General features: G+C 44.7%; 1 protein-coding gene and 1 long non-coding RNA gene across 3 annotated transcripts; one reads left to right on the top strand and one right to left on the bottom strand.

The window, feature by feature from the left end:
- Window positions 1-13,928: 13,928 nt before the first annotated feature.
- On the bottom strand, window positions 13,929-30,623 carry LOC310685952. 2 transcript variants are annotated; one of them, XR_014515616.1, is made up of 3 exons: window positions 30,528-30,623; window positions 26,117-26,186; window positions 13,929-14,419 (listed from the first exon to the last, which is right to left on the bottom strand). It is a non-coding gene; the product is annotated as an uncharacterized lncRNA (long non-coding RNA). The 2 variants fall into 2 exon arrangements; XR_014515617.1 differs by lacking the exon at window positions 13,929-14,419 and adding an exon at window positions 23,532-23,560.
- Window positions 30,624-55,647: 25,024 nt separating this feature from the next.
- Window positions 55,648-65,943, top strand: DLK1 (delta like non-canonical Notch ligand 1). Its single transcript, XM_083519822.1, has 5 exons — window positions 55,648-55,987; window positions 59,296-59,359; window positions 61,649-61,779; window positions 63,322-63,466; window positions 64,844-65,943. The coding sequence occupies exons 1-5, from the start codon at window positions 55,918-55,920 to the stop codon at window positions 65,550-65,552; spliced, it is 1,119 nt and encodes a 372-aa protein (XP_083375948.1). The 5' UTR covers window positions 55,648-55,917; the 3' UTR covers window positions 65,553-65,943.
- The last annotated feature ends 6,146 nt before the right edge of the window (window positions 65,944-72,089 follow it).

The raw sequence follows: 72,089 nt of genomic DNA, 5'->3' as shown, positions 1-72,089 counted from the left end.
GGTCTCATGGGTTGCCCACATCACCACAAATGCCACTTTGACTGAGATTGAGTGCCTTAATTTTGACGAAGGCGAAAGTAAAAACCTGAGGTGAAAAGAACAAAAAAACTGGCACCGGGAAACTATCGGCTCAGCCCATGCTCCTTCATATTCTCTTTGCTTTCCTAAACCTGTGTCTCGAGTAGAAACGGGACGGCACTCTTCGGACATCCCTGCTATCTCACTGCAAGGGCCGCTGCCTCTTCTCTCTCTCTCTTTAAAAAAAAATTATTTATACATTTCAGATATATACATTTCACTGCTTTTACAATCATTTTGACGTTTTAAAACTTGACTTTCTTCATCTTCTTTCTGCAGTTCCTTAAATTTATTTTTAATGTCTTCTGCATATCCAACTTAACTTACTCATTTATTTATCTTCTTTAAAGATATACTCTTATGTAACTGCAGGTTATTATAATAATTCTGCCAGTGTTTTTATCAGTTTACAATTTATCTGTAAATAACCCTAACCCATTCTTTTATAAAAATGTTTGTTATCTTGATTTCTTATTGTTCTGGTAAGTTTTGCCATTTCTGCATATTCCATAAGTTTTTGTATCCATTCTTCCTTTGCTGGGACTTCTTTCCATTTTTGGGCAAGTAACATTCCTGCCACTGTAGCCGCATGAATATGTTTCTATACAATTTAGGTAGCTCTGGCCCTATAATTCCCAAGAGAAAGGCTTCTGTTTTTTTGTTTGTTTGTTTTACAAACGTTATTTTTTATTATTTTTTTAAAAAGATGTTTATTGAGAATTTTAAAATTACAAAAAAGACAAAGAGAAAAAGAAGGAAAAAACAAGAAACAAATAGCAATTAAACAATACAAATCGATAAAAATCAAAAGCAAAAAGCAAAAACAAAACACATAACACATCAAAATCAGAAAGCAAAAATAGGCCACAAAGATTTAAAAAACAGATCCAATATTCCCAAATCCTTAACTGTCATTACCTTGTTTCATTGACCTCCTCACACCTCCCTTTTTTTGTATTCTAGTTATTGATTGTCACAACAAATCCTTTCCATTTTTCATAATATTCTGTCATTAAGTTACCTTAATCTATTTTAACTTTATCTTACCATAAAAAGCCCTAAAACTTAAAACTTAAATCTTATTTATACCAATTTGTTTTTTGTTTGTTTTACAAACGTTATTTTAAACATCTTTTTCATTTCATTGTATATCATTTCCCAGTAAGTCTTAAGCTTACTCCAAGACCACCTGAAAGGACTGATTCCTCAGCTGGGCTGAGTGTTTGTTGTGAGAGATTGACAATATTGTTGATCATGTTGTTTTGATTGGTAGCCTGTGGGTTGGAAAGGTTAGAGAGGTTTTTTGTTTTTTCAGTAACTCCAGTTGAGAGTCGTAAATAGTTTGTCTTTCCTTGTGGAACTTTTGCCAAGCTGGGTGATTCCTTGTAGAGTTGTCCAGTACAGAGAGTTCCTCATTTATTTGTTTCTGTATAGAGTACAGAATCAGATGTTTGAGCAGCTTCTTGGAGAAAGTGTGGCATAGTTTCTCTGCATTTTCAGTAGAATAGGTGGCTTGTAGAGGGCTCTTAATTCTAAGACCCTTAGGTATAATGTCCAGATCCTTGCATTAAGTCAGAAAGGAGATACCAGTCTGTACCTGTGCAAGTTTCTTTGTGAGGCTGATGGACTTCCATTTCATGCAGTTCAGTGTGGTGCCTTCCATGATTCTAGATTCATGTAAGTAGCTGTGTTGGTCTGACACAGTGGAAATAAATAAATAAAAAATAAAAAAAATTGTCCAGTAGCACCTTAGAGACTAACTAAGTTTGTTCTGGGTATAAGCTTTCGTGTGCAAACAAATTAGTTGGTCTCTAGTTGGTCTTACTTAGCTGGTATCTAAGGTGCTACTGGACAGTTGTTTTGTTTTTTTATTTACAAGACCACCACATATTGAAATACTTTATTGTCACTTGTACGACTTGTATACAGTGAGATTACATGAGCACCCCCCACTCAGCTCTCTTAGTCTTAATTCCCCTTGTTTACTGATGCACACCCACCAAACCCGAAAGTCAGTTGCCCTGTTGTTATCTTTTCATTCAGCAGCCTTCATTTAACAGCCATTCATTTAACAGCCCACGGATAGAAGCTGTTCTTTACCCTGTTGGTGCGACTAATCATGCTTCTTCTATATCTTCTGCCTGAGGGTGTGAATCATCCCTGAGAATTCTCCTCACTCTCCTGAGGCAACGTTCTTCCGCGATGCCATCTAGCGGATTCAGGAGACAGCCCATAATATCTTGAGCTGTATTCACCACATATGATAAAAAGAACCTTCTTTCTTTTTTATATTTCCAAGTATTACATTATTTGATTGAGATTTATACATTTTTGCCAGTTTACTTCGGTGTTAGATACCATCAGTGCTGCCTTTTCTCTCACTTGCCTCCCTTGCCGGCCTGTGTAGGATGCCTGGTTGTGCGCTGGGACCATGGCACCCCTGCCCCCCCCCAGCTCCCAGAATCCTCTGGGGAAAACCATTGCTGTTTAAATGTGTGGTGTGAATATGGCCCTAATAGGCCTCTTGTCTGAATCAGCAGGGTGACTACAACTCACATCATCTCCAGTCAGGATGGCTTGTTGTTGTTTAGTCGTTTAGTCGTGTCCGACTCTTCATGACCCCATGGACCAGAGCACGCTAGGCACTCCTGTCTTCCACTGCCTCCCGCAGTTTGGTCAAACTCATACTGGTAGCTTCGAGAACACTGTCCAACCATCTCATCCTCTGTCGTCCCCTTCTCCTTGTGCCCTCCATCTTTCCCAATATCAGGGTCTTTTCCAGGGAGTCTTCTCTTCTCATGAGGTGACCAAGAAATGTTGGAAGCCATAGCCCAACAACATCTACAGACCATGCATGGGGAATGTTGTCTTACAGAACAGCCCATGTAAATAACTCCTGTGGTGTTTTGCATTAGAGCACCCAGCTTATCTGTTTTTATTGCTGAGTGCCAGGCAGTGTGTTTTATTTGGGAGAAGCCTGGCTATCTTTAGCCTGTGTCAGTAAACATGAATAATCTGCATGGAAATCTTTGTGCAATTTCTGTTGCTGCTCCATTAGGTTAGCTGGCAGGGTATCAAATTTACGCATCACACCCAATTTCTCGAGGGTGGTGGAGGATATGAATTTATTACTCATAATTAATTACATTGCTTTTCTCATGCGTGGTTCATAAGGTGTGTAGCACCCTCTGCTGGTGCAAATTCAAAGTGATAAATCAGCTGGCAAATCATAGCCGAGAGCACTTTAAAGTGCTATAGGTCTTTTTCAGTCTCTCTCACACACACATTCCACCCATCCCAGGTGATACAAAAGAAATTCATGTTTTGGAATGTGTGTAGAGATGTGGTTTATTGAGTTTCCACACACTCTCTGTATAAACTGCCAGACATAAGCAAACTGCGAGAAGAGATATTATTAGTATTGGCATTATTACAATCGGCATTTCACAGGCAAAAGATTCCCTGAAACAACCCCAAAATCCATTTGTTTGCTTGTTTTCCTTAGTTTAGCATTTTATAGTACAGGTAAAAGAAAATTTCATACAGAATTTTTTCAAGATTGGAAGACTCTGTGCAGTAGATTTAATTGTGACGAAGATTGATTTGTAAATTGTCAGTGCTACTACAATTACTTGAGATATGAGATAACTTGATCATGTGACTGAGGGTTGAATCCAATGTTAGCCCTACTCCACCTTGACAGATCAAGAGTTTGGGTTGCTCAGTCCCTGGTGTTGTAGTGATATCAGTTTTTTAATTACACCTTCTTATGGTTATTGTACTGTTCTACTTGGAGTGCTTCTTCTCCTTAAACCTATTTGAGCTCAAATCTGTTTGTGGGGGAATGTGCTATAAAACACACTGACGATGTAATACTTCAAGAGATTATGTATCTTTTTGTGTTTATTGCGTTTCTGAATTGTCTATATAAGCTGGCTTGTCATAGGCAAGGTGAAGGAAGAGGCATTTGCTGTTGTGCTTAGTGTCTATGTTATCTCATTTAATGTGCTGCACTAAACTCTATTTATAATAATAAAAAAAAAGAAATGTAAGAATAAATTGGCATTGAGGGGGAGGAAGGATCCCTGTCTAAGGTCCTGGAGGGCAGCTGCCAGTCAGTGTAGACTAATTTACTGAGCTAGATGGCCCAATGGTCTGACTCTGGGACAGGGGGCTTCCATGTTACTTAGGAGAAGGGAGGGGATAGCAAGGGAATGTGACCCATTGCTGGGTACATGGTTATTTTGAGGTGCACTCTGGTAGCACCCCAACCAGGAGGCCTCACAAGATGGCAGAGCCACCAGCAAATCCACACCCAAGCTGTGTGAGGCGTAGCAGAAGGCGGGAGCATAAGCGCCAACTCTAAGGGGCCCAGACCCCTTCAGGTCTCCCACAAAATATTTGGGGGCTGCCCCCTCAATTGACCGTATGGAGCTATCTCAGCTTCCTTCTCCACTGTAGCCACATGAGAGCACAGTTAATGCACCTCATCACCCACCTCCCTCTCTCCCAGGGCACCTTCCCTTCCCATCTCTCCTCCAGTGGCCTCAGTCTGGACCCCATGAGTGCCCCATGAGTCCCCACACCATGGAGGGTGTTATGTATGCAGGCATTGTAGACCAAAGCCATGATTGCATGCATGCAGTACAGTCCCAGGCCTTCAAGCCTCCTGGAGTTCAGGAGCTTCATCTGCATCACAAAAGACAGAGAAGATTCTTAAACCCTCCAGTGACATTGCTAGTAGCTGGTAGGCAGCCAATCCCTGCTGAGCTAGGGCTAGTGTTGTGATTCGCTACTTGCAGCCTTAAGGTGACCTATCACAGGCCAGCTTAAGGTATATCTACTGGGCCAAGTGCCCCTATTTGTCATTCTTGTTCTTCTTGTTCCTGATGTTCCAATAAATCCTTTTTTGAGCTGAATCTTGGGTCTTGGGTCATGCCTGAACCCACCTACACTTCAGAGGGGACTTAGTCACTGCCTGCTGACATCTGGGCAGGGAAAGAAGGGGGTAGCGCATGGGCTGGACCTGCCATCATCTCCTGGCGAGCTCCTCTCAGCGCTGGCACCAGCCCAGGCAGCTCTGCCTACCGTGCCCAGAAACCAGCTGCCTGAGCTTCAGAACGGCCGGGCAAGGGAGGAAGGTGGCAAAGCCTCTGCTGGGCTGCTAGGCCTCACTCTGGGCTGTGCTTGCACTGGGTGGGTGGAGAGGATGATTTTGCCCAGTACAGTGGTCCTCAAACGCCTTGGTACTCAAACAACGTGGAACCCAAACACTGCGAACCCGGAAGGAAGGGTTCCAGTTTGCAAACCTTTTTTGGAAGCTGAACGTGCTCCGTTTTTAGTGTTACGCTTCTGATCTGAGTGCGACGCTTCCGTTTTGAGTGTTACACTGAGGTCTGTCTGTTTTTGCTATTTATTTTGCATTTTTGTGGCTTTTTTGTTTTGTTTTGTGAATATGTGGGACCCAGTTGAGCTACTGATTGATTGATTGATTGATTGATTGTGTGATTGTGTGATTGTGTGACTGCAGTACATTGTTTAGTGCTTTCATGGATCAATGGTCTCGTTAGATAGTAAAACTCATGTAAAATTGCTGTTTTAGGGTTGTTGTTTTAAAAGAAGTCTGGAATGGATTAATCCATTTTGCATTACTTTCTATGGGAAAGCCCGCCTTGGTTTTGGAACGCTTTGGTTTAGGAACAGACTTCCAGAACGGATTAAGTTTGAGAACCAAGGTGCCACTGTACCTCTCTTATCTCCAGGCCAGTACAACAACTAGGTCTGGATTGCACTCCATGTTGTTGTGCAATGGCAGTGAGACCAGCTTGGGATCCATTGGATCCCAGGCACTTCAGCCCTGTGTCCCCTCCTCACCCTCAGAGTGAACCATCACATATTTACATGTACAAATATGCAGTAAACTTTGAGCAAAGGGTGTTTAGTGAGATAAGAGAATTAACAGAGTTAACGCAGAATGAACGTCCAGAAATAGCACTGCTAAGGTTAAATGTACGCAAGCTATGAAGGATATACTCACAAATTTGTTGACAGAGGCAAGAATTATCATAGGGGAAAAAGCAAGGTGGATACCAAATAGAAGAATGGTACAAAGATGTGTGGTATATAACAATTAATGATAAATTAACATGTGCTATTAAAGTAAGAAGGGGAAATGGAAGAGAAATGATTTTGAGGAAATATGGATAATATTTGTGGAATTCTAAAAGAGAAAGGGGTCAAACCATCTTAAGAAATGTTAGATTTTTGGAAAGTTGGATAATAATTATGGTAAATAGGTGCGGTGCACATTCTTATTTGTATTATTATTTTAATAAAAAAATGTTTTTTAGGAATGCACCATCTCAGGGGCGGAGTGTGGTTGGCTGGCTCCATTACCATTGAAGGTGAGGATTAAGGGGTAGTGCCAAAGGCTTCATGGGAGAGGTGCTTATAAAAGAGAAGCCTCACTCCACAATTTTATTTCATTCTCTGCCTTCCTTTCTATTAGGTGCGAAGCATCCAGAGCACAGAAGCAACACGACACACAGACCCCATAGGCTTATTAGATGCAGGAGATCCACATTCGGCAGGAAAGACTAGCTGAGACCAATTTGTGTAGGAAAAAGCTGGTTGGGGTGGAAGGACATGACAGAGGTGGCTAAAACACGAGAAGTCAGGGCCATCTAATGAATCTGAATGTTGGAAGATTCAGGACAGACAAAACAAGGTACTTCTGCAGACAGTGTACAGTGGTACCTCGGGCTGAGTACTTAATTCGTTCCGGAGGTCTGTTCTTAACCTGAAACTGTTCTTACCCTGAAGCACCACTTTAGCTAATGGGGCCTCCCGCTGCTGCCGCGCTGCCGGAGCACAATTCCTGTTCTCATCCTGAAGCAAAGTTCTTAACCCGAGGTACTATTTCTGGGTTAGCGGAGTCTGTAACCTGAAGCGTCTGTAACCTCAAGCGTATGTAACCTGAGGTACCACTGTATAGTTAGACTATGGAATTTGCTTCCACAAGGTACAGTGGTACCCCGGGTTAAGAACTTAATTTGTTCTGGAGGTCCGTTCTTAACCTGAAACTGTTCTTAACCTGAAGCACCACTTTAGCTAATGGGGCCTCCCACTGCTGCCGCACTGCCGCTGTGCGATTTCTGTTCTCATCCTGAAGCAAAGTTCTTAACCTGAGGTACTATTTCTGGGTTAGCGGAGTCTGTAACCTGAAGCGTCTGCAACCTGAGGTACCACTGTATAGTGATGGCCAGTGGCGGAGCTTCTTGCTCCGGCACCAGGGGGGCGGAGAACAGGTGGGGCGGGTCTGGTGCGCATCCTGGGGGTGTGGCATGCCGTCCGCAAGGGCATGGCGCACGTCCCGGGCCGGGGTGCTGCCTGTAGAGGCGTGGCATGCTGCCTGTGGGGGCGTGGCGCCCAGTGCGGGTGGGCGTGGCAGCTGTAATGGCCCCCCACCGGGATCGCACTGCTGGGGACGGTGCGCTCCCCCTGCACTCCTCTTCCTCTGCCAGTGGCGATGACTGACAATTTGGACGGCTTTAAAAGAAAATTAGACAAATTCATGGAGGATAAATCAACGGCTACTAGCCATGACGGCTGCATTTTACCTCCACTGCTGGAGGCAGTATGTTGGGTTGTAAGGAGGCAGTGATTCCCTCCCTGTCCTGGGTTTGTTGCAATCAGTTCTGTTTCCGATCCACTACTTCTTGCAGCCAATCAGAAGCCACACTTTGGTTTCCAAACATTTTGGAAGTCAAATGGACTTCCGGAATGGATTCCGTTCGACTTCCACGGTACAACTGTAGTGGACCTGTCCCCTTTTTGGTCCCTGGTTTACATTAAACTAACAGCAATAATAAAGAACACCATTAAAATCGCTCCAGAACTTTTAATTTTAACAACGTTCCAAACTACAAACAAAATTTAACAGTCAACTTATCACCTTCTAGTTGATTGCAGCAAGGCAGTGTGTCATCCAACACTGGAAAGCTTGGACTAACTATACAACTGTGTCATGAAAACATGTGGAACGCTGCAATTTCAGGAAGAAAAATACATTTAGTTTAAAATTAATTTAAGGCAAGGCACATCCTTTGGGGTTTTGTGCAGCGTGTTAAGATTTTATACAATATGCTAATAATAGCAGTTTAAGTGACTTGATTCCAGAAGCAAATAAGAATGTTTCACTGTTGTGAGAGTATAAAGTGTCGTTGTCCTGTTTGTGAATTAAATATACTACCTTATTCCACTGTCTTTTTACTTTAACCTTGTTTATAGCATTTGTACTCCTGATGAAAACAGCATAATACCAGTTTATTAATATCATAGCAGAACTACAGTGAAAAATAAAAACATTTATAAGAAAAGCAGTAAAAATGTGAAATTACATGTATTATATTACCTGATACTGTAAAATATGCATCCCTTCTTTAAACGTTGTTTATACAATGCTGGTTGACTTTGTATTTTGGTATACTGAAAACTAATAAAAAATATTTCGGGCAGGGGGAAATGCAGAAAATAATTCCTGACCTCTGATGAACATGGATTGTGGGAACCTCTGCTCCCATTTTAAATGGAATTCTTTGATATCCCTAACGGTATGGAGGCACTGAGAACATGATGCTGGAGTACATGGGATTTTGGCCTGACCCATCAGGGTTTTTCTCATGTTCTTCAAGACTGTTCCTTGACTAATTTTTGGAAATGCTATTGAAATGACAGCTTCCAAATATTTGACATATCACTTGATCTCAACCCTATCAGACTTGTCATGAATGAATTTGTCATCCATTTTGTTGTTATTGTTAAGTTGTGGGTGAACATATCAGCCGACACAGCGATTCTTCAAACAGCTCTTGTTTATTCACAGGCCAGGACAGAACTGAACTGAAGGGCTCAGTCAGCCTGCTTATATAGAGCTCCAGTACCACGTTACTGTAACAACTTTCTAAAACTATCCAGTCACTGAATGTCACTTTCAATCCTTCATTTGCATAACTATCTACAGTATCCCCCCTGCTGGCCCAGGGTGAGAACAGTTATGGTCAGCATTATTCACAGGTTCTTATGTTCTCATGACCAACTATCCATTTATTCCAAAGTTCTCCTTGGAACATCATCAGTGGACCCTCCATTTAGTTGCTAGCATCCATCTGTCTCAGGAGACAATGGAGGAGTGTGCCTTTCTGGGGTGAAGTCAAACTACTGGAGAGTTACAGCTGTATTGTAGAGACCAATATGGGAGAGACATGTTTTGTTGCAGCTGGGGCAGATGAAGGCGTCCAGTTGTGCTGGACATCTTCATTTTCCCTAGCTGCAACAAAGCATGTCTTAGTATCTGACAGGAACAAGAAAGAGAGACTAATTAGTTAAATGGTAGAAACACTAGAGGAAGCATTGAATAACCACTTTAATTTCACAGTAAATTAGTTTTATTCCTATTAAGAGGTTCTTTGTGCTTGCTTTCCTTAAGTGTTTGCCTTTTGAGCATGATATTTGAGGAATATTGCAGTGTTTAGATTTGCAGAAGCCACGGTTTAAAGCCATGCTTCCCTTTCCTTCCTTGATGGGAAATTGATGATAACTTCCGCACAGTCCTGCAGCTTTATAGAGAAGTGATGCAACAGGCAGACAGTCACCTGTTCCAGAAAAAAATAATTGCACTTATTGTAAGGGTAGGCATGATGCAGCAGAGTAAACCATGATTTAGAATGGCAGGAAGGCCAAGTTGACCTCTCTTTGCTGCTCTTTGTTTCCACTCTCTCCTGAATTATAAAAAGAGCAAATAAGCTCAAAGATGCTTTTGTGCAAAATGTCACTTGGCCACAAGGAAGACCATTGAAAGGAAGGCCACCAGTAGGTCTTGAAGTTAGTTGTGACTGCGGGCCAAGTAACACTTTACATTAAGCACACTTTAAAGGTCCCTTTGCACCTTATCCCCCTCCCCCCAACCCCCAATTTTATTGCTTGCAAATAGGGCAGGGAAATCAGCTGGGGCATTTCAGCCCCATCCCCACAATGCCTTTTTCATTTCCCTATATGTTGTCTGCTGAACCTTGTTTGCTAATTCCAACTCCAAAGATGCAATAGTAATATAACATGGTAACAGAGTCCTATACAACTCACTTGGCTTCCTCTTGATCAAAGGGAAGAGAGGATTGTTTCTAAGGAGATAAGGTAAAGGGACCGCTGACCATTAGGTCCAGTTCTGGCCATCTCTGGGGTTGCGGCGCTCATCTCGCTTTATTGGCTGAGGGAGCCGGTGTACAGCTTCCGGGTCATGTGGCCAGCATGACTAAGCGGCTTCTGGAGGACCAGAGCAGCTCACGGAAACGCCGTTTACCTTCCCGCCAGAGCGGTACCTATTTATCTACTTGTACTTTGTGCTTTCGAACTGCTAGGTGGGCAGGAGCAGGGACCGAACAACGGGAGCTCACCCTGTCCCGGGGATTCGAACCGCCGACCTTCTGATCGGCAAGTCCTAGGCTCTGTGGTTTAACCCACAGCGCCACCCGCATCCCTCTAAAGAGATAATGTGGAGCAAATGCCCCATGCCAGAATACAACACATTCCCAAATTTGGCTTATGGTGACTAGGGAAGTTTAGTTCTTAACATTTCCACATTCATTTGTGATTTTGTTTGGTAAGCCCTCATGAAAATTCACCAGCATTTTAGTGCAAATTTCTCCTAATGTACATATTTTGTCTGCAGTTTTGCCTAGTACACACAGTTTTGCAAAGCAAACCCTCTTTTCTTTGTTATTTACATGTTTGCACAAATGTTTATGCACACTTTCCCCTATTGCACACTCCTTGTACAAATTTCTTGGCTGAAAAATTGCATCGCAGAATTCGGAGAAGTACAAATTTTGAAGGATAGCTGTCTTTCAATTTGCGTTTTAGTTCTGAAGGTACAAGTTAGATAAGGTCACTTTTAAACTGAATTGAATTTTTAACACTCAAGTTCAACATGACCCATATGCTGCCAAAATCTCCTATTTAAAATGGAATTCAGGTTCTCAGTGAGGTAGATGAAAGAGAGGTCTAATCCAGGGGTAGGAAACCTGTGGCATTCCATATGTTGTTGCACTCCAAGTCCCATCAGCCCCATTCCTCATGGCCAATGATCAGGGATAATGGGAGTTGTAGTCTTGCAACATCTGGAGAGTCAAAGAGCCCTCGTCTCTGATCCAATGGAACAGTGACATGGTTCCTAAACTTTATCGGGGGGGGGGGGGACCTGTCCTGCTGTCCTGCCTTTGACTGAGCCAACTCTGAAGTAATGCTCACATAAATAGCCATGATATATTCTCATGCTGCCTGAATCCAGTTATCGCAATCTTATGGCTATTCTTGAGTCAATTGGATAAATACAGTTATGCCTTCACTCATACCCAATCATAGTATTTGAATTTTGTCCAGTATTGCTGTTAAGCTAAATAATTGTGCCCTTTTGAGGCTCAGCTAAGCACTCTGCTTAGAATAAACAAGATTACACACATACACACACAACCCCCCCTTCTCTTATTTTTATAGTTTCCCAGGCACAAGGAGACAAGTGTTTCCATAGAAACAACTGGAGATATATAATTTGAAAATAATGAATACTCTACAACAACAGTGAACAATAATTTTTATATTAGAAACTCCAACAGTGGGGTGCAAGGATGAATTGAGCACCCAACCAAGGAGCTTTAGACAGTGCATCTAGTTATTAAGGTTCTCGGCCTTACTGATTTCCATTAATTGTAAGCTCCCAATTCCCCTGTAGCCACACGAACCCATCGTGAACACTGCAAACGAGGTCAGGTTGAAACAAATTCCTCTGACCGAAAGATGTCATTGGAGACCAAGTCAAATGCTTTTTAAAGCGTACAGCCACACTTGGGTTATGCTTTGGCAGGGCTGGTCCTATCATTAGACAGAGTGCAGTGGCGTAGCGTGGGGGGTGCAGGGGGGGCCGGGCGCACCGGGCGCAACATCTGGGGGTTAGGGTTAGGGGGCGCAAATCCACGGGTTAGGGGGCGCAAATCCACGGGTTAGGGGGCGCAAATTACTTGCCTTGCCCCGGGTGCTGACAATCCACGCTACGCCACTGACAGAGTGAATCAGATGCCTCAGGCGGCAGATGTCACGGGGCTGGGAGCAGACAGGTCTTTCTGAGCCACACAGTTCACTCTGTGCCAGAACACAGAGACAGTGTGTTGCAACGATTAGAGTTTTGAGCTAGGACCTAAGAAACCAGGATTCAAATCCCTATTCAGCCACAAAACTCAGGATGGCCCTCAGCTTAACCTACCTCACAGGGTTGTTGTGACGATAGCATGTGGACAGGAAGAACCATGTGTGCCACTTTTAGCTCCTTAAAAGAGAGGTGGGCTAGAAATGTACAAATAAATAGAGCTGGCCTACTGCTCTCCCTGTATAGTTAAAGCTATGGTTTTCCCAGTAGTGTTGTATGGAAGTGAGAGCTGGACCATAAAGAAGGCTGATCGCCGAAGAATTGATTCTTTTGAATTCTGGTCTGGAAGAGACTCTTGAGAGTCCCATGGACTGCAAGAAGATCAAACCTATCCATTCTTAAGGAAATCAGCCCTGAGTGCTCACTGGAAGGACAGATCGTGAAGCTGAGACTCCAATACTTTGGCCACCTCATGAGAAGAGAAGACTCCCTGGAAAAGACCCTGATGTTGAGAAAGATGGAGGGCACAAGAAGGAGACAACAGAGGATGAGATGGTTGGATAGTGTTCTCGAAGCTACCAGCATGGGTTTGACCAAACTGCGGGAGGCAGTGGAAGACAGAAGTGCCTGGTGTGCTCCATTTGGTCACAAAGAGTCGGACACAACTAAACGACTAAACAACAAGAACACTGCTCTCCCTGTGTTCCTATGTAGTTGTGCCTTACTGAGTTTTTGGCTGATGTGATACTAATAATGCCATTGCCAAAACATTACTGGAGAAATGAGGATAGGGTAGTTTCTCCTCCACTCCCAGGCAAGCAGCTAATAACACACCAGGAAAATAAACCTGCACTCATTTGCATTTTATCTGCAATCGGGATGCTCTTTGAGACGTGTGACATTTCTGCTTATGCATTTTGTTCAGCTTTCCCAGCTCTCACCTGCATGGATACAGAATTAATGTGACATCAAGGCAGAAGAGATTTGTTCACGGAAATAAATTAACAGCCCCGAAGTCCTAACTTATTTATTAGAAGCCTGCAATTGCTCATCAGGTTCCTTGATGGGGCTAATTTATTCCATTCTCTTCTTCCAAAGCAGTCTTTTCATATACGGGGGATCACACTTTACTGCCAGTGGACTAACAAGGGGAACTGATAAATATGCAGAAAGTAAAGTAGCACAGCTCACAGGCATGAGAATCTTGTAAATCACACCGGAATGACTCTTCTTGTTTGTTTGACACCATCTATTTATGCAGCTAAATATATATATATATATATTCTTTTAAAAAAAATGTTATCCTTGATTTGTCTGGTTCTGAAAGGCCTCTGAGATAATAGCGGATTTTCATATAGTTGTTGATTCAGCTTACAAGTAGCCCCTGCTGTGTGCACAGTGCCAGCCGGGGGCTGCATACTTGCTGAGAGATGAAGAATAGCAATACTATTAGTAGCATTCTGACTAATGTTCCCCTTGACAATCTATCAGCTCTTTGGCAGGATGAAACGAGAGAGAGAGAGAGAGAGAGAGAGAGAGTGTTGGGCGGGGACATAATCCAGCCACACTAGGCAACATCTTGAACATCTGGCTCATTTTATTCCAATATATAATATTGCAAAATAACAGAAATGAAAAAGAAACAACAGCTCACATTAACAATAAGAATATTTCATCAATCCTGTTGGCATCCGTCTGTCTCAGGAGACAGCTTCACTCTGATAGACTTCAGTCAGCACAAGGGATGAGAAGATTTCTGAGTTCTGAGAAAGTTCCCTTTCCATGATAAATGGGTTGCTCTAGGATGCTGAAGACCTGTGGCGTCCTACGGAAGGAGACTCTGCAGAAGGGCATTGTACATACATGGGGTTGGTCGGCATCCGTCTGTCTTGAAAGACAATGGAGGAGTGTGCCATTGGGTGTAAAGTCAAACTGTTGGAAGGTTGCAGCACCTGCTGGGGCTGTAGAGACTGATTCAGGAGAGACATGTTTTGTTGCAGTTGGGGCAAATGAAGGCGTCAGGCTGTGCTGCTGCAGATACACCATGGCGTTTCTTCTCTCTGTGCTCCTCCCAGATGTCATTCCTCCTCTGGTCACTGCTATGCATGCACGACCTGACTGATTGTCTCCAGGCACTGCGGCCATCTGCAAGGGATTCCCACAGGGCAGAGTTAATGTTGTCAACCTTCATGTCAAGCTGGCAGACATCTTTGTAACGCAGAGTTGGTCTGTCAATGGGCCTGGTGTCAGAGGCCAGCTCCCCATAGAGCACGTCCTTGGGGATGCTGCCAATATGACAATGTTGGTTCTCAGCAGGAGGAATCTTCTATGGGTCCGACTTCAGCAAAGTTTCCACCATATCAACCTCGTGCCTACGGGACCACCTCTTCCGGTATGCCCCACGGAGAGCCTCAAGGTCTAGCAACACCCTCGTGGTCCTGGGTCCTAAGGAAGTTAGATTAGCTTCAACCAGAGCAAGGGCCTTTTCAACTCTGGCTCCAGCCTAGTGGAACGCTCTGTCTCATGAGACCAGGGCCCTGCAGGATCTGATTTCTTTCCGCAGGGCCTGTAAGACAGAGTTATTCCACCTGGCCTTTGGCTTGGAGTCAGTTTGATTCCCTCCCCCCCTCTCTTTTCTATTCCTTTCTCCTCCTGCGATGAGGCTACATTTCAATATTTTAATGTTTCAATATTTTAATTTTGTATTTTAATTTTGTTTTTAAGTTGTATGCATTCAACTTGTTTTTATTATTGCTTGTTAGCCGCCCTGAGCCCGGCCTTGGCTGGGGAGGGCGGGGTATAAATAAATTATTATTATTATTATTATTATTATTATTATTATTATGATGGTAGCCATGGCCTCCACTTCAAGCAGTTCTCTGCTATCTGCCTGATTGACAAGGGAGGCCCCATGAGAATATGGATTGGAGTATCTGCTTATAATGCACATAAATATTTTTTGCCTTCTTCAAAGCAAAGTTAATGGTGCATATGAAAGGTTCAGCAGATGATCTCAGGTAACAAGAAAGCAGATGCTGATCGTGGAAAGGGAGCGGGAGAGGGAAACAAATGTCAGGTGAGAGACTGAACTGCCACAGTTTGTTTCATCATAGCTCTGTAAGGACTAGGAAGGGAAGGTGACAAGACCAAAATAGATGAAAGTGGAAACTTCAAAGCTTAGACAACAGTGACTTAAAAGCTAGTTAATTGCAAGCAGAAACACACTGCAGAAAGGAGAGTTGCTAGAAGATCCCATTGCCCTCCTAGAACTACATACAATTCTCAGCGTGGCTTAACAGTTAATCCCTCTTTACAGGGAACTCTGGGAACTGTAGCTCTGTGAGGGGAATACAGGTCTCCTACCAAGTCTTGGGAGAAAAGCAATGACAAACCTAGGCAGCATCTTAAAAAGCAGAGACATCACCTTGCCAACAAAGGTCCGTATAGTTAAAGCTATGGTTTTCCCAGTAGTGATGTATGGAAGTGAGAGCTGGACCATAAAAAAGGCTGATCGCCGAAGAATTGATGCTTTTGAATTATGGTGCTGGAGGAGACCCTTGAGAGTCCCATGGACTGTAAGAAGATCAAACCTATCCATTCTTAAGGAAATCAGCCCTGAGTGCTTACTGGAAGGACAGATCCTGAAGCTGAGGCTCCAATCCTTTGGCCAACTCATGAGAAGAGAAGACTCCCTGGAAAAGACCCTGATGTTGGGAAAGATGGAGGGCACAAGGAGAAGGGGATGACAGAGGACGAGATGGTTGGATAGTGTTCTCGAAGCTACCAGCACGTGTTTGACCAAACTGCAGGAGGCAGTGGAAGACAGGAGTGCCTGGCGTGCTCTGGTCCAGGGGGTCACAAAGAGTCGGACATTACTAAACGACTAAACAACAAAAATAACCAAGTCTTAGCACCCTTAACAAACTACAGTTCCTAGGATTCTTTGGGGGAAGGCAAGATTGTTTAAAGGGGCATCATAGTGCTTTAAATGCATGGTGCAGGTGTGGGCAATATTCTACTGGCTACAACCACAAATGGCCACATCTGCCCCAACTCCTGCCTTCCTCTCTCCCTGTGCTCCCCTTGCTGCAGTCTTGGCAAACATTCCCACTGTTCACTGCTAACACTGTATAGAAAAACATGCCCGGAGTGTCTTTATGGTATGGTTACAGCATGTTTCCTGCTACCTTTTTGCTATCAAAATCAGCATGGCTTCAGGGATGTCCACTGCAAAAGGACCTTAATACACACCTTAGTGCTAGAGAGACGTCACCTTGCCCCCCCCCCAGTCCTTCAAATTGCGTGACACATTCATTTTGCCTTCCTAACTCGTGAGAGACCATTGCACAGCACTTGACATGAGGAAAACCTGAGTCACCCTGTTAAATCAGTTTCCTGCAATCATGTGGGAAAATGTTAATCGAAGAAGACTGTCACTCTAATTCTCTAAAGGGAGAAACAGGCTTATTGAGAAAGGTTTTGAGTCTATTGAACGTTTTCTGTCACTTTTTGTCAAATCGATACTATCTCTGATGGTGAAGTAAGTGTTGTACGTATTGGGCTTCTTCGACGTGTTATCTTTACTCAACCAACACAGGTTTTGTTCGGAAGGAAAGCCTAATGGCTTTTCAAATCATGCAGCATGTAGTCTTTGCTGTAGGAGGATAGATCCATCACGGACTATCAGCTGTCATAGTGAAATTGAACCTTCTTTAAGACAGGGAGGTGGAATCTGGGGCCCAGAGCATTGCACAACAGAGGCAGGGGGTGGGCAGGAATGACACAACAAAAACCTTAGGGCTGCCTGAAGTCAGCAAGGCTTTCTCAAGACTCCTCTCCCCCACCCATGTGAAAACAATGAAGTGCAAGCCAGCATATATTTCTAAATAAATGTGTGTTGTTGTTTTTTCCAAAAGACATCTACCTGTAATGTCCATTCCATCTTTTTCTTCAAAGACAGATAGTGGAAGGTCAAATACCTGAGTTTATGGTGTGCCCCCCCTTTCCCCACACATATCAGTACACGTGAGGCAATATTTATATGAATAAACAAACAAATCACCTCCAATGGCCTACTGGTGGTTCCCTCACTGCAAGAAGTGAGGTTGCAGGGAACCAGGCAGAGGGCCTTCTTGGCAGTGGTGTCCTCCCTGTGAAACGCCCTCCCAGCAGATGCCAAGGAGATAAAGAACTACACAATTTTCGGAAGACACCTGAAGGCAGCCCTGTACCAGGAAGTTTTTAATGATCGACATTTTATTATGTTTTTATATGTGCTGGAAGCTGCCCACAGTGGCTGGGGAAACCCAGCCAAATGGGCGGGGTATAAATAAAAAAATTATTATTGTTTGCTGTAGAGAAAGCCACCAAGTGCAATTCAATTGCTCAAGTCAAGTCAGCTTCTCAAGATATAATGAAGGGAGGGACCAGGCAGCCTCAGGCAGCAAAATGTCTTGAGCTGGTCCTGATGGAGTGTGAGTGGGTACCATATTCCCTTCCCCCCATGTCTTAGACAGCCAAATGTAATGAGCTGGTTCTGCTGGGATGAATGTCTCCTTCAGGGCTTGCTTATGGGTTTTGCAGAACCATCCAGTCAACCTACCACTGTAAACAGGATGTGGGACCATGTGGACCTTTTGACCTGTTTCACTAGGACTCCTCTTATGTTCTTTCCAGTCACATTTACTCCATTTAAGCATGTAGAAACGGAAGACAGAGATGTGTACAGGGAGAGAGAAGAAGTGGGGAGAAAACATCTTTTTGAAGTGTTGTAACGCAAATAGTACCTTGCCAACAAAGGTCCATATAGCTAAAGCTATGGTTTTCCCAGTAGTGATGTATGGAAGTGAGAGCTGGACCATAAAGAAGGCTGATCGCCGAAGAATTGATGCTTTTGAATTGTGGTGCTGGAGGAGACTCTTGAGAGTCCCATGGACTGCAAGAAGATCAAACCTCTCCATTCTGAAGGAAATCAGCCCTGAGTGCTCACTGGAAGGACAGATCGTGAAGCTGAGACTCCAATACTTTGGCCATCTCATGAGAAGAGAAGACTCACTGGAAAAGACCCTAATGTTGAGAAAGATGGAGGGCGCAAGGAGAAGGGGACGACAGAGGGCGAGATGGTTGGACGGTGTTTTCGAAGCTACCAGCATGAGTTTCACCAAACTGCAGGAGGCAGTGGAAGACAGGAGTGCCTGGCGTGCTCTGGTCCATGGGGTCACGAAGAGTCGGATACGACTAAACGACTAAACAACAACAAACGCAAATAGTTGACAACTGGGCCCACACTATTGTGCTTTCCACAGCTTTAAGAGTTGCCATTCCATAGTCTGGAGTGTGGTCTTTTGCATCTTTTACACTGTACTAGTACGTTGCTATGGTTACACAATTGTTCCCCCTTTGCAATAACTCAGAAACCACAGTATTTGCTCTCATCTAGACAGATGCACAAACAACCTTGTATATTAATTTCCATGACCTGTTTAATCTATTTCATACCCTTTAATATTTCTCTGATGAAAATATGGACATCCTATTCCATAATAATGACAATAATAATTTTATTATTTATTCCCTGCCCATCTCACTAGGTGGTCCTAGCCTCTCTGGGTGGCTTCCAACATATATAAAAGCATAATGAAACAATAAACATTTTTTATTTTTTTAAAATCTCCTCCTGTGGGTATCTGGTTGGCCACACTGAGAACAAGATCATGAAATAGATGGGCCTTTGACCTAATTCAGCAGTCACTTTGTATGTCCTTGTGTTCAATTGCTGGACTCAATTCTCCTGAACTGTGTGCTCAGACTACCCAAAATTTCCTCTCTTTCTCTTTCATATTCCAAGCCTTACTTTACCTGGTTGCATTATGAGGCAGACAGATGGCTACTTAGGGGTAGAATTCCCATGACAGAATTCATTGCCTCATCTCTTTTCTTCATTCCACGACTCAATTGCCTTTATTACAAGAACCAAGATGATTACTTACGGTGTCCTGCAGAGGGATTGTTTTCCCCCTCTCTCCTCCCCGTCCTGCTCCTTTGCTGCTACCAGTATTTTTTATTTAATTATTATTCTTTACTGCTGTTCTTCAGGGCCTCTCTCTGTCAACCTGTTACGCTTTGCGATGTTAAAATTAAGAATACCATTCCGAGAGCTTTAATGCACAAGGAACCTGAATACCTTAGACACTGGGGTGGGGGCATGTGAAGCTTTTCATCATGTACAGATCTTTGGTGCAATTACTCTCATGCCAGGTTTTAATAGACGGCCCCATTTATTTTCATTGAGTCAGAGAAAGATGGATGAAGTAATGACACCCATTGTCCAACAACTGCTGCATATTAACCAGCCCATAACTATAAATCCAAGGGAAGAATTCACTTCTGGACTCACAGCGCTCTAAGGAGTTCAGACCTTTATGACTGTAACCAGTGATGCTACAAGGATAGAGCTTTGGGGCAGAAGCCCAGAAACCCATCAGCAGTATGAACTTCAACCTAAACATAAGAGGATTGCCTCACCACATTATGAAGTAATGGGAATTTCCATCGAAATAACCTTTCCCTTTTCTTTTGATTCGTTCAGTTTCGTATCTAAAATTACCGGACTGTATTCTTCCCAGTAGTGATGTATGGAAGTGAGAGCTGGACCATAAAGAAGGCTGATTGCCAAAGAATTGGTGCTTTTGAATTATGGTGCTGGAGGAGACTCTTGAGAGTCCCATGGACTGCAAGAAGATCAAACCTATCCATTCTGAAGGAAATCAGCCCTGAGTACTCACTGGAAGGACAGATCCTGAAGCTGAGGCTCCAATACTTTGGCCACCTCATGAGAAGAGAAGACTTCCTGGAAAAGACCCTGGTGTTGGGAAAGATTGAGGGCACAAATAGAAGGAGACAACAGAGGATGAAATGGTTGGACAGTTTTCTCAAAGCTACCAGCATGAGTTTGACCAAACTGCGGGAGGCAGTGGAAAACAGGAGTGCCTGGCGTGCTCTGGTCCATGGGGTCACAAAGAGTCGGACATGACTAAACGAGTAAACAACAACAACAACTCTTGATTGAAACATTTGCATGTCATGCTAAGCCAAACCATAGTTTTGTTCAGTTTTGAGATGCACAGGTCCGTGATTTGTAGGCACAGAACCAAATGGTTGGTTTTACATCCCCTTCCCCTTTTTTGTTTTTTGTTTCACCACTTTCTCTGGGGAAACCTGCTGTTTACCACTGGATCAGAACAAACCTCAATCCACTGAAAACCCAATTGACTGTTTCTCCAACTCAGTGGTAAACAGCAAGTTCCCCTGGGGAAAGCAAGGGGTCAAAAGAAATCCCCACTCATACCCATGCCTACAAATCACAAACCTGTGCCTAGAAGTTGCAGCACATACAAAAGTGAGGGTGTGCCCTCGTTTAGTCTGGAGAGAGCTAAAACCTGGATTTGAATGATATGCTAAGTCAAGCCATGTGTTAGTTCAGCTCAGCTCAAAACAGCACCCAAATGACTAGGAAGGAGTGAGCATGATCTCCTCCCCAGGAGTCTGCAAACCTATGGCCTGGGGCAACCCAGTCAGATGGGTTAGGTACAAATAAATAGTAATAGTAATAGTAATAATAATAATAATAATAATAATAAGCAAATTAGTACATTTCAGTCCATGTCACTTTCATATGTGGTCTATTCTATCTTCTTTCTGCATTAATCTGCAAGGGAGATTGTTAAAAATGGTTTTCCTTCTCCTTATTCTGGTGGGTGTCTCTCTAAGGGAAACAACAGCATTAATTTCACTAAAATTATCTGTGGGACGACTTGCTCTCCTCTTCCAGCACAGCAGCCCAGGTACGCCTTTATGTATGAATGAACTGGGTCATGATCACAGTCGTCATTGCAGCAAACTGCTTTATTATCTCCATAACGCAGGTGCGGAGGCGGGCTGTTGAGCTTGATAATGACTTGCCTAAGAGGACTCAGACCATCACTGCAGCGAGATTTAACCCAGGGATTTCTTGAGTCACAGCTCACAGGTTTAACGATGTTGGTGGGGACAGGACAAAAAGATTGAGAGGCCTTCCATGCAAACACACACACACACACACACACACACACACACACACTGCTTAAATGTCTTTAAGAATGCTGGTGGCCACTCAGCTGAAGGAGACTTGATGCTGAGGCTGAGAGATCACAGTGGGGAAATGTATCACCAGGGAGTGGAAAAACAGTAAAAGCTGTAGGAGGAGACTGGAATTTATGGACAAGTGATGTATCATAAATAAATACTCTCCCCAAGTAGTGAATGGCCAAACAGAGAGAAAGGGGAAGTGGGAGCAGCAAATGAGCAGGCAATGATAAAAGGGGTTCATTGTCGAAAGTGGCCATTTACATTGGCCAGGAAAGCCAGAGAGCCAATCTCTCCTTTGTTAGCCTCTTTTTCACAGCAGTCTGCAAGGATGATTGAAAAAGGCCAGACTGGCAGGGGTGCCTTTAGCTCTCTGCATGCCATAGATTAGGGCTGGCAACAGAAGAGCCCACTGGAGTTTCCATTCAGGCTGCTGCCATTGACTCAACATCCGTCAAATCCTTCTGCCCAGCTCCTTGGCACAGTGATTTGTTGACTGTGATTTGTTGATTTGTTGTATAAAATTCAGCAATCAAACTGAGAATAATGTGCCATTGGGAAAAGAAGGACGTCAGGACAGAAGGACGCGTCTGGAATGTTGCCACTGAGTTATTCCCTCGTCATTGAAACTGGGAGCATATTCTGCATGCTGTGGAGTTGGGGCTAAACTAGATGTGGACTAGATTCACTCCATCTGAAATGATGTTCTAAAAGCAAATTGCAGGTGCAGTGGGCTTGATCAGGATCTTGACATGTGGGGGCTAGGGGGCTATGACCAATAACAGCTCAGTCACTTGTACTTACTGGGAAAGAGAGGCGGAGGCAGTGGGAGGTTGGCGGAACTGCCCCTGTTACAACAGCTACACAAATCAATATTTTAGTGTGGTAGCACCTCCACTTTGGAACTTCCTGCCTATTAACATCCCTGCCTGTTGAGACTACCTTGGCTGTGAGTCCTGGAAGACCTGCTCCCTGCCTTGCTGGCCTTTTCCCACCTGGTTGGGAGGGTGGGGCCTGGACTGACTCCAGCTATAAAAGCTGAGGCTACTGAACACAGGAGCGGATCTACTATGAAACTAATGAAGCTCAAACTTCAGGGCTCCTAATCCCAGAGGAGCCCCAGAAGTGACTTTAGTCCACATTGCTTTAAAATTTTGGGTCTAGGACACCCAATTTGGGTCAGACTATTCACTTTGATTTTTTTTGGGGGGGGGGTATAGATTTCAACAAGTTTGAGAGTCGGTTGCACAGAAATTGTGAAGAGGTGGTGATCTGCCATGAAGAAGATAATTGAAGAAGATAGCAGTGGTTACCTAGACCTCATTGCTGATTATGAAGGGGCCCCCATGGCAGTACCAAAAATGTAGGTCTGCCATTGACTGAACAGACTTTTGGGGCATTATTCGGGGGCTTTTGTTGGGGGAGTTGTTGCTGCTGTTGCTCTTGGTTTTTTGTATCTTTATTTTAGATCTTGAGGTGACATGTGGAAATTATTCAGTTTGGTTGTGTATTTTTTAAAGTTTTATTTCTTGTTTATGACTACTTTTGTTATGTTGTAGCTAAGAATTTTTTCATGTTGTAAGCCTCCTTTAGCATGGTTTGAACTGTGGAAAGGCGGCATACAGATAAAATTATGTATGTATGTATGTATGTATGTATGTATGCATGTATGTATCAGGAAGGCCCATTCACTACTATCTTTTTTTTCTGCACCTGCTAAAAACATTTGGCAAGCTTACCCCAATACATAGAAGGTTGATATATGTTTTAATCAGGTTTTTAGCTTATTGTTGATTTAAATTATTTCTGAATGTCTTAAATAGGTGTTTTTTAAAACTGTTTTACTGATAAGTTTATTGTTTTATTTTTTAAAAAAAAACAGCTTTGAGGTGTTGGGGTTTTTTTTAGAATCAAGAGATATATAAATTTTATTAAATAAAATTAAAATAAATAAACTTTTCTTGTGTCATCTGCCATTTATTTCCCAGAATTCCCTGGGAAGACCAACAGAACTTGATATTGGTTTACCAGTTTTGTGTATATGTGTTCTAAATTGGTAGTTCCTTCTCTCTCCCTTCACAGCATGCTGGGCACACTCAGTTGAAATACACTTCCTATGAGTCTCCAATTCCTTGCTTCTCTTTTCATATCCTTTTTCAGCTTCTGAACAGAGAGCAAGAGAGAGAGATTCATTTGGCGAGTCTGTGAATATTTCTGACAGCCTTGTGAAATGTGGTTGCCTGAAGTTACCATTGTGAAGGAAAAGATAATTGAGACATAAGAAGGTCTCTTCCAAGAAACAGAATCACAGCTTCCAGCTATAATGAATCAGAATTGATGCTGAGGAGCTATTTCTGCTCAGACGGCTTTTTCTTTGCAAAAAAGAAGAATAAAAGAGAGAGAGAACCACAATGAGAACAATATTAGTCCTCTGTGCTCAATATTGCATAAAGACAATGTATTTGCTCACATGTAATGCTAACCCAAATCATGGCTTAGCAAGACCATGCAAGTGTTTCCCAGAGAGAAAACCCCTGGTCCTTCTCTTTTCTCCCAGTCCTGCTGGTGAGGCACCACCCAGAACTAAGTTGTGGTTTGGCTTATGTACAAACCCAAGGTCATGGTTTGCTTCCCCCAAATGAAACCACAAGAGCAAATCTTAGTTACAGCTCCCTCCCTCCCTCCCTCTTGACAGAGAAACCATGAGCCCCAATTTCACACATTATGCCAAGCCCCACAAAAAAGAGCTTTTGCTGTTGCTTTTGGCTGTCACTGCAAGTGGTAGCAACAACTGCGTTGGCAGCCTGGCAGCCATTTTGGAACCTCCACAATTCCTCAGACCTAGTGGTGTTTTGGGGCACGATAAGATAGAAACAGCAGCCAGCAGGAAATAAAATGGCGGAAGACAGCTGGATAATATTTTGCAGTGTTCTTTTACTGGGGTGGAGGGTACAAGAAAAAGAACAATCACAGATTTTTTTCCCCTCAGCAATAACATTGAAAAGGGGAGGGGGGAATTCTGTGGATGCATAAGCCATGAGGGTAAATAGAGTTTAAAACAACGGGACTTGTGCAGTTTAAGAATGATTTGCTAAGCGTCTGTTGACCAGCAAGTTGCCTTTTTTAAAAAAATATTATCCATGCAACTAATAGGAAAAAATGGAAGCAAAGAACTCTCAGCAGGAAGTTATATATTGGGGAAATGCTTGGCACATTTCCTTTACCTCTCAGTATATTTGTGTTCAGTCTAATTAAATGTGCTGAGGTTCAAGGGGTGTGTGTGAGAGAGGGATAAATATAACTGAATCAAAACTAGCTTTCATCGAGCACCTTCTAATTCTGATGGGAAGGCATAGGCAGCTACATCAGGATGGGGGAACCTATGCCACTCTAGAAAATATTGGAACTACAGTTCCCACCAGCCCCTACCATCATGGCAAAACATTTTGGAATGATGGGAACTGTAATCCAGCAACATCTGGGAGGCTACAGGTTCTCCATCCCAGAAATAAAGGTTGACTCCAACTGTGCTGTGTTGGATGATCCCATTGTGGTGGAGCGTCTCCACTCCCGTCATTCAGCCCGGACACTGAGGTCCAGCTCGAGGGCCTTCTGGTGGTTCCCTCACTGCGAGAAAGGAGGTTACAAGGAACCAGGCAGAGGGCCTTCTCGGTAGTGGCACCCGCCCTGTGGAACACCCTCCTATCAGATGTCAAGGAAATAAACAACTATCTGACTTTTAGAAGACATCTGAAGGCAGCCCTGTTTAGGGAAGCTTTTAATGTCTGATGTTTTTTTGTTTTTCTAATATTCTGTGTTGTTGTTTTTCAAATGAATTTTATTATAATCCTTTCCCCAACATTCCTTATTATCACAATATAATCCCTTTGACTCTGCCGAGTCTTGGCTTACCTCCCTCCCCGCAGCTGGTCGTTTTTCTAATATTCTGTTGGGAGCCACCCAGAGTGGGTGGGGAGGCCTGGCCAGATAGGTGGGGTACAAGTAAATGATGATGATGATGATGATGATGATAATAATAATAATAATAATAATAATAATAATAATAATAATAATTCCATTTACTTCAATGGATGGTAACCCCTCTTCACGAACCTGGGTTGGGCTGAAAGTACTGCTGCTTTGTCAATAAACCTGGTTCTGTACTACTTACAAATGCTTTAGATTTCCCCTAGCAATTCAGTACACTCTTCCTTTCTTCTATCCTACCAGCTTTTCTCGGTTATGGCTCTTAAATCTCACTCAGCGTCTTTCTTTCAAAATACGATGCCGCGTATGAATTGCAGACCCTCAATTTTTTATATCCTGATGGCTGTGACAGATGATTGCCACTCCACGAGGAACCCATGAAGTTTAATCGAGCAGCAAATGATTTAAATGAAGAATATATAGAATTATGGGTGGTTTTTTTAAAAAGTTTTGTTTTACCGTATCTAAGACAAGAAGCTTTGCGAAATGCAAGAGAACAGTGATTGTGCTCACTGGGGGAAGGTCTCAATAGCCTGGCAATATAATAGCACCACACTTCAGTGTGCGGTGCCAAAGAAGTTTTGATTTATGCTGTCATTAGTTACCAATTTCCTGAACCTCTTTTCCCACAGCTGCGTCATCTAATGAATTATGTTCTCAATTTCCCCCCTGATATGTAATATCATGCTATTTAATTTAATTGCCATAGATTGGACTCTTTAGTACTTTTACCTGGTCTCATTAAAGTCAATGAAAAACCTCCCATTGATTTCCATGCTCTCTGGAGCTGGTGCTCAATGTGCTGCAAAAAGAAAAGAAAAGAAAAATACAATAAAGCAGATGATACAATGCATTCCCCCTACATAATGCTTGGCTAGAAATGGAAGGCAACAGGTAATAAAACACCTTCCCTTAGCTATTGAAACATTTATTAAGAGCACTGCACATTGTGTTCAGTGTCTGAACTGATGGGAGCAAGAAAGAAATCTCCCAAAAGACAAAAGTATGAGAAATGCCCTTTCCCCCCATTTCCACACTAGATTATAAAAATAAGAAAAGGTGACTATATGAGGTAGAGTTGCTCTTATTCAAAGAAGTTTAACGATGGACTAAGAATTACTAGCTAATAAGAATGAAGATTATGTTTTTTAAAACGTGCACTCACTGCAGCTACAACTATTGCCCTCCAAAAACCTTGCTAATACAGTGGTACCTCGGGTTAAGTACTTAATTCGTTCCAGAGGTCTGTTCTTAACCTGAAACTGTTCTTAACCTGAAGCACCACTTTAACTATTGGGCCTCCTGCTGCTGCCGCGCCAGAGCCTGATTTCTGTTCTTATCGTGAAGCAAAGTTCTTAACCTGAAGCACTATTTCTCGGTTAGCGTAAAGTGGTGCTTCAGGTTAAGAACAGTTTCAGGTTAAGAACAGACCTCCGGAATGAATTAAGTACTTAACCCGAGGTACCACTGTAGTCAAATAAACATCCCTAGCTGAAAAAAACTGGAGATGGAATAGGCTACTCACACAAAAGAATAAAAAAAGTAGTGTCAGATTTGTCAGGATGGAAAGTTAGCTGGCTCCAGTAGCATGATAAATTGTGGCTGGACTGTGAAGCACAGAGAATTATATGGGGCCCCACTTGGCTGGGGACATGCAGAATGATACCTCTTCTTTTTCAGTGAAAAAGGAAGGAAGGATGCAAGCCAAGAGCACATTGTTGATACAATGCAATCTGCCATTGGGAGACTCATTGCCACCCCTGTCTTATTTGTCTCTGCCATAAATTTTAGTGACTGTGCTAGCCAATTCTTTTCTCAGCTGACAACAGCTTTTCAAGGGAATCTGAGCTGATGCAGCAGTGGGTGGGAGAGATATGCTGGCCTGGAGATGAGGGTGGAGAGATCATATGAGTGACAAATACCAGCAAAATTGCAACAGGAAAGCCATGCCCTTTTTTATTCCTATGTCTGTGCAGTCTGCCAAAAAAACGGAGAGAGTTCTTGTCTTTAAGTGAAAAGAAGGATGTGATGGAAGAGAGCAAAATCCATCTTTCACTTGCCTTCCCGCACTAGACTCTGTCACTTTAACAACATTGTGCTCTGTTGCTCTCCAGCCTGGGCTGGGAAGCCTTAAACTTAACAAAGTACAGTGAAATAAGATTTGGTGGGGGCTCCTCTACCTGTCTGTTACTTTTTATGTAAAGACTAAATTTATGTAAAGACTAATATCACCTCTGCTTTTGAATTATGGTGTTGGAGGAGACTCTTGAGAGTCCCATGGACTGCAAGAAGATCAAACCTATCCATTCTGAAGGAAATCAGTCCTGAGTGCTCACTGGAAGGACAGATCGTGAAGCTGAGGCTCCAGTCCTTTGGCCACCTCATGAGAAGAGAAGACTCCCTGGAAAACAGCCTGGTGTTGGGAAAGATGGAGGGCACAAGGAGAAGGGGACGACAGAGGACGAGATGGTTGGACAGTGTTCTCGAAGCTACCTACATGAGTTTGACCAAACTGCGGAAGGCAGTGGAAGACAGAAGGGCCTGGCATGCTCTGGTCCATGGGATCACGAAGAGTCGGACACGACTAAATGACTAAACAACAACACCTCAAACATCAGCTTTGCAAAAGGCTGAGGTCTTTTTTCAAAGGGGGAGTCAAGAGACTATACGTAATGAAGTGATAAATTTTGTATGTGTGGCAGCCCAAAAAAAAATTGGGGGGGGGGGTGTTCAGCAGCTGTTAATGAGTTGCATTGATCTCTCCTACCTGCTTGCCTGCCCTCCCACCCAGTCGATGCACATACACACGTAACTCCAGGCTCAGAGAAATCTGGGTTTTGCAACCAACCTGGGCCAATGAGTGTGACTCACGTTCCAGATCCTTGGAAGAATGAGTTGCCAATTGTCTGCCACCAGTGCCCAGATTATGCCAAGCCACCTTGCTTCTTTTGATTGTGGAACAGCCTGATTCATAAGACGTTCTCCTGCCTAGTGATCTCTGTCAGCAGGCAATTTCTTTTTCATCAAACCACCAGATGAAACACTGTGTTCCTTTCTTCTTCTTCTTCTTCTTCTTCTTCTTCTTCTTCTTCTTCTTCTTCTTCTTCTTTTCAGGCACTTATGTTTAATCTTTTCCTCAAAAAACGTATTTCAAATTCCAGTTCAGAAGAATCTAAGGAGACCATATTGCTTTCTTCTGTTTACTGTTAAACATAATTAACATTCATGTCCCTGACCCCAATCAAATGTATACCATCCTATGCAGATAATGAAGCAACTGAGCATATGCCAGCCAGCCATCAGTGGATGATAGCAAAAAATACGGTACAATGCATTCAAAAAAGTATGGAGAGAGAGAGAGAGAGACTTCGTTAAATCTGCTGGTAATATAAAGAGTATCATTTCTAAAGCTCGTGGGCCCTTGCTATTTATATAGCAGGTATATAGCAGATGTTGTTGGACTCCAACATCAGACATTCTAAACAGGGCTGCCTTCAGATGTCTTCTAAAAGTCAGATAGTTGTTTATTCCCTTGACATCTGATGGGAGGGTGTTCCATAGGGTTGGCGCCATTACTGAGAAGGCCATCTGCCTGGTTCCCTTTAACTTCGCTTCTCACAGTGAGGGAACCACTGGAAGGCCCTCGGCGCTGGACCTCAGTGTCTGGGCAAAACGCTGGGGGTGGAGACGCTCCTTCAGGTATACTGGGCCGAGGCCGTTTAGAGCTTTAAAGGTCAGCGCCAACACTTTGAATTGTGCTTGGAAACGTACTGGGAGCCAATGTAGGTCTTTGAAGACCCGTGTTATGTGGTTTTGGTGGCCACTCCCAGTCACCAGTCTAGCTGCCGCATTCCGGATTAGTTGTAGTTTCTGGGTTACCTTCAAAGGTGTTGTTGTGCTCAGGTCCTACTCACAGGATTCTCCCATGCATTTGTGGCCAATGTGAGAACAGGATGCTGGAATAGACGGGCTATTGGTCTGATGCAGCACGTTCTTCTTATGTTCTTATGACTTGGACCAGGTAGTTCTTCAAGGAAGAGATTCCTTCAGATAAAGGACTGTCCTCTGACAGGCCTTCAAACAGAGGACAAGTATAAAGTAGGACATATGACATTTCCCTGTGGACTATCCTATCTTCCGTTTCCACAACTTTTCTATTATTATCACTGACTTGGACCATAAAGTATGTTTTAGAATGCTAATAAATCATCCCAGGTACTAAAAGTGCATGACTCAATGAAATGGCAATCACTGACAAACACAGCCAAACAGCAGCTGTGGGACTCTGAAAAAAGCTGTTAAAAGGGAAGAAACAGTCTCACAAGATTTATTACTGTTTTCTTGCTAGTCTATACTGTATACCTGCTCTTCTCCAATAGATTTTTGTTTGTTTGTTAATATTAACATAAGCACTTCCTCAAAAGCGGCAGCATTTTGAAAGACTCTAAGGTCTGCAGTCATATCAGGGCAGGAATTTGAGCCTGAAACTAAGAGCCAGTTGAGAAGGAGGACTCTCAAATGCAGCAAGAACATTGATAGCTACAAGCTGGAAATAAGCCAAGGGGTTAAATGTACAAAAATGTTGGAATGTGGCCCTTAGGCAGAAAGGTATTCCCCACCCCTGCACAGCCCAGATGTTTTCCTCACCCCGACTGGCAAGTTCCATTTGGGGTTGTTGGACTGGACAGCTGGCTCTGGAAGGCAGACGACAGCCACAGTGATTAAGCTGAGCATCGATTCCGGCTGTGGATTTGGTTTTAATTGTACTAGTTTTGGCAACATTTATTTCGTTTTCCCGCACTTTAGGATGGGGGGGGGGAGATGAGGTAAAAGTGACCTAAATAAGTAAACAGGCCACTAATCCCTCTTGAGTCAATGCTGAGTAAGTGAGTAAATGAGATGCAATTTTGTGAACTAGAAACCAATTTGCCATCCATTGACTTTGCCTTCTAAAGCTCAATGGCAGTGAAAATCAAGCCTAGACATACATGCATTGCTCTGCCCTGGATTCCCTTTAGAGACAGGCTGAAACTTCAAAAGTGGCAGTTTTCAGTCAATATTGGGGAGAGCTAAACTGGCTTCTCTCGATCATGTTTCCCGGGGGGCGGATTGGAAGAAATTGTAGACACGGGGCAAAACTCACCAAAGCTCTCCTTGCCTCTTCACTGGTGGCTGCCATTTTGCTTTCCTCAGAATACCCCTCCGAAAGACACCAGGAATGTCACGACCAGCATCTGTCCATGGAGCCTTCTGTTAAAAACAACATAATGTAGCTCTGTCAAGGTTAAAATACAGCTCCTAGGATTCTTTGGAAGGGGTGTGTGTTTTAAATGGATGGTGTGTAATTATTATTATTATTATTATTATTATTATTATTATTATTATTAATACCCCACCCATCTGGCTGGGTTTTCCCAGCCACTCTGGGCAGCTTCCAACAAAATATTAAAATACAGTAGTCTGTCAAACATTAAAAGCTTCCCTAAACAGGGCTGCCTTCAGATGCCTTCTAAAACTATGGTATGTTAAGCATAATTGATTTAAGTATAATTGATTTAATTGTCACTGAAATGGTGAAAGGATTTAACACTGAAAAATTCCACCCCACCCCTATTTCATGGCTTCTTTCAAAGTCTGTGAAAGTTGGGGGGCATTCTGGGGTGGATCTTGTTGGGAAACTGCCAGGGAGATAGTGTCCATCATGAGCCCCCAAGCTGGAGTTCTGGACGTCCATCGGCCTCCCGTACTCACGCAGATCCAACAGTTAGGGGCACAAAGCCTTTGGAAATTCCTGGCATCATTCCTAGGCTGGTGCACCCTCTTTATCAGCAGAAACGCAGCCGAAAGCTTGCATCACAGAAGAGCAGAAGAGCATAATTTACAGACTTTATTTAGCGTTTAACAGAACAAAAGAAAACACGTCCATTCTGTCAGCGTGTCTGAGCCGACTGCAAAAACGAAAGGAATCAGCAAACATAAACATCCTGTGAATAGGACATGCGCAGACTCTGTGACTCTCAAAGCCTGCTCCCTTTAAGGTGGAACGGAAATATCCTAACATCCTCCCCCTTTCCGTGTAACCTGTTGTACCTGTGGTTCACCCAATTGCAACCTTTGTACATAAACCTTAAGTTGTTCTTTGTTAACAACCTTAGACAACAGATCAGCAGGAATTTCATTTCCTGCCATGTAGGACACCTGAATCAGTCCTTTCTGAATACACTCTCTTGCACGATGTAGCTTAATCTGCAAGTACTTGGTTCTCTGCTTGCAACTCTCGGAGTTCAGCAAAGCCAAACAAGATCTATTGTCTTGATACACTTGTACAGGACATTTCACAGACACCCTGATGTCCTTAAACAGTTGCATCAACCATTCACAATCCATGAGTGAAAATGACAGAGCATTGAGTTCTGCTTCACAGGAACTTAGGCTCACTGTTGTCTGCTTCTTGCACAACCAGTCAAACAGGCAGTGGTTGTACATGTAGCACACACCAGAAGTGCTTGTACCATCCGTGGTGTCACTTCCAAAACTTGCATCTGCAAAGATTTCAAGACCTCCAGTCTTCTGACTGGTGAACCTCAGCCTGTAGTGCATAGTCCCTTTCAAATAGCGGGCTATGCGCTTCAGAGCTTTCCAATCCTGAACCGTAGGATTGTTGGCATGTCTGCTAAGCAGATTACAGCTTACAGCTATGTCAGGTCTTGAACATCTGGCAATGAAATTCAGCTTGCCTAGAATGCAACTGTACAGCGTTGTGTCAGAAAACGCTTCAGCAGTACTGTCTACCTGGTAACCTGTCACCATCGGTGTGTCTGCTGGGTTTGCATCAACCAAATTCAACCTGGTTAACACATCAGCAATTTTCTGTGTTTGGTGTACCAGAAAATTACCTGCTTGGTCCTTCTCCACCTGCAGAGAAAGATAGTTGGATACCTCACCAAGATCCTTCATGTCAAAGTGCTCCTTCAGCTGAGCTAGGGTGCTTTGGTAAAAAGCCTGATTCTTCCAAAACATCAGAAGATCATCATCAAAACATAAACAATACAGTTTGTTTTGCCCCTCTTCCTTGACAAACACACATGGATCAGCTTTGCCCTGGTGAAAACCTAGAGAAAGCAATGTCTCAGTGAGTTTTGTGTTCCAACACCTGGCACTTTGCTTGAGACATATAAGGATTTCCGCAGTTTACAGACCATTCCCTTCTGTATCTGCATCCCATCAGGTGGAAGCATGTACAGCTCCTCCCCCAAAATCCCGTACAAAAAAGCTGTATTAATGTCGTGGTGGGAAACATGCAGCTTCTCCTCCGCAGCGACCTTGAGCATCAGCCGAATGCTCTCATATTTGACTGTGGGTGAGTAGGTCTCGTGGTAATCCTGTCCTGGTACCTGTGAAAAACCTCTGGCAACTAATCTGGCTTTGTGTCTGACTACCTTGCCATTCTGGTCTGTCTTGGCCTTGAAGACCCATTTGCTGCCAACCAGTCTCATTCCTGGGACTACCGGTACCAGTTCCCAAGTTTGGTTCCTGTTCAAGGAATCAACTTCAGCCTTCATGGCATTAAGCCAAGGCTCAGCATCTTTAGAGGTTAACTCCTGAACCTCTTTGAAACTTGAAGGTTCCCATACCTTCTCTGAGCTACTAAGAACAGCAGTTGCTGTCTTTGCAAACTCATCAGCATACCTCTTTGGAGGTCTGCCCTTGGTCGCCCTTTCAGATCTGCGTACTAGACGCAAGTCTTCTGGACTCATCTCCTCCTTCTTAGGAGAAAAGTGACCAATGGTGAACAGTGGTTCTTCCAGTTCATTGTCAGACGCATCAGATGGTCTGACTGAGGCCTTTGCGCTCTGGTAGTCCGCTGTGTCGTCACTGTCACTGACACCAGCAGCAGCAGCAGCGCTGCCCACTGAACTGGAATCCGAACTCTGATCATCATCCTCATCATCATCCTCATCATCAGCAGCAGCTTCCTCAGCTTTAGCTGCTTGCTTGACAGCACCTTCATCCTCTTCTGGGTAACACTGGAAAATTCCCACATTTTCCCCCCACTTAGGATTGTACTCAACACTCCTTGTGAACTTTATGGACTTAGAGTCAGTCATCCATACCCTGTATGCACCTTTTTCGTACCCCATGAACAAACCATGTGCCCCACGCTTCCCAAGCTTGTTGGTTTGTTGTGTGCGTATCCACATGTCAGAACCAAAAATTCTCATGTGTTTGGTGTTGGGTTTCTTGCCAAACATCTTCTCATAGGGGGTACAACCAATGGGTGATGACAATCTGCGATTATAACTGTAAACCAAATTCCCCAAAGCCTCCCCCCAAAACTTATCAGGGAGATTGGCATCATGCAACAAGGTCTTGATTCCTTGCAGCAATGTCTGATTTGCTCTCTCCGCAAGCCCATTCATCCATGGCGATCTGGGCGTTGACATGTCATGCTGGATTCCCTTCTCAGTCAGGAAAGCTTCAAACTGCTGAGAAGTAAACTCCCCGCCCCGATCAGTAAAAAAACAAGAAATACGTTTACTGTGCACATTCTCCAACCAAGCACAGAATTCCTTAAACTTTGGAAACGCTTGCGATTTCTGTTCGAGCAAATACACATGAATGTACCTGGAAAAAGAATCAATCAGAATCATGAAGTACCTTGCTCCTCCTATAGAGGGTGCAAGTGGCCCAACCAGGTCCGCATGCACTAGCTGGTAGGGCTTGGAAGCCTGCCTGCTAGACTCCTTGCCTTTTGGAGCAACCTTCACCTTGTTCTCTGCACAAGATACACATTTCATGTGAAATTTACAGGGTTTGATGTTCAAACCTTCAACCACCTCTGGCATTTTGGCCAGTGCCTTCCAAGAGAGGTGACAAAACCTTCGATGCGCATCATGAATGCAACCTGCATGAAGAACTTTGTTAGTTTGTGCAACACAACAAGAATCAGCATTTGACACAACAGCAGTGTCCTCATAAGTTATATGGAACAAACCATCCATAAACTTTGCATGCAAATAGTCCTCTTTGCCTTTACTGATGACACAGACGCTCCTCTTGAAGGAAATCTGAAAACCACGCCCAGTAAGCTGTGGGACACTCAACAAGTTGCTTGCAGCGCCTGGAACATACAGTACACCGCTGATGGTTGTGTGCAAACTTGCATGTTTCACAGTCCCTTCTCCTGCAATTTGCAACGTCCTTCCATCAGCCAGGTGGATCTCACCTTCCTGAGGCTTGAAGGAGATAAAGAGATGCCTGTCCTTGGAAACGTGGCGGCTGGCACCTGAGTCCACAATAAACCTGCCTTTGGCAGGTGGAGCAGTCCTTACAGCAAGCAAACCCTTGTTTTCCAGCGGTTTGGGCTTTTGCAGCTTGCCCCCCTGCTGCTCCTGGCCAGCAGACGTGCCTTTAGCCTTTGGTGAAGCTGTGCCAGCAAGCAAAATCTTGCTTTCCACTGGCGTGGGCTTTTGCAGCTTGCCCCCCTGCTTCTTGCCATCTGCAGACGTGCCTTTAGCCTTTGGTGAAGCTGTGCCAGCAAACAATGCTTTGTTTTTCTCTTGCGCGGGCTCTTCACCCTCCCTCTGCTCCTGGCCATCTGCAGGTGTCTGCCTGTGGCTCTGTTTACCTTTGCCTTTCCGGCTTCTGCAAAGGCGATGGCCTTGGTTCTCACGAGAACCAGAGCTCTCAGCTGCCGACTCCTTGGCTCCCCCTGGAGGCTGGAATGCTGCCTGGGACGACGTGACGGTCAGCTCCCCCTGCAGCTTGCAACCGGTGCCCTCAGCATCCCTGCACTCATTCGCATTCTGGGAAACAGCTAGGACCTCCGATGCAGTCAAACTCTGGGCTGGGATTACTGGCAAATGAGCTTTTTTTAAAGCAGTCCACATTGCACGTGCAGTGGTGTTGCCAGCCAGCGTCTTAATTTCCTCAAGAGATACGGATAGGACTATTATGTCAATCGCTCTCGAATCAGCTGATCTCCATTTCTCTGTCAGAGGAACTGGGGGGGTTTCAGAAACAACATGCCAGACCCCAAACTGACGCAGTAAACTCTCACACCATTTTGCCCAGGGTTCATAATTCTGCCCATCCAACTTAAGGGACTGAGCATCTCCAGAAGCTTGGAAAAACTCCATTTCAGCTTTTGGCAGTAGCCGTGAGTCTTCTATGCCTTCAAAGACTCCTTATCTTGGCAGCCCATTAATCACGAACTCTTTGGCTCGGCTCTCAGGCCAATTAAGCCTTGCCGGAGTTCAAAGGCTCTTTGCCGAGGTATAACAGAAAAAGCGTCCGTCCCTTTCGCTTTCCCCCCCTTCATACCTCTTACGCAGTCTGTTGCAGCTTTACTCTCCTGTAGGTGCCGTGAATCTGGGCCCAAAACCTTGTTGTTGGGAAACTGCCAGGGAGATAGTGTCCATCATGAGCCCCCAAGCTGGAGTTCTGGACGTCCATCGGCCTCCCGTACTCACGCAGATCCAACAGTTAGGGGCACAAAGCCTTTGGAAATTCCTGGCATCATTCCTAGGCTGGTGCACCCTCTTTATCAGCAGAAACGCAGCCGAAAGCTTGCATCACAGAAGAGCAGAAGAGCATAATTTACAGACTTTATTTAGCGTTTAACAGAACAAAAGAAAACACGTCCATTCTGTCAGCGTGTCTGAGCCGACTGCAAAAACGAAAGGAATCAGCAAACATAAACATCCTGTGAATAGGACATGCGCAGACTCTGTGACTCTCAAAGCCTGCTCCCTTTAAGGTGGAACGGAAATATCCTAACAGATCTTTCCCCCCTTTTTTGCCAGTTCCCGCACTGCTCGCTCCTTGACTAGTGATCATTTCACAGCAGTGTTCAGTTCAACTTACACAGAACTTCAGTTCCCAGGAATTTTTAGGGTGCAGAGTGTGAACATCCGGTGTGTATGCAGCCAGATAGCTCAGTTGGTAGAGCATGAGACTCTTAATCTCAGGGTTGTGAGTTTGAGCCCCACGTTGGGTGAAAGATTCCCATATTGCAGGGGGTTGGACTAGATGACCCTCGTGGTCCCTTCCAGCTGTACAAGTCTGTGATTCTGAATGGATCTGAGGGCATGTTCCCCCATTCCTACTGTGTACTCCAACTGATAGTGACCCTCCAGGATTATTAGACTCATTCGTTACCGTAATACAGTCATACCTCGGGTTACAGACGCTTCAGGTTGCGTTTTTTTCGGGTTGTGGACTGCCGAAACCTGGAAGTACTGGAATGGGTTACTTTTGGGTTTCGGCGGTCGCGCATGCGCAGAAGCCCTAAATCGCGCTTTGCGCATGCACCGAAGCGCCGAATTGCAACCCGTGCATGCGCAGACGCGCAGACGCGGGTTGTGAACGCTGAGGGTTGCGAACGTGCATCTCGCACAGATCACATTCGGAACCCGAGCATCCACTGTATCTTTCTTCACATGAAAGTGTCCAAAATAGAATATGCACTGTACAAACATTTTAAATCAAGTGCTCAAATTGGAAGCTTTGCAATTAGGGATGAAGCTGGCGTCTTCTGCATGCAGAGCGGATGCCTCACTACTGAGGTATAAATCTTTCATAAATGTACATGAAACATGACACAGATATGGAGTTCTTTTTTACCTTTGCTTTTTTTAAAAAAAATCTGTTCTTCAGCAACAAGACAAGACTGGTTTCTTAGAGCGCCACTGGAGATGTTTCTCTTATCCTTTGCATTGTCTGTTGCAAGGATGTGAACCGTCCTGGGGCCTTCCAAATGCTGTTGACTACAACTCCCATAAACCCCGCCCCTTGGCGACACACTGGCTGGGGCTGATGGGATTTGGAGTCCAACCACACCTGGAGGACCACAGGCTCTCCTTCCCTGCTTTCCTGTTTTGCAGTATCTGAGCATCTGCAGAGAACGTCATCACCACTGCAGGGAAGGCAGCTTTGAAAAAGTAATAAATCTATGGATCAATATGATGGCAGGGTGGGACCTCAACCTTTGTTGGATATGATGTTCTGCACACCTTCCTCAGCAACGTGTGCTGTGATGTGTTTCAGTTTTGTAAACCCGAGAGGAATCTAGGCTGTTGGCATCTTCTTGCAATATTCTTTTGCCTTAGGCAACACTTGCTGGGCTTTAGATGCTGCACTGCGGGAGAAATACGTGACTCAAATGTTATCTATAGCCAGGGCTGGTCATTTGTATTCACATATTTGAGTGTGGGAGGGAGAAATGTCTTCGCTTCTTTCTTTTTTTCCTTCTCCCTAGGCAGGCTGATTCAATATTTTAATCCAACTGGCATTGGCTTTCACTGTCAGCCTTAGATGGTGTGTTATTATTTTTGCTTCGGGTGTGGTGGCTGAATTGAGATGACACTGATGGCTGCCTGGTCCACTTGTCTCAGGGGCTGCAGGAGTGGCGCATCCCGTTTTGCTGCCTGAGGTGACATAAGAAGGTGCTGCCCGGCCCCCGCCAAAGCCTCCCTTGCCTGGGTTGTGTGGCAGAGTCTGTTAAGTGGTGGCAGCAGGTTCTGGTGAGATCTTGAGGTGGAGAACTCTCCTTCCTTGGAGGTTTTTAAGCAAAGGTTTGATGGCCATCTGTTATGGATGCTTTAGATGAAATTCCTGCATTGCAGGGGGTTGGACTACATGACCCTCAAGGCCTCTTCCAACTCTACAGTTCTATGATTCTACGATACAAAAATGCATGCACTAAGTGAAATGTGTATATTAGTGAAAATAACACACATAAATGTATGGTACAGTGGATGCTCGGGTTGCAAACGTGATCTGTGCGGGAGGCACGTTCGCAAGCTGCAGTGTTCACGACCTGTGCATCTGCGCATGCGTGGGTCACAGTCCGGCACTTCTGTGCATGTGCAAAGCGCCATTCAGCGTGCATGCGCATGCACATGCGCCAAAACCTGAAAGTAACCCGTTCCAGTACTTCCGGGTTTGGCGCAGTGTACAACCCGAAATCGCGCAACCCAAAGCGTCTGTAACCCAACGTATGACTGTATTGGGGTGATTGCTTGGAAATATGTATATCAGGGGAAATTGCACACAGTAACACGTGTGCTAGCAGAAATATGCATTAAAATGCTGGCAAATTTTCATGAAGACTTTAAAAAAGAACGCCACCCCCCTGTGAAAATGTGGAGAAGTGAATTCCAGACTGGAGAAATGAAAAATTGAGAGACACTGAAAGTGACAGATTTACCCATCCCTAATCTGGTTTCTCTACCCTTGATCACTTTTAAAGGCTAAAACAGGATTAAATGCAAGTGCTTAAGCTTAAATTATTTGTGAACCATAGACAAGAAATGAATGACACATTCTTTTTATTTTATCTTAATTTTTGCAAGTAAAAATGTTATGGGGCTAAATGATACCATTTAGAATGAGAAAGTGAGGCCTGGCACATCCCTGACTGCTCCAGAACATGAAATGAGATCAAGCCATTAAAAGCAATCACCAGCCTTTTGTGTCATTTGTCCTTCAACTCCTGTCTTGCTCTGTGCTCATACCAAAGTAGCTGTGCCTCATTTTTCAACTGACAACATGAAGTGCCGTCTTTATATTAATTGGTCAAATTCTAATGGCTAAATTAAACAAGGTATGGGTGGATGAATCTGGGACATGCTAAACTTTGCACATAATTTTATTTTGCACTTTAATGTGCATGGTGCTTTATAAAGTACGTAGAACAAAGCACGATCTGCTGGGGAACTTCCACCACCTCCTGAGGGAGAACACTCCACTGCTGAACAGCTCTTACTGTCAGAAAGTTCTTCATGAGGTTGAACTGGAATCTCCTTCCTTGTATCTCAAAGCCATTGGTTCAAGTCCTACCCTCCAGAGCAGGAAAAAACAAGCTTGCTCCATCTTCCATGTGACAGCCCTTGAAATATTTGAAGATGGCTATCATATCTCCTCTCAAGCTCCTCTTTTCCAGGCAAAACATACCCAGCTCCTTCAAATGCTCCTCATAAGGCTTGGTTTCCAGACCCTTGACCATCTTGGTTGCCCTCCTCTGCACACGTTCCAGCTTGTCAATATCCTTCTTAAATTGTGGTGCCCAGAATTGGACACAGGATTCCAGGTGTGGTCTGAGTGGTCTGACCAACCCGGCTCCCTCAACTGTTCCTCATAAGTCTTCCTCATAAATTTGCTTTATTGTTAAGTTGTGGGTGAACATATCAGACGACACAGCGATTCTTCAAACAGCTCTTTTTTATTCAGAGGCCAGACAGAACTGAACTGAAGGGCTCAGTCAGCCTGCTTATATAGAGCTCCAGTACAACGTTACTGTAGCAACTTTCTAAAACTATCCAATCACTGAACGTCACTTTCGATCCTTCATTTGCATAAAAGCTATCCAATCACTGAACGTCACTTTCGATCCTTCATTTGCACAACTATCTACAGTATCCCCCTGCTGGCCCAGGGTGAGAACTTCAGTACATAACATTTATTATGGCTGTGTTTGCTGCCCCGAGGGAAAGCAGGATATAAATTGAATAAATAGCATTATTAATAAATCATCCCTGACAGCAATGACCATATTGTTGCCTTCTTACAACAACATGAGGGCACCAGCTTGAAGAATGTTGGTCGAGGGCTTGGAGCTTTGCGGCAGGCAAAGAGGAGTTTGAGAATACACAGTTCCTGTTTGGCACTCTCTGGCCTCCTTTCTTTTGATGATCCGAGCTGCTAAGATTTCCTACCAGAGATTTAGTCGCTTGCTGAAATGGGAAGAAGCTTCCACGAGATGAAAGTGGGCAGTGCTGGTACTCAGAGTCCTCATTTCAAAAGCCTCCTTGGTAGAGACTTCAGAAATCCTGTTTTTAATTTCTTATTGAATCTGCACTGCTCAGAGGAGAGAACCGCGAGACAAAGGGGGAGAAATCTCACCTGCTTCAGGATGAAAAGGAAAAACCAAGTATGGATCTTCATGCCTCCGCTATTTATAAATGTCCATTCAGCCACCTCCTTTAACAGGCAGCGAAAATTGAGCTTGCCCCCTGGGTGTCTGCAGGATAGCAGTAGAATTGCTTTGCTGAATGGAGAGTGGCTTTGAACTGCCTCCCATAATTACTGCTTTAGGTTTCCATTAGGTTCCCAGCATCCCAATGAAGGTTGAGCAGCTGATAGGGTGGGCTATACATCCCGCCCCCCATAACAGAGCAATAAAATTAATAAATACAGATGTGGATGAGACACCAAACCATGGTCCTAGATCTCTACCCCCTGCTACCAGGTTCTTTCAGACAAAATATTGAAGTCTAGACCTTGGAACTGCATGAACAGAGTTGGCCCATCAAGGAGTTTGAGACAAGCAGGTCACCCATGAAAACATATCATCTCATGCCTTTTGAAGGGTGAAGATACCGTCTCTGAATTAGGATGGATTGCAATTCCATCTGCTGTGGCCGACTTTAAATCCTACCAGCAATCTTCAAGTTTGCAAACTGTGCAGGCCTCCACAGACTTTAAATGAAATGCATCAGATTTCAAGCCAAATTAGGATACCCTGCAAGTGTCTCAGAAAAAACACAGAACATGCAAGAGACAAGAAGGCCATTTTTGGGCTCTATGATCTCATGCAAGTTCTTAGACAGCACCCCAAAGTGTGCAGTTTTGGGGGGCGTGATTTCGTGTGGGTCACGTGGCTCACTCAGGATCACTGATAGGAAGACTAATGTCTTGGTTTTTGGACTCAACATGTCGGAGGGTGTGAAACAGCGTTATCTGGTTTTCAACATCGCGATATATCACCAACTAAGCATTGTGATATACTGATATATCACAATGTCTGATATAAGGATGGAACTATGCGTTGGCTTGCTTCACTCCCCCCCCCCACCCACATTGTGATTTTTGCATAGCACACACAGACACATACATCATGATTCATGATATATTGCCAGGTCAAAAATTATGAAACAAATATCGTGATATGGACTTCAAACCAGTTTTGGACAATATATTGCCCAGCCCAAACACAAATCATGATTCGTGATATATTGCCAGGTCAAAAATTATGAAACAGATATGATGAGAAGGACTTCAAACTGGTTATGGATGATAGATTGATATACAGTATCTCCCAGCCCTGATGTGTACCTAGGCATGCTATTACCTCCAGCGCAGGTAATGACCAGCAGCCTAGATTGCTATCTCCCCCACCCCTCACCGCCCATGTTTGTCTGGTAGGTGGAGCCAGCCACCTGTCAGTCAATTGACACTGGGTGACTTTCCCCTGGTCAGGTGTCTTGCAGAGCACTTTGAAAGGGGCTTCTCAAGAAGCAACAATCAGCTGAAGTCCCTTTCAAGGTGATCTGAAACAAGCTTCTCAAGACCTGAGAACCAGCAGGTTCTCCACCCCTGCTAGTGTTCGTTAAAACAACAGGGTGTTTTACGGGATATAAAATTCTTACAGCCCCACACCTGCCGCCCTGGAAATTTGTTTGAAGGGTGGGGTGGCAATTTCTACAAAATATAAAATATTGCAGTGAGTCCTATTGTTTCCATCTGAATCAGAAAAATTCAGCTTGCTAGTAAGTTCCACATCATCGCTCTCCTTGCTCAGCTTTCTGATTCCTCCTCCAAAAACCTCTTCCTTCTGGGAAAATGTCACCCATAAGAAAAATTAAGCTTTGAGTGAAAACATCTACTTTGAAGGCTTGGTTCAACAGGGGAGGAAAAGAAGATCCTGAATTATTACACCCACTTACTGTGCTAATTAAATATTGCTAGGTGCTATATCGTCTTGATCTACTTCAAGGCACTGGCAAGGACATGTTGCTTTGTGGATGTGGGTGCCATCACTGCATATAAGAAGCGGGGGGTGGGGGGAGAGAGAGAGAGACAGGTTTCAAACAGGCAAGAATTTAAGGACTTGCCAATGCTAATCTCCCACTTGAGAGGCTGATTACAAAAATGTTTTGAGATGACAGCACGGTAGCCCTCCTGTGGGAGAAAGGGCTGCAACTGAGAACTCTATAATGAAGGTGTAATTATGCTATACTTATGCAGAAGTTTAATGGTGCTAAGACAAGCATAATTATAACGTGCATTAACCCCAAGCTTTGAAAAATGCTTGGAAGTGTATTCCACAAAGGCGAAAGATGACAGGAAGCTTTTGCTACTGCTGGGCCAATGTTCTTCCTGTTGGTACAACAGAGTTGCAACTTCCTATCCTCAAATGGCTATTCAAGGAACGCTAATGAGCGTATAAGGGAAAGGGTCAGAATGAGCTAAGTCTATAGCAAATTTAGTGCTAAGAACTCAGGTCTTCTGAGGAAGACGAGTCACCCCTGCAGGTAAATGCTTACGTTTTAAGGCTCCTCCTTTATTGTATCATATTTTTCAACGTTTGCTGAAAATACCCTTAGCTACAGACAGGATTTATGCATGAGCCAAAGAAAGGGAAAAAGACATCACAAATCCAAGGATCAGGCCAAGGAAGAGTTAACGGCTAAAGAGAAGTGAGAGGCTGAATAACAGCATCTCTATCCAGAGGGGACCTGAAATGTAAATGAGCAGCTCTCTCATCTTCTCCCTAGAATAAGAAGCAGGGACTTAGGCAGCTAATTCATTATCACTTTATTTCTGCATGCAAATGAACCCATCGTTCCCTTTGCATAACCCAAGGTAGTCATCACAGGGGAAGGATGCAGAAGAACAAAAAATAAAATAAAAAATAAAAAATGAGATGTGTGTGTGTGCGTGCATTCAGGAAAGGGTGTATCTCTCTGCCATCATTTTAAAAGGAACTTGAGTTTTCTCTATTGCTTCAACCTGTTGCTTGCCTCTTAGATCGTTTATTTTTTGCTGTCTTTCTTCCTTGAACCACCCTTTGTTTGCTATAAAGAAGGAGGCCCCCTCATTGAAACCCACCTGATATCTCAGGGGAGCTCCTGCCCCATTGCTTTAGCCCATGCACCTGAGGCAGTACATCAAGTAGCCGAATCATACCACTGTAGACCAGGACTACACCCCAGAGGCCATCCAGTCCAGCCCCCTTCCCCTCTTTGACACCATTTAACCATCAATCGAATAGTGGGTTAGGGAAGCTGAAAATAAGTCTCCTGGTGTATATTTTGCCTTAGAAGCCTTGGTTTGATCAGAATCAAGTACACACTTCCACAGTTAATGCTAAATACATTACTTCTGGTAAATGAGCCCCCATAGGTGCTAGAAGGCTGTGAAAATTTGTGTCCTGGGCTTTATAGACTCACCTACCCATGTACTAGGGATGCGGGTGGCGCTGTGGGTTAAACCACAGAGCCTAGGACTTGCCGATCAGAAGGTTGGCGGTTCAAATCCCCGCAACGGGGTGAGCTCCCGTTGCTCGGTCCCTGCTCCTGCCAATCTAGCAGTTCGAAAGCACGTCAAAGTGCAAGTAGAAAGATAGGTACCACTCCGGCGGGAAGGTAAACGGTGTTTCCGTGCGCTGTTCTGGTTCGCCAGAAGCGTCTTAGTCATACTGGCCACATGACCCGGAAGCTGTACGCCGGCTCCCTTGGCCAATAAAGCAAGATGAGCACCACAACTCCAGAGTCGGTCACGACTGGACCTAATGGTCAGGGGTCCCTTTACCTTTACCCATGTACTATCTGAAACCAAAGGGGCACATTGGTTGCTAGATGTGAATTTGTAGGAATGAGGGTGGTGTTGTGGTCTAAACCACTGAGTCTCTTGGGCTTGCCAATTGGAAGGTAGGCAGTTTGAATCACCATGATGGGGGTGAGCTCCCATTGCTCTGTCCCAGCTTCTGCCAACCTAGCAGTTCGAAAGCATACCAGTGCAATCAGATAAATAGGTACTGCTGCAGCAGGAAGTTAAACGGCGTTTCCATGTGCTCTGACTCTCGTCACGGTGTCCCATTGCACCAAAAGCGGTTTAGTCATGCTGGCCACATGACCCGGAAAGCTGTCTGTGGACAAATGCCGACTCCCTCGGCCTGAAAGTGAGATGAGCTCTGCAACCCCATGGTCGCCTTTGACTGGACTTAACCATCCGGGGTCCTTTTCCTTTACCTTTACCTAGATGTGAAATTGTTTATAGCTCTTATTAGCTGCCCAGGGCTCCTGTTGGAGGAAGAAAGGCAGGATAGTGATAATAAATTTAATTAATTAATAACATAATGATAGCATCCTTTATAGATGCCCTTTCAGCATCTCCGTTGAAAGCTCTAAGGAAGGAGAGTTCACCACTTTCCTGGGCCACATGCAATGAATGTGAATTTTCCCTTTCTACAATAGCTGTGTGTCCACAGTGCCCCAGCAAGGCACTGTTTTTTGCTTTGGTGCCTTGCACTTAGCCATCTGTACCTGCAAGCTGCCTTTATACATTCTCTACAATGCCCCTGAGGTCACACCATTCTAAGAAATTGTGGGAAATTTAAAGAGGGCACTATGAAGAATTTTAAAAGGTGGCCTGTCTAAACCTGGAGCCAGCAAACTCACTGTACTTACATGAATACTGAGCAGTCTCTCCATCTCGAAAACAGCTGGGGGACACCTAGCTTACTAGCAGTACATGTGAAAAGGATCTAGGGGACTTAGTGGACCACAAGCTTAACATGAGCCAACAGTGTGATGCAGCAGCAAAAAAGGCTAATTCTATTCTAGGCTGCATCAACAGAAATATAGTGTCCAGATCAATGGAAGTTATAGTACCACTCTATTCCGTATTGGTCAGACCACACCTGGAATCCTGTGTCCAATTCTGGGTACCACAATTTAAGAAGGATGTTGACAAGCTGGAACGTGTGCAGAGGAGGGCAACCAAGATGGTCAAGGGTCTGGAAACCAAGCCTTATGAGGAATGGTTGAAGGAGCTGGGTATGTCTAGCCTGGAGAAGTGGGGACCGAGAGGAGATACAATAGCCATCATGAAACATCTTGAGGGTTGTCACACGGAAGAGGGAACAAGCTTGTTTTCTTCTGCTCTGGAGGGTAGGACTCAAACCAATGGCTTCGAGTTACAAAAAAAGGAGATTCTGACTAAACATTTGGAAAAGCTTTCTGACAGAAAGAGCTCTTCGACAGTGGAACAGACTCCCTTGGGAGGATGTGGACGCTCCTTTGAAGTTTTGAAGCAGAGGTTGGATGGTCATCTGTCATGGATGCTTTAGCTGGGATTTCTGCATTGCAAGGGGTTGGACTAGATGACCCTCAGGGTCACTTCCAAAGCTACAATTCCGGGATTTGGTCCACAGGTCTGAGGTTCCCCATACTTCTTCAGTGGACTCTTTGTTGGGCGTCTTCTCGTTGCTGCCAGCTTGGGAAGTGGCACTGAGGGCAGAGAGGGAACCACAAGGAATCAGGACAAGAGTAATGGAGGATCAAGCATGGCAGCTGGCCACACTTGGCCACCAGAAAAGGCCTTCTAATAGCCAGCCTATTTGGTACTCCCTGAATCAATATGTAAACCAAAATGCAACCATCCCCAAAATTCATACGCCTTTGAATTTTGTGTTCCATTTCTTTAACCAAGAAATGTGTACAAAATGTGGGCCGGGGCGGCGGCACAGAATTGAATGTATTAATGCAGCGGTTCTCAACCTGTGGGTCCCCAGGTGTTGTTGGACTACAACTCCCATCATCCCTGAGCTGTGGCCTTGCTAGCTAGGGTTGATGCGAGTTGTAGTTCAACAACATCTGGGGACCCACAGGTTGAGAAAGGCTGTACAGTGGTACCTCGGGTTAAGAACTTAATTCATTCTGGAGGTCCGTACTTAACCTGAAACTGTTCTTAACCTGAAGCACCACTTTAGCAAATGGGGCCTCCTGCTGCTGCCGCGCTGCCGGAGCACGATTTCTGTTCTCACCCTGAAGGATGGTCCACCCTGATCTTGTGTCAGATCATCACATGTAGCCTTACTGCCTGAATCCAGTCACAGGACAGTCTCTGCACCATGCTAAACCATTCCTAATCCACTGAGGCATTTACTGAGAAGTGTGAAGATTTTGCTGCATCCCTAATGAACCAAGGAGCGTAGCTGAATAATCCATTGCAGCTCGGCTAAGGCATTAAAAAGTGTGAAACTAATATGGCCCTTAATTAGTTCTCAAATGCATTTGCATATTGCATCTCCATCTGGAGAGCACTAGGAAAATTCAGTCCAAGGTTTAATGAATTCCACTACAGCCCAAGGCATGTCTACCCAGAGGCAAGTGAGGGGGCTTATTCGCTAGTAATTGGTATATAAGACTGCAGCCTTCCAGAGTAATCCTACCATCCATTTATGCTGGGACCCCTGACCATTAGGGTCCAGTCATGGACGACTCTGGGGTTGTGGCGCTCATCTCGCTTTACTGGCCGTGGGAGCCGGCGTACAGTTTCCGGGTCATGTGGCTAGCATTGACTAGGCCATTTCTGGCGAACCAGAGCAGCGCACGGAAACGCCGTTTACCTTCCCGCCAGAGCGGTACCTATTTATCTACTTGCAATGCGTGCTTTCAAACTGCTAGGTTGGCAGGAGCAGGGACCGAGCAACAGGTGCTCACTCAGTCGCGGGGATTCAAACCGTCGACCTTCTGATTGGCAAACCCTAGGCTCTGTGGTTTAATCCACAGCGCCACCCACATCCCATCTTATGCTGGGATACACCCAACCAAAATACGAGGCAGTTAGCTATGCCAATCCCACAGCTGGCATAGGGTAGCCCCACTTCCATCAGCATGTCTGTGAAGTGAAGGAGTCTTGGACATGGTATATGTCCAAGCTTGTCCTCACAATGGCCTGTCCCCCCCCTTCTGCCAAATGAACATCTACACTGGAATTTCTTACAAGGATGTTTGGATTCCTGCAGCCTAAAGTGCCACGGAGACTTCAGTTTGTGCCACAATTTGTCAGCACAGGTCTGTGATTCCAAGCATGAGCCTGTTTACCCACGGTTTACCACTGAATCTGAAGAAATATCAGTTGGGTTTTCCGTGGATGGACACTTGTTCTGATTCAGTGGTAAGCAGCAGGTTTTCCTGGGGAAAGAGGTGGGACAAAAACAACAACAACAAGCCTTGCTCGGTGTCAGGCTTTGGTGAATCGGATCCCTCCCCCGGTGGCAGTAAATAAGCAGATCAAACGAAAGGAACATTATTACCAGTTAGTTTCTTTAATAATCACAGCGAGAGACAAAAGAATGCACCTCTCTAGAAATGGTGGTGCTCCCAATTAAGGCTTACCCCCTTCGTTGCTATTAATCTATGTCACTCCTATGCCTTGTAATCTGAGTTTGTTGCCGCTGCACTCTCAGGGCTCTCCTTGTCTTCGGTGACGGGGGCATTGGAATGCTGCACAAAGACAGTGAATCTGTTAACTGTGTCTCTTCCGGTGTTTCTTCTTCTAGCTGTTCCTCACCCAGTATTTCCCAGCTTTCCCCCTCTGGACTATGCCCCTCTACAAACCACTGTTCTAAATCTATACCGTCCTCCTGCTCTGGGGAAGGGTCAGGGTTGGGGGGGGCTCCCACCATTCCTCCTCAGTGCAGCCCCCCCTCAGCACAGTCCCTGACACTTGGCAAGCATGGAGCTGAGCAGAAAGCACAGGGTAGACAAATAGTTATGCTAGTCTGGAGCGGCACAGCATTTGTGGAACACCCTCCCATCAGATGTCAAGGAAATAAACAACTGTCTGACTTTTAGAAGACAGCCCTGAAGGCAGCCCTGTATCGGGGAAACGTCTGATGTTTTAGTATATTTTGATATATGCTGTGAGCTGCCCAGAGTGACTGGGGAAACCCAGCCAGATGGGTGGGGTAGGGTATTAATAATAAAATTATTATTATTATTATTATTATTATTATTATTATTATTATTATTATTATTATTGTTATTGGGCCCATATCAGCCCCGATGCCCTCACATGACTGGAAACAAGGATGTCAGCAAAGGCACCAAGCAGACCTTGCTGGGGAGAGCATTCCACAGACAGGGACCTGCAGCTGAAAAGGCCGGAATAGACTTCTAGGAAGAAATCATGGCAGACTAGATATCAGCTGCTGGCACTCCTGTCAGCAGAGATAATTATGCACTCTTCTGTGTGTGGAATAAGGATTAAGATGTAATTGTGATAGAGGGCTTCGTATTATACACACGTATAGTTTTTTTCCCTTCCTTTTTCATTTTTCTCTTGGTTTGCTTCTTATCTCCCTTCTTTAGATGAGTTCGGTTTTTACTGTATCTTTTGTGGAAAAATCTCCATAAAAATTAATTTTAGAAAAAGAAATAATATACAGCTCTGCTCATTAAACATGACAAGTCAGAACTCTGAGCAGCCGTTTGCTTTTGATCAGCTGCCAACTTCCTCCTTGGCCCGTCCTTTCGTTAAATGAAATCTGACAGTAACTATTTTAACGCATGCCTTAGAAACGCAGGGTAAGTGGGAAACGTCCTTGTCTCTTGTTCCCTTGTAGTGATTCAGTTGCTTGCATTAATGTCAAGGTCTGCAGAGAGCCACTGGAAAGCACTCAGGAATGTACGGGGAAGATATTGGCCAGAACCATTTGCTACCTGCAGTTCTGAACTAAAAGCAAATGGTTTTACAACGTCTGTGTGGAGGGCGGAGGGTGGTACATATTAAAGTAAAATGCCATTTATTCATTTCTTGATTTTAAGTGACCATTTGATATGTCGAAACTGGGGGGAAATGGACTTTTGAAAGGAGCAAGAACCTTGGCTATTTAAGGCTTGGACGTGAACATTTCCCCACAGTTAAGCACATGGTTTGTTTGTTTGTTTTTCTAGAAAAGGGATATAAAAGCATAAACAGCACATCACGCCAGCTTTCTCTGGTTCACTATTAGTATTCTGCTAATCACTAGAATAATTTCTATGTTAGTGTGACTAACAAAACACACACACACACCCTTAAAAAGGAGTTTATGTATCACTATTTGTAGATAATCTGTTCTCTCCCACCTAACAAATTGGCCCTTTGTACCCCCGCACGGAAAGAATAAAGAACTGATGTAATTGGGTATGACTGGCAAGCAAGATGACACCTTTAATGCCGGGTAAAATAGGAATGGGCTAAACCCAAAGTTCCAATGTGTGTGACAGGTCTGAGTCAGACATCATGTGAGCATTCACTGTCAGAAGCACTAATTTCACTGATTGTGGAGGCAGGATGCAATGCTTGTGTGTACTATGAAAGCACTGGGGCAGAGAGGAACAATAGCTATCTTCAAATACCAGATGAGCTGTTACTTAGAATGAGACAAAGACTTGTTCTTTGCTGCCCCAGATGGCAAGTCTAGATCTCAGGGGCAGAGGCTACAGGAGGGAAGATTTTTTGGTGAAGCCAAGAGTAGCCAAAGTGGTCCTCTTCAGATGTTCTTGGACTGCAGGTCTATCTCCCTGAGCATTGGCCATACTGGTTTTTGAGGGGGGTGGTTTAGTTTTATTTATTTATTTATTAACGTTCTTATGTTACATCGGTAAACATTATCTTATTACATCACAAGGCTTGTTGTTGCTTAGTCATTTAGTCGTGTCTGACTCTTCGTGACCCCATGGACCAGAGCACGCCAGGCACTCCTGTCTTCCACTGCCTCCTGCAGTTTGGTCAAACTCATGTAGGTAGCTTCGAGAACACTGTTCAACCATCTCGTCCTCTGTCGTCCCCTTCTCCTAGTGCCCTCCATCTTTCCCAACATCAGGGTCTTTTCCAGGGAGTCTTCTCTTCTCATGAGGTGGCCAAAGTATTGGAGCCTCAGCTTCAGGATCTGTCCTTCCAGTGAGCACTCAGGGCTGATTTCCTGAAGAATGGGTAGGTTTGATCTTTTTGCAGTCTATGGGACTCTCAAGAGTCTTATTATAATATAATTTTCAGCATGTATACAAAGTTTATATACATAAAGAAAAGAAACAAGGACAAAAAACTATTCCAAAATCATATATGTACCAACACTTTGGACATCCTGTCTATACCGTTGTATATTCCTTTTTTACAAATGAATGTACTCTTATTATTGTATATTTCCCTACATTTTATCTAATACATTCCTATATCAATATGTACCCTTGGTCTTATTTCTCAACTCAGTCTCTCTCCAATGTCAATCGAATGCTAGCATAGATAGCGAATCTTTACTGTATTTTTGAACATATATCTTCTATCTATCCCACTTTTCCAAAAATAAATAAATAATGGTTTTGAATTGCCTCTCAGGCTATTTGTCAACTGCGCCATTTTAGCAAATTCTTGTAGCTTGTTATGCCAATCCGTTATTGTCGGGACTTCTTCTTCCTTCCACCCCTTTGCCACCAAAGTCCGAGCTGCAGCCGTTGCATATAAAAATACCTTCCTAAAGGCATTTGGGATGTCCCTGCCAACAATACTTAACAGTAAGAGCAGTGGCCATACTGGCTGGGGCTGATGGGAATTGGAGTCCAACAACTTCTGGTGGGCACCACCTTGGCTTAAGCACAGAAGAAACCTCTTCATGGAAAGGACACTTCACCAATGGAACCAATTAGAGGGATAGCAGGCTCCCCTTCACCGGAGGCATTCAAGCAGGGGCTGGACAGCCAACTATTGGGAATAATCTAAGTCTAGTTTTCCTGCATTGAGTAGTGGGTTGGACAAGTTGGACTTCAAGGCCTCCTCCTCAATTTATTTTGATACAAAGTGGTTTCCCGACACCCAATCTGACCCTCTACCTGGGAATAGCAATGGACAAATCTTGTCCATTTCAGTTTAATTCACGTCCTTAATTTTTAGGTCTTCAGTTCAGTGCCCACATCAGTTGTGTGTGTGTGTGTAAAACAAGTCCACATGACAATTGTGCAGCATTTTAGTACCAATCTTGCCAAATGTACACATCTAATATACCCATTTTGGCAAAGCAATTCCCCCTTATAATTCTAACATACGCATTCTTATACACACTTTACCCTGGTATATACAGTTTTGTTACTTAACTGGAGAACTGCATTGCAAAATTCAGAGTGGTGCGGGTTATATCCCAGTCCCCTGTTAAAGGGGATCAATGATTAAACCATTATGGGAATTGTAGCTCTGTGATGGGGATAGGGGGTCTCCTAATAGCCCTCGGTGCCCTTAATTAATGACAGCTCCCAGAATTCTTTGGGGGAAGCTGTGACTGTTTAAAGTGGTATCATATTACTTTGCATGGATGGTGTGAATGAAGTGAATGGGGACAAAACTAGAATTAATTGGCGGCGTCTCTCATTGCCTCTGGCTGCACCTATGGTTGGTGTCTGTGCCTCCTGTGCTCCCATTTCCAGTGGGACCAGACAATGGTGTCCTAGTTGCTATTAAACTTTTTTAAAAACAAAACAAAACAAAACCAGCAGATCTGAGCATGGGATCTGCTGCTGTCACATCTTCTTGTGCCCTTAGTAGCTGATTGTTTTCTGTGGCCAAGAGGAAATGGCTTCAGGCTGAAAAGGAAAGACTTAGTTTAAACATCAGGAAGACTTTGCTAACAAGAACAATAGTTAGGAAATGAAGTCAGGCTTCTGGAAAGAAACTCCAGGTTGGAGGAGGAAGGTGCAAACTGCTTTTATCTACTTTTGGGGTAGAGAGAGGGGGATGTCACTGAAAGAGAGAGATGAAACTTCACCCCCATCTCCAATACCCATTCAGGTTGTGCCCCCATGAATGGGAATTTGTTAAAAGGGGTTTTGAAATGAATAATGATCTAACTAGCCAACATCTCACACAAGTAAAGGTTGGTGGCATTAATTTGGATTTCTCTGAACAGTTTTGGTTCAATATCTTCTCTCTCATGCACACACACACACACACACACACACACACACACACACACACCAAGTAACTTCCTCACACAGTACAAGATAAACAAAGCAACATAATTAATCTATTTTTCCTCTCCAGCATTGCTGCAAAGCCAGTAAGAGGGCATGTGTTGTACTCCTTTTATTTTAAAACACTCAAGGCTGCTCAGCTTCAGTGCCATTTCATTAAAGGTCGTTTAATTATCCAAAATAAAATAAAGTTGGTTGCCTCAAGAGTGGAAATGTCAAGCAGTCACACTGCAATGCAGAGTGAATAGTCTAGCCTGCCATTCACATTTGGGTAGTCCTCATCAATCGCAAAGGTATTTATACTTTTATTCTATTTTGAGGCAGAAGACAATGTTTCCTGTTCAGGTGCTATGCCAAAGAGCAGGGTGATCCATATACAGTAAAGCTCAGTTTTCAAGCCCTTTTTTCCTTCAAGGAATTCACAGTTGTGGTATGTCAAGGGTGTTGGGACTGTGGCTCTCCACATGTTTAGGGCATCCAAAATCCTATTGAACTCAGTGGGACTTACTTCTCAATGGACATTTATTTACCCAGCAGTGCAAACCTATAATGTCTACTCAGAAGTAACCCTCATTAAACCCAATGGGGCCTGCAAATCCTACCTACCTTCCTTTCTTTTTCTTCTTCCTTTTTTTTGGTAGAGCAGAAGTTTTAAAAATCATTCTCTGAAACTGAGACTGCAATGTTGTTTATTTGAGTGTTTAGACCCTAGCTAGTTAATTAATTGAACATTGAGAAACTCCTAATGTGATTTTTCTGTACCCCACAAATGAGGAACATGGGGCCCTCCAGCTATTCTTAAACTCCAACTCTCATCAGCCCCAAGCAAGCATGGCCAATGGCCAGGGATGATGGGAGCTGAAGTCCAATGTCTGGAGGGCCACAGGTTGCACATCCCTGCCTGTAGACCATGTATGAAAAACTGCCAGATGGGGTGCAACCTTGGAGAAATCAACTATGAGTCATGGGCTTATATTCACCTACATTTCCAAGCTGGTTCTTAACTACCGCACATCTTTCATCTGCTTCAATGCCCGCTTTGTTGTTGTTGTTTAGTCATTTAGTTGTGTCCGGCTCTTCATGACCCCATGGACCAGAGCACGCCAGGCACTCCTGTCTTCCGCTGCCTCCCGCAGTTTGGCCAAACTCATGCTGGTAGCTTCGAGAACACTATCCAACCATCTCGTCCTCTGACGTCCCCTTCTCTTTGTGCCCTCAATCTTTCACAACATCAGGGTCTTTTCCAGGGAGTCTTCTCTTCTCATGAGGTGGCCAAAGTATTGGAGCCTCAGCTTCAGGATCTGTCCTTCCAGTGAGCACTCAGGGCTGATTTCCTTCAGAATGGATAGGTTTGATCTTCTTGCAGTCCACGGGACTTTCAAGAGTCTCCTCCAGCACCATAATTCAAAAGAATCAATTCTTCGGTGATATTACCGGTACTATTTTTTCTCATATTGAACTGGAAAGGCCTTTTGTTTCCGAAACTCCATTTTGCATTGTCTACATGGTTTGCCTGTGGCGTTATGGTCGATGTACAAATATATCTGCAACTCCATCTGAACTCATAGCCAAATATATCAAAGCTGTTTTAGAAGCACGGTTGGTGTCAGACACCTACCGCGGAGGGAAGTGACAGCTTAGCTCCCATTACAATGGCAGTGTTTCAATTGTTGTTTTAGTTAAGATCTCTCCATTGCATGACAGAAAAAGCTGCTCCAAACCAACGGTTTGCTCCCTCTTGGCAATGCATTGCTATAGTAACCAAACAATTAGGGTCAGCCCTACCTCAGCCTCTTCTGTTGTCACTAAATCAGTGTGGGGCGGAAAGCACCACCAGTGAGAGAATGCACATTTCTGTTACTATTTGCTGGACACTGCGATAAATAGAAGAAGCATCTCCTACACGTCATTTCAGTCATCCTTAAAAAAAAAAAAATACAAGAAAGCTCAATACACTGTACTTTGTGTCGTTTAGTCATTTAGTCGTGTCCGACTCTTCGTGACCCCATGGACCAGAGCACGCCAGGCACTCCTGTCTTCAGTTTTCTTGGCAGGGATACTGGAGTGGGATACCGTCAATAGCAAACTCAGGTGACTGAGTGCCTTTCAGTTTGGGGCCACCCTAAAAAAGAGCAGTGGCCTGGCTTCTGCCTATTTGTGGAACCCTCCAAGTACAAAGAAGTCTTCTGCAAGTTTGTAAATAAATATGAAATGATATGGCCTGGCAAAGGATGCTTCCACCAGATGGGGCTTCAATACAGTGGTACTTCAGGTTAAGAACTTAATTCATTCTGGAGGTCTTTTCTTAACCTGAGGTACCACTTTAGCTCATGGGGCCTCCCGCTGCTGGCACCGCGTGATTTCTGTTCTCATCCTGAAGCAAAGTTCTTAACCTAAGGTACTATTTCTGGGTTAGTAGAGTCTGTAACCTGAAGCGTCTGTAACCTGAGGTACCACTGTACTGTAAATGGGTCATGGAGATATTACAAACAAGCCATTGGCAACTGGATTAAATGAGGAGAGGGGTTATGGGCTGGCATATTGATGTCCATGGTTTAAAAATTTGTGTGACCAATTCCAGAGGGGCCATCCTGTTAAACTGCAATAGATTGTAATGGAACTGTTTTGAAGTCACTTCAGCACCAGATTGGTGTGGGGGTGAGGATCGCCTCCCCTCCCCCAACCGCCCAGCTCTGTCCTGTATTTTGCCAGAACAAAGGCGGCAATCCTAGGAGGGATATTAAGTTGAAATAAACAACAATCAAAATGTAGACCCACAAGTAAACTTAAAAAAAAGGCACATAGGCTCTGCTGGTCCCCGATAAGTGAACACCGGGCAGGCAGCGCGCCCTCCCCAGGCAGCTCCGCCACGCGCTGCCAAAGCGAGCAGATCCGCGATAAGGCTGGAGCAAACTCCCTCTGCCCGCTCTTCGCGGGTGCCAAGGGCTGGAACCTCCCCGGGGCTCGGGCAGTGCGGACAGCCGCAGCCGCTGCAGCGCTTTAGCTTCGCGAAGAGGAAGGTGGGCTTTTCTCGCTAGCGCCACCTCCTGGCCAAGTTAAGCGAGCGCGCCCCTTTCCTGCGCACCCTGCGCGCCTCCAAGAAGCGGAGCTATCTCTACTCCCCGCAAGCTATCCTTTCTGCCCCCAACCCCGGCGGTGTGTGTCGATTGGCCAGCTTGGAAGCAACAGGCGGAGAACAAAGGAGAGGGGCGCGTGCACGTGTCGTGCGGAGTCAAATTAGGGGATTCACCCCCCAAAAAAACACCCCACCCTAAACTCATCCCCACCAACCCCCGGCGCCCCGTCCCTAGGTGGCTTGTCTAATTCCACTGCGCCCCCTTCGCCTCGGGGTCCCCCATTTCTCTCCTTTCCTCACGTGCAGGTAATATTGGATTCCCCGCGAGGTGGCGGCGTGCACGTGAGAATGCGCCCATTCCCTCCGCCTCCTTCCCCAGAACGTAAGAGGCTCGCCCAAGCTTGGGAGGGGGTGGGAAGGGTCCCTTCTCCGCAAGAAGAGCCCTCCCCGCTCCTCCTGCTGCGGAAGACGCGCGGGTGGACCTCCCTCCTTTCCCTTCCTGGGAAAAGAAAGAAAGGAGGGAGTCTCTAGCGGGAGACGCTGCGCATCTGTTTGCGGATGGGACAGCTGTCGTGAGCCGAGCCAGCCGAGGCGCGCGTCGCCTTCGTCTCCTCCCCTGCGGCGCGGGGCATGACCCCCTTCCCCAGGCGCGTTTTTTGGAGATGGGGTTCAAGGCTGCCAAATTCATCTGTTACTTCTTGTGGCCGCTTGCTAGCATCCCTCTTGCCCAAGGTAAGGAGATCGCGGTGGGAATGGGATCCTCGGCGTCCGGCGCAAGGCTGTGCATGCTTACTCGCGAGTAAATGAATCCCTCTCGCGTTTGCGTGGCACGCCCGAGGCAGGGCGCATCAAGTGGGGTCCACACTCTTATCCCTCGCGAGTCCTTTGTTTTGTTGTTCTTCGCTCGTGCTTCTGTCTCCCTTGGAGCAGGCCGTGTGGCTCTCAGGAGTTTTGTTCTCTCTTCCGCTCAATTGGGATGCGGAGCGAGAGAGCGAGTTGTGCATCCATGCCTTTGCTTGTAGATCCAAAAACTGGCCGCCGTGCACCGTACTATCTCTCTCGCACCCATCTCTATTAATAACCCCATTTTCGATATTTAGTAAAACAGTTCTTACAAACTCATTTGAAAATGAACGCCCACTTTTCCATCTGCCGTTTTCTTCCATGTCGGGGGGGGGCGGGCGAGCTAGGTTGCCTCCCCTCTATAGGTAGCAGCTGTAAAGACTGCAAACTTTCTCCCAATCCTCAGTATTATTTTTAAACAAAGCTTTTAATGCCACTGTAATGCTTTCCTGTTGTAAATATCTTCCAACTATTGGAGGGGGAGAGTGTCTTTCTGTGTCCTGTCCCGTCTCCCCCAGCCCCTCAGTTTACAGAATCGTAGAAACCCTGCTTAGCTTTGCAAACGTCCTAGCAGTTTTATTACTGCACCACTACAGAAAGTTATTTGCATTCTCCATCTGATGCAATTTGCTCCTGGTTTAAGGTCATTGATGGTGAAGTGTGTTTGAGATTAAGGCTGGGAAAGTGTCAGCTGATAAGATCCAGCTTGTGTAATAACATGTTTCAGTGTGAGCTACCTTGCACAGAAATTTCACACATTGTATTTGTTTTAAGGGCATGATCCGTTCAGAGATAAACTCCAGTTCCATTTCTTTAAGCGGAGCAGTTGTAACTGCACGCTTAATTCTGCCGGTGAAACTTAAAAACTGAACTTTCAGTGCTTCTAGGGATTGCAGTGATATAATAGGACTTCTGAGTAAATAATAATAATAATAATAATAATAATAATAATAATAATAATAATAAATTATTTATATCCCACCCTCCCCAGCCAAAGCCGGGTTCAGGATTGTTCTGCCAGTGTTGAGATGTTGGTATGCCTGTTCATTTTTGCAAAAGATGAGGGGGGGGGAGAGATGGGGTTCTATTGCCTAGTTCTATTAAATGTTTCATATATCAGTTAACTTCGGAATTCACTGTGTTTGTGGTCAGCCTATGTGATCATTGTTCTCCCAAGCAGAAGAATGAGTTCAAATATAACTTTGTCCTTAAATGCATCATATATTTTTCAGAAGAAACTTTGGTTCATGGTCCAGATCTATGTATGATTTTACAATTACATTCTTTAAATATATTGCAGTGTCAGGATCTGGTATAGTATTTTCCACTGTCATATAGCTCATGGGATTGAGTTCCACAAGATTTAATGCCAAATAAGTGTATATAAGGGACGCGGGTGGCGCTGTGGGTTAAACCACAGAGCCTAGGACTTGCCGATCAGAAGGTCGGCGGTTCAAATTCCCGTGATGGGGTGAGCTCCCATTGTTCGGTCCCAGCTCCTGCCAAGCTAGCAGTTCGAAAGCATGTCAAAGTGCAAGTAGATAAATAGGTATCGCTCTGGCGGGAAGGTAAACAGTGTTTCCGTGCGCTGCTCTGGTTCGCCAGAAGCGGCTTAGTCATGCTGGCCACATGACCCAGAAGCTGTACGCTGGCTCCCTCGGCCAATAAAGCCAGATGAGTGCCGCAATCCCAGAGTCGGCCACAATTGGACCTAATGGTCAGGGGTCCCTTTACCTTTACCTTTAAGTGTATATAATGTGACTGTGGCCTTTGAGTGCAGTCTAGTGTATATTTACCCAGATGCAAGCTCCACTGTGTTCAGCGAGCCTTGATCCCAGCAAGTGTGCACAGGATTGCAGATTTTAGTTCCGAGTAAACATGCATAGGTTCTGGCAGCAAAGCCTGATTTTATTTTGTCTTACTTAGGTGATACATTTCACAACACTATTAATGTAATGAGCTTCAATTAACCTTTGCATTTCTTTGCGGTTTAACCAAATTAGTTTTTTCTCAATCAAATCTCATTATTGGACAATTTTAGTGTTTATGTTGTGGGATATTTGGATGTCATCTTGGAGCCAGGAGCTGCTTTTGAACGAGTAGCTATTAATTAACATTTGCTCCTAAATGCGCTTCTTTAGGAGTAAGCTCCCTTGAAGTCCATGGGACTTCTTTCGAAGCAAAAGTTTCAAGGAGAATAATATATCCAAGGGCATTAATATGAAATGAGAATGGATTAGTAGTCACAGATGGGTTCTTTTATACAACTTGAAACTGGCATCACTTGTGTTGGAAATTCTGCGCTGCTGTTTTTCTTTTTTAAAATATACATCAAATTTTATGCTTTTGCTGTTTTCTTATTTGTCACCCTGGCCTTTTGGGGAAGGAAGTTCAGGATAGAAATTTAATGGACAAAAACATTATTGTATCAGTGGCAATTATAATACTATTTAGAAGTTTGTATTGCGTTTTGTTTTCAGCTCTGAGGCTTGTCACAAGTAGTAGCTGCAACAAAATGTTACAGTATGAAGTACTACTTCTCTGGATTCCAACCACTCAAAATCCCATCTCCAGTTTCCCGCCCCTCCCCTCCTGCCCTACTAAGCATGCTCAGACCTCATTACACTGCTGAGGTGTTTTCCTCCCTGCCCCCCTTCCCTAAAGATGCCTTGTGTTTTTGCAAACCTTGGGGTTTCCCAGGCCTGCTGAGGTCTCCCTCCTGTACATAGATTGTACTGTTTTGGCTATATAAGCATCCACACTCAGGGTCTGAGTCTGATTTAGAAGGAAATAGTTTCAAACTTAGAAAAGAGATATAGGTTCTAAAGCTATGCGCATGTTTTCGTCAACTGCTGTGCTGCTAATGAAACATTTGCATGGGTGACATTGTCATTATAAAGTGTGGTCTTAGATCAAAATGAACAGACAACAGCGAAGGTTGCTAGGTTTATCGAGGGTGCAGTGAGATTAAGGGCCACTATCTGAACGATACTCTAGGCCATTTGATTGCCCTTTTTACCCATTGCTGTCTTTTTATTTGTATATATTTCTTGTTTTATGTTGCTATGGCCATTGGCTTATGCGAATAAAGTTTATCTTATCTTATCATCAAAGTGGGGTCTTCAATCTAAAACAGAATGAGGAGCTCTTTATAGAAGCACTTCTGCAATATTATGTTGTAAATCTTACTATTTTAGGTGTCGAATGTAAGCCTGGTTGTCATCCTGTAAATGGATATTGTGAAGTTTCAAGTGAATGCAGGTAAATTAAGATTTTTATGCCCAAGCTAGAGAGCGCTTGTTTCAGTTAATCATGCTTTTGAACTCTATTCTGTTTTCAGCTAACAGGAGCATATTTGTGTGCAAAATGTAATTCAGTAACCAATGCTTTAATTAATAACCGTGCAATCATTTTACCCACACCTGATTTAGATTTATTACGGCCTGTGCAACACTTAAAAAGCAGACCAATGTAAATTATGAGGTACAAAGTTACCCAGCACAATGAAACAACAGTAATTGTTTAATTAGCTAATTTATTATCTTTGCATAACACTTCACACATCCAGAGGCACCTCAAAGTGTTTTGCAATTATGCAATGCAAAATATGAAATGCATTAGGAAAAAAATCATTTAAACAATCCAGATACGAAGCACTAAAAGTGTTTGTCCCCGGAAAAAAAGTTCTCTAAAGCATCACAGGATATCCTGAAGAACTCTGCTGGATCTGCACCCAGTTCTCACAGTGATCAACAGATGCCACAATGGGAAGCCCACAAACAGAAGCCGAGAGCAGCCTAGGATTCGCAGGAACTGTTGTTCGGAGGCATATTGCCTCCATAAAGGATGAACGCCAATAGCCATTGATAGTAACAGTCCTTAAAAAAAACCCTTTCTTTGCAGAGAAAAGAAAAAGCATGTTATTTTAAATTGGGTTTCTATGTGTGATGCTCAGATGCGAGACACAAATGATTTTGAAATCCTATTATCTCCAGGCATATGTGTTTCGAAACTTGTCCCCTCTTGTAACAACAACAACAACAACAACAACAACAACAACAACAACAACAACAACAACAATTTTATTTATACCCTGCCATTCCTGGTTCAGAAAGCTGGGCTCAGGGCGGCTAACAACAAATTTAAAACACTAAAATTCTTTCTTTTTTCTTTTTCCTTTCTCCTCCTGTGATTAAGCTGCATTTTAATATTTTAATGTTTCAATATTTTAATTGTTGTGTTTTAATCTTGTTTTTAAGTTGTATTCATTCAACTTGTTTTTATTATTGCTTGTTAGTTGCCCTGAGCCTGGACTTGGCTGAGGAGGGCGGGGTATAAATAAAAATTATTATTATTATTATTATTATTATTATTAATTGATGCAACAAAAAACAGCATAAAATACAGTATAAAATGTGAATAACAATAAATTCAGAATTCAAAAATCAATTTAGGGGGGAAATCCATCCAATAAACATTAGATGATCACTAGGGCTAGCTGGCTAAATTAGTCCTATTTGGGCCAGCGATGAACCAGGGGAGAATTAGCTGTGGGATCCCAGAGCAGGTAATCTTCATGAAAAGGGGAGGGGGAGGGAGGGAAGGGGAATAAAAGATCAGGATTGAACGCCAGGTGGAATAGGTCTGTCTTACAGGCCCTGTGGAAGTAAGTTAAATCCTGCAGGGCTCTGGTCTCATGGGACAGAGCATTCCACCAGGTGGGAGCCATCACTGAGAAGGCCCTGGCCCTGGTGGAGGATAATCTGACTTCCTTAGGGCCCGGGACCTCTAAACTATGATTATTCATGGACCTTAAGGTCCTCTGCGGGGCATACCAGGAGAGGAGGTCCCGTAAATACATGTAGGTGTGTATGTAGCTGCACTATGTGTATAGGATTCCATTAGAGGAATACGCTATATCTTTATTGTCACTGTCCCATGCAGGACAATGAAATTGAAAAAACTACATAAAACTACATAAAACTGCATAAAACTGCCACAAAACTACATAAAAACTACATAAAACTACTACAAAACTACATAAAACATTCTAAAACCCCTAAAAACTCTAAAACCCCATTTTAAAATACACTATACTATAGAAACCCCTTATGCTGCGTTTAGAACCAGAATAGTCCATGATTGGTCAAATCAAGCCATCTTATTTTTGTAAGCTCATCTGTTACACTTTCCAAACTCTTAACTGTATTTGCAAAGGTGGGCTTATCCCGGCTTGATATCTTAGAATCATAGAATTATAGAGTTAGAAGGGACCACGAGGATCATCAAGTCCAGGCATAGGCAAACTCGGCCCTCCAGATGTTTTGGGACCACAGCTCCCATCATCCCTGACCACTGGTCCTGTTAGCTAGGGATGATGGGAGTTGTAGTCCCAAAACATCTGGAGGGCCGAGTTTGCCTATGCCTGATCAAGTCCAACCCCCTGCAATGCAGGAATATGCAGTTGTCCCATATGAAGATCAGACCTGCAACCTTGGGCATTATCAGCACCATGCTCTATCCGGGCTTGTTTGACTGTCTTTTCTTTAGGTGTCAGCCTGGTTGGCAGGGCCCTCTCTGTGACCAGTGCATCCCTTTCCCTGGCTGCCTGCACGGGACCTGTGCCAAGCCGTGGCAATGCATGTGCGAAGAAGGATGGATCGGCAGCCTCTGTGACACAGGTTTGCAAACCTCTTTTGCTTCCTCTGCCCAAGATCCAGATGGATCAATCCATACGGTTACAGCACCACCTGGTGTTACAGATAGACAGTTACTTTAATAGCATTCTCTCTCTCCCTCCTTTTTGCAATGAAGGCACCTTGGAGTTGCAGCTGTTCAGATGAGCAGATCCTTAGGGTTGCCTTGTGTCCTCTTTGTCCAGGACATGTCCTCTTTTTCAGGGGTAAAATTTGTGCCCGGGTGGATTTTTTCAATTTGCCAAAATGTCTCTGGCCATAATTTCTGGAGGAGCCATAGAAATAACTGGCGGCTGAAGATTTGCTTTCCTATTCTCTTCTCCTCCCCTCAGCAATATATTGCAGCTCCTATATCCTACATATAGCAGGGGTATTTAAAACGAAAGTCGTCATAGCATCCTCTTTTTTTGCTCTTCAGAATATGGCAACCCTCAAAGTTCTACTTAAGGCCAAACTATATGTCAAATGGGAAAACTGGTATATAGTTTTAATCTTAGAAGTACCAATGTCCTCCTGACACTGGGAGGGAACCAAAGCAGGAGATTTGATGTAATGGGAATTGGGGTTGCTTGTGCGTAAACTGCAAACTGCTCCAAGCTAGCTGTGTAGCTAAAACTTTCCCCGGTTGACAGCCCTTGAAACGCGGCTGTCTTAGTCACTGGCAGAATCCGTCAGTGGGCGGGACCTAAATTTCTTCCAACATAAAAGTTGCTTGACACCAAGTCTCCTCCTAGATTCTCTGCGTGAAAGCCTTCTGCGCAGCGTGGGCGTGCCAAGCGGAGGTCCTGTGCTCTCTCCACTGATTTCACTGGAAGAGTCTCTGAGCCTCCCCTCCACCTTGCTCCCGGCTTCCCCTTTCTCCCTGGTGTCCCCTGGATTTCTTTCCCCTGTGGGAACCCTCTCTCTCTCCTTGCTAGTTCCCTCCCCTGCATCGCTGGAGCGACTTTCCTCTCCTCTTCCCTCTGACGGCAGTTCCCTGACATTTGAGGTTATATAAATTTCTCATTGCTTCTCAAAAAGCTGAAAATCCCACAGTGTGTCCATTTCAAAACAGATGCAAACAGATGTAAGTGGTCTCAGTAATGGGGGTTCATCCACACCTGCCCACTGACTTTGCCATGTCTTTCATCATTCACCCGACACATGTGCCTGTGAATAACATAATTAAGTTGGAAATAACATAATTAAGGGGAAGGTTTTCACATGTATCTTGAGTGACCACACCCGCTCTGTTGGATGGCAAGATCCAGAATGAATTGAGATTGAAAATGGCATGTTGAGGATGAGCATAAAGAATTCCAGATTGAGGGGAAATTGCTTGTTTTGTGCTACAAACGGATTTGTGTGCATGCACCCCAAGATCCATATGTTCATAAACATACAGTGCAATTCTGTACCTGTCTGCTTGGGTATAAGTCCCATTGAACTGAGTGGGATTCACTCCCAGGTAAATGGGCATAGGATTGCACTAATCATATAAAAATAACGCTGATTTTTGTATTTTTTATTTTTGTATTATTAATATAGATGTTCATCCCTGCTCTTCAAAACCTTGTACAAATAACTCAACCACTTGTATTGAAACTGGCGATGGAGGATACATTTGTTTGTGTGCTCAAGGATATATCGGGGAAAACTGCCACGTGAAAAAGGGCCCTTGTATAGTGAACGGGTAAATATGGATAAAAACGTGTGAATGTCTTACTGCTGTCTTTTATTAGGCTGACACCTACATGCATTTGTGCACAGGCAATGTCGGATTTACGTATAAGCTAAACAAGCTATAGCTTAGGACCCACGCTCTTGGGCCCCTCCAAAAAAATTTAAAGAAAAAAAAACCCTGGGTGTGCATTTCCAAAATATAAGATAAAAAACAAATAAAATAAAACCTACATACAGCAACAGTGTTTTGTGCTGTGTAGGCTCCTATGATGTAAGTAAAGGGCCCCGCCTGCTAGCCTGCTCCCTAAAATATCACTGCTTTGCTCATCTCTATATACTGTATAGGGTGCCTACATTCTGCATGTGCAAATGGCTTTAGATACCTATCAGGTCCATAAATTACCATTTGTTGTTGACAAAGGACAGCTGGACATATAAAGGGCCCCATTACCTTCAGTAGCTTAGGGCCTCATCAAACCTAAACCCAGCCCTGCATACAGGGGAGGAGTCCCCAACCTTTCAGGGCACACTTGGAAACTGTCATGGGCACCACAAAGTACCCATTTCTCAGAAGAGAAACTGGCAATGCCCAGACCACCACCTTGCAAGCAGGCAAACACACCACAAAACAAGCAGAGCAGACCACAACAACCGTCTCCACCAAAAGAAAAAAGTGTCAAAATGCTCTCAGATAAAGAAGGATTAGGAGTGTGTGTTGTTGCTCACATGCACCCATGTTGAGGAGTCCAAGCATAGGGCATCATGGTGTCAGCCAGGTTTGTTTGTTCACATGCCTCTACCATTCACACATCAAGCAGGTAGCATCTAATTCCTGCAACAAGAGGAGCATGTGAGTGAAGGAGGGCAAAGCTACCTTCCCTCCCCACTTTCCGTGTCTCTTAGCACATGTCTCCCCAACTCAGCTCGTTCCTGGCTTTGGATATATAATAATAATGATTTCTTATACCCTGCCCATCTGACTGGGTTGCCCCTGCCACTCTGGGTGGCTTCCAACAAAAATACAGGAAACAACAACATCAAACATTAAAAGCTTCCCTTTACAGGGTTGCATTCAGATGCCTTCTAAAAGTCAAGTAGTTGTTTATTTCCTTGACATCTGATGGGATGGTGTTCCACAGGGCGGGTGCCACTACCAAGAAGGCCCTCTGCCTGGTTTCCTGTAATTTCACTCCTTGCAATCAGGGAACCTCCAGAAGGCCCTCAGAGCTGGACCTCAGTGTCCAGGCTGAACGATGGGGGTGGAGACGCTCCTCCAGGTAACAGGTATACATATGGGGGTGGAGCTATTTCATTCTACAGGAGGGGAAATACCATTTCTGTTTTTTTCATGGACTTCCCCTTCTGCCTTTGTTGTTTTGAACTCCAGTTCTCCCTGCCAGAATGGAGGGACCTGCGTGGACAACAACGGATTTGCTCCTCATGCCTCCTGCCTGTGCCTTCCTGGCTTCACTGGAATCTTTTGCGAAATAGATACGGACGACTGCGAGTCGAACCCCTGTGAAAACGGAGGGACGTGCACCGATATTGGGAGGGGCTTCCGCTGCATCTGCCCCTCTGGTTACGGAGGTGTGTTGTGTAGCAGTCCCATCACAATCTGCACAAGCGGCCCGTGCAAAAATGGTGGGACGTGTCGCCAACGCCCTGGCGGGAGCTTTGAATGCATTTGCAAACCACCCTTTGCCGGGGTCACCTGTGCTTCTTCCAGCAGAAACACAAGCGTCGGTGCAGAGGCTAAACACAGGCCGAATCACCACCCGCACCCGAAAGCTCACCACAAACCTGTTCATCCCGAAGAGCCAGACGTCTTGACCATAAAAGAGACGATCGAAAACAGGCAGCAGCTTCTCAGTAGGAGTCAGGTGATCTGCTTCCTGGCCCTCGGCCTGCTGACGTGTCTCGTTGTGCTGGGTACAACCGGGATTATCTTCTTTTCCAGATTTGAAATGTGGCTAGCAAATGCCAGGTACAGTCACCTGGTACGCAAGGAGAGGGATTGCTTCCTGAAGGCCAACGAAGGCGAGAACCTTTCGGTGAATATCATCTTCCCAGAGAAGATCAAACTGACTAATGAATAAGGACAAAAGATACTGTCGTCTGGGCTGTGCCCAAAGCCTTATATTTCGCAACATGTGCTCTTGACGTTTCAAGTGGTTGGCTTTACTTTTTCTTTCCTTTTTTCCTGGCTTTGGGACCAGTTGACAGACAAGAAATTGACTGTGTTTTTCTCACCTAAAGAAATTTCCCATTCCCATTGTAGTATGATTTCCCACCTACATACGCACTCAGAATCATATGTGGTGAACCCATGAATCTTTATTTCCTTTAAAAATAAACAAAAGGCAGGTGGTACTTTGTGGAAAATAAGAGAACTGATGTTATTGTACTGTGTATAGCATGTCTAGCCATCGTGCTACTTCTGAGTCATTTTCCAGTGCTTATTTTCTAATAAAGGATATTTAAGGGCTATATTGATTTATCTGTTTTCAAGGGTCTTTGCTGTGCTTCATTGACACTGATGCAGGCTTTTAACTTTGATCTGGTTCAGGCTGGTGCTCTCTTTCAGGAGCAGAGAATTTCAGATGCTGGGGCCTAACAAGACCCCCAGGCCTCTCTTACGTGGCCTTTGGGGCTCTTCCAGGCCATATCTCAGGGACCCTGAGGGTCATCTAGTCCAACCCCCTGCAATGCAGGAATATTCAGCAGTCCCTTACGGGAATCGAACCTGCAACTTTGGCATTAACAGCACCACACTCTAACCAACAGAGCTTGGAATTGTAGTCCCAACAACAACTGGAAGGTGCCACGGCTACGCCTAGTCCAGGCCCATGAAAGAGAAATACCACTTTGAGTTTGGCACGAAGGCACGCAAAAACCCACCTGCCATTTTAAAGTTGTTTTATTTGGAAGAATGTTTCAGCAGGAAGGAAGGGGAAAGGTCCACAAAAGAACATCGCGCTTCGTGTCTATCCTGTTGCAGTCACTTACTTAACAGGTTTCTTCATGCATAATGTAGCAGCACTGATGGTCTGACAGATGTCAGGGAACAAGGGCTGTTGGTTGGCGGCCATCCATCTTTTAAGGGCTCTTGACACACACGTGGGCTTTGACTGACAGGTAGCTCTTACACAGCCACATCAGTCCAGGAAGGGAGCGTAACACATTTTTGAAGTGAGGAGATGGGCCGTTGCAGTTAGCTACTCCTGCGGAAGATCTCCCCCTGCTTCCCAAATAGGTGGAGCTCCTTAATCTGTTTGTGTATTGAAAGGGGGACATGACCTCCCTGCCTGGGCAAGATGAAGGACCAAAACAGACAGGTTGCCACAAGGTGGGACTGCGTTACAAGTTTGTTGCTTTGTCATTTGGAGAAAAGGTGAATGAGAGGAGGGCAGATTAAAGGTATAGGTAAAGGTACCCATGACCATGAGGTCCAGTCGCGGACGACTCTGGGGTTGTGGCGCTTATCTCGCTCTTATAGGCCAAGGGAGCCGGCTACGTCCGGGTCATGTGGCCAGCATGAACAAGCCACTTCTGGCGAACCAGAGCAGCACACGGAAATGCCGTTTACCTTCCCACCGGAGTGGTACCTATTTATCTACCTGCACTTGACATGCTTTCGAACTGCTAGGTGGGCAGGAGCTGGGACTGAGCAACGGGAGCTCACTCCATCGCGGGGATTTGAACCGCCGACCTTCTGATTGGCAAGCCCTAGGCTCTGTGGTTTAGACCACAGCATCACCCGTGTCCCTGAGGGCAGATTAGATGTGTATAAAATCATTCATGGTGCAGAGACTGCCGGTCATGGGGGACTTGGCAGGAAATTAAAATGTTAACATGCCAGCCCTAGGAAACCTGGAAGGCAAAGCTGGCGAGAAGACCTGGGGAAGACTGGCTTCAACCAGGTGTGCTGACAATCCATTCAAGCTGACTGCACTCTGAAGCAGCAGCACAGTTTGACATCAGACGTCTCACCTGCCCTCTTCATGTTTTGGCACTACCTGAAGTTACGGTAAGTGGGCAGTGCCTGTGCATGACCTTGCTATGAAACTAATCAATAGCTGTATTTGGGGCCCGGGAGCAATTTGCCCACAGACCAATTGGGCTGGGCAGGTGGTTGTCCTGATCCACCAGCCCAAAGGTTGGCTCATGGGAGTGGTTTGGTGCAGGTATACCAAAGAAGGAAGTTAAAAATACCAGAGTAATCAGTCCTAGTGTTTTACTATAAGAAAGCGTAAGCTTACAGTAAACGAGCCTGCTGGGCCTTGCTGCCATTGCAGGCACAGGACGAACACAGCAACAATAAGAGGTCACCATGGCTTGTCCGCCGCCAAGCAAATGTTGATATAGCCATCATGCACAAAGCAGAAGATGTCAGTTTGCCCAGAACCTCACCTGGCCAGTGAGGTCATAGGTGGCAGCCATCCAAAGCCTAAAGCCCAGCATCCCAAGTTCCACAGATAAGTGCAGCATCAAAGCAATCCAATTAGCACATATCAAAGCAAGGAAACATATATGTGTTCATCCTTGCAACAACGGCCAATAATTTGGGGCGTTATCTTGACTACAAAGATGGTGCTTGCAGGCCTTCCAGAACATTTCACTTGGGTTCAACAAAAGGGCATTTTACCTACCTCATAGCAGCTGTCACACCTTGCTGGAGGAAAAAGGCTCTGGTTTGGATTCTTAGTCTAAACTAGGGTGGTGGGAGCAAGTCCTACCCTCCCTTTCAGGATTAAGTATTGTGGTACCCCTGGAAAGGGGTCCAGGGGAAGGCTTCTCTCTGAATACCCAGATAGGGGCTAACAGGTCACAGAACTCCCCAAATGGAGGGATCGCTCCATTTGATGTGCATCTGAGATTGACCTTGATGTAGTACTCAGCCAGCAAACAGGCTGGTTGATTCAGGATGCATACCCAGTGCCTATGCCAAAACCTACTTACATCTGTAATCAATAAAGTTGTGGCCACTTTGATACCAAGATGTTGTCATGTCATTTTTCTGCTTCCTGAGCCCCGAGCCCTCATCAGAAAATCTGGAGACAGAACAGTTCAAAAAGTGATTTTAGAGGCAGAGAAAATTTCTCTTAGGTACCATGTATCTCTGGATTTAACCTTCCCCCTCCCCCCCAAAAAGTGTGGGACAGCAGATGTATCTGATGAAGGATGTCTGGACAAGTGGGAGCTAATAGTCACACAAGGGGTAGACATTTGATCAAAGTATGGACAAACCCCTAGATACATTCATGAAGGATACAGCTATTAACACCTTCTAGCTATAATGTCTCTGAATGCCAGTTGCTGAGAATTACACATGGGGAAAGTGGTGTTTCACTGAAGTCCTGTGTCTAGACTCCTGGGAGAACAAGATGCTGGACAAGATGGGCTGTTGAAGAAGAAGAAGAAGAAGAAGAAGAAGAAGAAGAAGAAGAAGAGGAGGAGGAGGAGGAGGAGTTTGGATTTGATATCCCACTTTATCACTACCCTAAGAAGTCTCCAAGCGGCTAACATTCTCTTTTCCCTTCCTCCCCCACAACAAATACTCTGTGAGGTGAGTGAGGCTGAGAGACTTCAGAGAAGTGTGACTAGCCCAAGGTCACCCAGCAGCCGCATGTGGAGGAGCGGGGAAGCGAACCCAGTTCACCAGATTACAAGACTACCACTCTTAACCACTACACCACACTGGCTCTCAACACATTGGCCTGATCTAGCATGCTTTTCTTATGCTTTCACATGCTTAAAGGGCTTTTTGTGCATTTAGTAGTTGTAATACATGCAAAAACCCTGTGAAATGTCAGAATTATGATTCCCCCATATTGCAGATGGGGTGGTGGGGAGAGAGAAGACTGAAGCTGAGAGGCAGTGACTCGTCTAAGAGTACCTAGTGAGTTTTATAGCTGAAGTGAGATGATTGAACTGGGGATCGTCATGACTCATAGCCTACTCCCTTGGCTGCACCAGCCTTCAACCTTCAGGAAATGAGACAACAGTTGTTGTGCACATGGACAGTACCTTCATAAGCATCTGTTAAAATGCTGTGATCACCAATAGTCAGCATGGATTTCTGAAAAATAAGTCATGTCAGACTAACCTGATCTCGTTTTTTGACAGAATTACAAGCCTGGTAGATGAAGGGAATGCAGTGGATGTAGCCTACCTTGATTTCAGTAAGGCATTTGACAAGGTGCCCCATGATATTCTTGTAAAGAAGCTGGTAAAATGCGGTCTTGACTATGCTACCACTCAGTGGATTAGTAACTGGCTGACTGACCGAACCCAAAGGGTGCTCATCAATGGTTCCTCTTCATCCTGGAGAAGAGTGACTAGTGGGGTGCCACAGGGTTCTGTCTTGGGCCCGGTCTTATTCAACATCTTTATCAACGACTTGGATGATGGACTCAAGGGCATCCTGATCAAATTTGCAGATGACACCAAACTGGGAGGGGTGGCTAACACCCCAGAGGACAGGATCACACTTCAAAACGACCTTGACAGATTAGAAAACTGGGCCAAAACAAACAAGATGAATTTTAACAGGGAGAAATGTAAAGTATTGCACTTGGGCAAAAAAAATGAGAGGTACAAATACAAGATGGGTGACACCTGGCTTGAGAGCAGTACATGTGAAAAGGATCTAGGAGTCTTGACGCGGCAGCTAAAAAAGCCAATGCAATTCTGGGCTGCATCAATAGGAGTATAGCATCTAGATCAAGGGAAGTAATAGTGCCACTGTATTCTGCTCTGGTCAGACCACACCTGGAGTACTGTGTCCAGTTCTGGGCACCACAATTCAAGAAGGACACTGGCAAACTGGAACGTGTCCAGAGGAGGGCAACCAAAATGGTCAAAGGCCTGGAAACGATGCCTTATGAGGAATGGCTAAGGGAGCTGGGCATGTTTAGCCTGGAGAAGAGGAGGTTAAGGGGTGATATGATAGCCATGTTCAAATATATAAAAGGATGTCACATAGAGGAGGGAGAAAGGTTGTTTTCTGCTGCTCCAGAGAAGCGGACACGGAGCAATGGATCCAAACTACAAGAAAGAAGATTCCACCTAAACATTAGGAAGAACTTCCTGACAGTAAGAGCTGTTCGACAGTGGAATTTGCTGCCAAGGAGTGTGGTGGAGTCTCCTACTTTGGAGGTCTTTAAGCAGAGGCTTGACAACCATATGTCAGGAGTGCTCTGATGGTGTTTCCTGCTTGGCAGGGGGTTGGACTCGATGGCCCTTGTGGTCTCTTCCAACTCTATGATTCTATGATTCTATGATTCTATGATTCTTCTTCCATGAAAATGTCTAATCTGTGCATCACGCAGGATGCAACACAGGCACTCAACAAGCCGGTGTGCTCAAGAGCCTATTTCGGCTGATTCTTCTGGAAACAAACTGATTCTTCTGGAAACAATTCTTCTAGAATATCACAGGAATCAGGTTTCTGTTCATACAGGCCACTGCTGTGTTGAGTGCCTGTGTTGTATTTGGGGTAGGACAACACAGGTGGTGCTGTGGTCTAAACCACTGGGCCTCTTGGGCTTGCTGATCAGAAGGTCAGCGGTTTGAATCCACACGATGGAGTGAGCTCCTGTTGCTCTGTTCCAGCTCCTGCGAACTTAGCAGTTTGAAAGCACGGCAGTGCAAGTAGATGAGTAGGTACCGGTGCGATGGGAAGGTAAATTGTGTTTCTGCACGCTCTGGCATGCATCACAGTGTTCTGTTGCACCAGAAGTGGTTTAGTCTGCTGACCACATGACCCAGGAAGCTGTCTGTGGACAAACGCCGGCTCCCTTGGCCTGAAGCGAGATGAGCGCTGCACCCCATAGTTGCCTTTCACTGGACTTAACTGTCCAGGGGTCCTTTACCTTTTGCCTACACCAGTGTGCTGTAGTGGTTAAGAGCGGTAGTCTCGTAATCTGGGGAACTGGGTTCGCATCCCCGCTCCTCCACATGCAGCTGCTGGGTGCCCTGGGCCAGTCACACTTCTTTGATATCTCTCAGCCCCACTCACCTCACAGAATGTTTGTTGTGGGGGAGGAAGGGAAAGGAGAATGTTAGCCGCTTTGAGACTCCTGAAGGGGAGTGAAAGGCGGGATATCAAATCCAAACTCTTCTCTTCTTCTTCTTCTTCTTCTTCTACCTTGACCTTATATTGGAGCATTGGCCTGTTAAGACATAAGAGGAACGTAAGAAGAGCCTGCTGGCTTGGGCCAATGACCTATCTCATCCAGAATCCTGTTCTCACAGTGGCCACATAGAATAAGGTTACCAGATTTTTTTCAGCCAGTGTGGTGTAGTGGTTAAGAGTGGTAGACTCCTAATCTGGTGAACCGTGTTCGCGTCTCCGCTCCTCCACATGCAGCTGCTGGGTGACCTTGGGCTAGTCAGACTTCTCTGAAGTCTCTCAGCCTCACTCACCTCATAGAGTGTTTGTTGTGGGGGAGGAAGGGAAAGGAGAATGTTAGCCGCTTTGAGACTCCTCCGGGTAGTGATAAAGCGGGATATCAAATCCAAACTCTTCTTCTTCCAGTGGCGTAGCGTGGGGGGTGCCAGGGGTGCCGGCCGCACCGGGCGCAACATCTGGGGGGGCGCGCTCGCTGCCTCCGGAGTCGCCGAAGAGCCTC

This window comes from Podarcis liolepis, assembly GCF_965112155.1.
Source record: "Podarcis liolepis genome assembly, chromosome: 1".
Classification (NCBI taxonomy): Eukaryota; Metazoa; Chordata; class Lepidosauria; order Squamata; family Lacertidae; genus Podarcis; species Podarcis liolepis.
This window is presented reverse-complemented; position numbering and strand designations above follow the sequence as displayed.

Coding starts and splice junctions, on each gene's coding strand:
- DLK1 (XM_083519822.1), top strand. CDS start 55,918: ATGGGGTTCAAGGCTGCCAAATTCATCTGTTACTTCTTGTGGCCGCTT. Junction 61,780..63,321: donor CGGCAGCCTCTGTGACACAG/GTTTGCAAACCT, acceptor TTATTAATATAG/ATGTTCATCCCTGCTCTTCA. Junction 63,467..64,843: donor GGCCCTTGTATAGTGAACGG/GTAAATATGGAT, acceptor TTTGAACTCCAG/TTCTCCCTGCCAGAATGGAG.